Raw genomic sequence first — 50631 nt, 5'->3', positions numbered from 1 at the left:
AATTGTAACATGGAAATGATAGAGAAGTTATACAACCTCTGCACAGTAACCATTCAGCCCAGAAAATGATCTCAAACTGGAAATTACTATCTAAGTGGACAAGTTAGAAGGAAAAATTAGAGAGATTTCAAATTAAAAAAATAAGTTAATATAAATGTTTGCTAATTGTCTAGTTCCAGGATATTACATCACACCTCGTGGCATTTTGAATCAGTAAATAATGTTCTCCTTATCTCAAAACCAAAAAAACTCCCAGGTTGACAATGATGAGAGGGAAGGAAAGAGGTGCTAAAACACACTAGAATATGACAGTGCTTGGACTGTCATTTGAAACTAGTCTTTTAGGTTTGAGTGGAACTAAACTGTGTTATAACCATGTTATGAAACTGTGCAAACTTGTATAGGAGCCCAAATTGGGATATATCCATACATAACCATGGGAACAGCAGGGTACTGATGATGCTCCAGAGGCTAATGAATTTTAAAAGGATAACTCAAACATCTCCTTCTTGGAGAAAAGAAAACAAAAGTATTTTTTAAAAATAATAATTTTTGTTAGGGTTTTCTTGATGCAAATAGATCTTAAAACTTCTTTTTTTTTTTTTTTTTGGTGATCAAATCCAAATGTTATTACTGATAATGATTTCATCAACAACTTTTTCTAGAGAAAAGCCCCAGTTTTGGAAAAAGGCTGAACTGAAAATTGAGTGGTTCTAATTTTCAACCAGGACAAGGCAATACTTCATGCAAGGTTAAGCAGCAACACAGAGGCCAAGTGAGGAGACAGAACTCAGGTTTGCCTGCTCTGTGTGCAGCTTCACCACTATATCACACTTCTTTCCATTTCCTATTTACAGAAGCAGAACAAAACAAATTTGCACAGAGCTATCCAAATCAAAAGGCAATGATTACCTGCAATGAGCAAATAGAAAACAGAGTCATTTCTAAAGAAAGCTGTCTGACTCTCATATATGCTGCTGAACTGTTGATAAAATGGGTTTTTTAGAGTTTTTTTCTTTCTGATAAATTTGACTCCCCTTTCTCTTATTGCCAAAGCACGAAATAGATATTTTTGTTAACTTACTGGGAAGTTAGTTCTCTCTCTGCAACTTTTTTGTAACTAAACAATATAATGAAGTTGCTTAGAAATAATATCTGAGGAAATACATTATATTTTTGTCACTTCTTCATTGCGATATTCACCTCCCTCTGGGCTCTTCATGCACGTAATAGAGCTATCACACACTGTGAGGTTAAAAAATAGCTGCACAGAAAAAATGAACTTGACTGGCAGATTCTGTGAAGGTCACAGAGCAAGAAGGACTTCACACACATTCACATGGCACTCAGAGAAAATATCTTATCCTACTGAATTCTGACAGGGGACACATCCAAATCCCTTCATCTGAATGTTATTAAAACTGGGAGAAGGCTGGATGTAGATATAATCTCTACAAGTGACCTCTGCTGCTTCTCTGCCGTGGCTTCAGAGTGGCTTCAGACACAAGCAGCTCCACATTTAGAAAATATTCAGAAATTAGTTCGGACCACATTGGAAATCTGCACCTAAAACCTATTTTTTTAATGCTGGAGCCTGACTTGCTGCTACCAATGATCAGAGTGAAGGCAATTACATCAGCCTGAAAGAGCAGGGTAGAAAAGGTTACAGCATCTCTACTGTCAATTAGAAGAGCTTCTATGGTCAAACGACCATTAAAAAGGGAAAGACAGGGGAAAAAGCCAGGAATCTGTGCAGCATTCTGCATCAGACCTGGAAAGTGGACTTGCCTGACTCTCAGTTGCTGCTGCTGCAGGCAGCAAACAGCTCTGAGATTAAAGGCACAGTACTGATGTGCAAAAAAGAAAACAAAAATAAACAAAAAGCCAAAGCCCAAACAACAAATTAAATAATTGCTTTCAGCCACATCACTGCATGAACACACACACACACATATATATAAAGTATTTATTCTTTTATGGAATTTATAACTTCAATATTCACTGTCAATTGCAGTGTACTTGGGCTTTCTTCCATTTTCTTCCATAGTTTTCCATTTACTCCTCACAACTGCCTGTGATGTCTAATACACACTACAGAGATACATGAAGTATTAAAGGCTATCTTTTCAAGAGGGCTGAGGTGTTTATCAAGATTTTTTCCTACATGTAACCAGAACTATTCTTTTTCCCAAAAGAATTAGGAATTGCTAGGCTTTCTAATCACAGGGCAGTTTGCCATAGCTGGCAATATTTCTGATATTATATATAGTAATTATTTCTATTTGCCTTAGCTGACAATATTTCTCAGCAGGAAATTTGCAAAGTCTAAAAGGGATTTGCAGCTCTTGTGCAAGGATATCAAATTCAGGCTCTTTAACTTGTATGGCTCCCTGGATTTCAGCTATTCTGAAAAAGGCCCTAAATACCCAAATATCAATTAAAAATTTTACAACTTGGAATCCCATCATATGTATTCCTGATCTCAATTCACAGAACCAGTCATGATTGAAATTAAGAATCTACTAAGGTATTTACACTGTGAGAATACTGAGGACTGGTATTTTTAATTTTTCCTGCTCATATGGATGTTCACATTGTCTTAAAGGCAAGAAGATATAAGAAGCAGATCTCAAGACTATGATTTTTAACATTGATGACTTTGGATTTCCTTTCCAAAATAGCTGATTGATGACAGAGTATTTTAATTTGGATATTGTTCATTTGAGGGGGAAAAAAAGGGATTTTGTAATTTCTTGTTCTTCTTGTCAGTCCTGTAAGCAGACATGCCTTTTTTTCCCCTTGAATACAGAGTTTTCTGATCACCAGTGACATATCTTACCAGCTGCAGAGATGAAAAAGATCTCCTAGACAGTTAACTCAGAATCACCTTTTAGAGACAGGCCAGGTATCCTTTCACTGTTGGGTGAAGCTGGTTGTTTTCTATTATAATGCCTCATTTGTTGCCTGTAGCTTTGCCTTGTTAGCAATGTTTGAAAAAGTTGTGTTTCTGAGTTATGGAACCATTTTGGATTAAGTGAGAGAAGGAGATAGAAATACAGATTCTCCACCCAACTGAAATATCCCTCCCAAATTTCTTTTTGTCACCCAGTGACCTCTGTCATCACCAGCATCTTCCTATCCAGCCTCCTGCTCCTTCTAGATACTGAGCTGCAGTGAAAGGTGCCCCACCAGCAACTACATGCCATGACTAAAGATTTATGATTCGAGAACAAATTCATTTTAAAAAAGATTGAGCAGATGAAAACATAAATTATAACAGGAAATAGGATACCATGTGTAGTATAGCACTGAACTGCTACAATGCAGGAATGTGGCCATATGTTCATGAGTCTTGCATTTTGTCCTTTAATTCTAGTTGGCTCAAGATGGTTAGAAAGCTTTTACAAATGAGTTGAAGGAATGAGTCTGACACTTGAAACATACTGATCACTTCACTGGTAAAGAGTGATTTTACTGGTTAACTCCATCAGTTTAGACTGATGAACATTGGACAGATTTTGACAAGAGTCATCCAGGTGGGATAAATCCAGATTTACAACCATATGAATGAGGAGGATATGACCCACCTGGCATGAATAAAAAAAACTACATAACCACATGATCTTCCAGATGCTTTCAAATCCCTAGAAGGATCACTCCTTTTCTCTCTTAAAATCCTGTGCAGAGAAACCTGCACTCTCAAAATTATCATAATAAAGAAACTCACGAATCATTTGCAAGCTCGAAGCAAAGTTTTCTGCTTGGATGTGATCTGATCCCCACTGCAGCAGCACTCTGACATTTACTAAGGGATTAGCACATCCTTCAGCATCACGTCCCAAACTCCACAGCAGTGCAACCTCTGGCCCCACACACACAGAGCTGCTGTTTGGTATCAGTGTGATTTCCCCAAATGCTGCAGCTGCACTGGCCCCGCATGAGCTGACATTTGTGTTAATAGCTGTCAGAGGAGAAAGCTGCCCTGTAACTTGGATCTGGGGGAAGAAGGAATCTCAGCCAATGGTAAAACCCCAATAAAAAGTCTAGAATTTCTTAGTTCAATCCTTTTTTAACTGCTTGTGGACTGAATCCTGCAGCTCATAGCTGGGGATCAATTTGTCATGCTCTCCTGTATCACAGCCTCTGGGATTTTACCTTCTGCCCAGCACTTGCTCCTGATCTAACCCCACTGAGAGGTGGGTGGTGACTGCATGGCTTTGGGAACTTTCATAGGTTCCCAGATTGTTTAAAAAAGGCAACCCAAACCCCATAGCATGCTCCAAGGGAAGCACAGCCATGCACCAGTCCACAGGTACATTCCAGTGGACTGGAGGATAAGCTGTGATTAGGACAGTCCTTGGGCAGGATGTCACACAGGTGACTGAAACACGAGGAAGGGGGGGAGGTTGGAGTACCCACCTGTGAACAGATCCCCAAAGTTGTTTTCATCTCGCAGGGCTAGAGTAGCCCAGAGGTTGCTACCAGCAACCAAGCTGGATAAATCAGTGTTCTGGGAACAAAGAATTTGTCTTGCAGCCTGATGTTCGCACAACCCTTCACCTGTGCTGGAGCACAACCAAAGGCAGGACCGAGAGGTATTAAAGAGCTGAAAGGCTTTTATTCCTGAAAGTTGAATTCACAGTCCAGCTTCTCATTTGATAAATTCATAGCTGTCAGCTACAGGCACTTCAGGGCAGATTCGCTGTGTAGGAGCACAATGTGCTGTACTCACAGCTCTGATCCTGGAAGACATAAACACAAAGAATTGATTTCTCACTCCTTTGTTTGAAATGTGGTTGTCTGTAAATGCTGATTATAAACTCATTTTTCATGAGATCCATGTTCTCACCCTTTCTCTCTACTATGGAAAAGAAAAGTATCCAAAACGCAACAAAGAGAAAACTGGTCATTGAGTAAAGGTGTGATGTACAGTGCACGATGATGGCATATGAGCAATTCTTCTTACATTTGAACACAATTAAAAACCTGGGATTTTCAGTAAACTAGGAAGGACAGACAGACAGCCTGGGACAATCTTCCTACTCATTCCCTCCCTATAGACTCACATCCATAGCTGGTCTAATTCTGCACAGTCTGACTGACTCCTGCAGTAGAGTGAGTTTACAGCACATAATTATTCACCCCTACAAAGGTAAGGGGTTTTGAGACCACGGAGAAGCAAGTCCATCCATAGCTTAAAGAACTGGATTTATCCTTCTGACCTCTGCAGATACTGCTACAGCATAGGGCATAATGAGGAAAGGGAAAATTTAGGCACAAAGCATTGAATTAAGCATGAGGAAAAGACCTGAGGCTTCACACAGTCCTCCCATCAAGGCAGGGACTGATGCTAAAAGTAATTGGTTAAAATTCATTTTACCATTCATTCTGAGGCAGAGAGCAGACAGCAGAGCACAGAGGTGCTGAACAGCTCCCAGCTACCAGAGAAGGATTTAGATCTGGTGGGTCTTGGACAATGCTTTAAGTGCCCTGGAACACACACCCTCAGCTATGGGATCCTGGAGACTGTGCTACAGACGAGAGAGGCTCCTGGAAAGACAAATGTGGATGCCCAGCCTACATTTTCCTGTTGGGCTCAGGGCTCCCACTGGTGACTGAAGCTACTGATGGCAGTTTCACTGGTGGAACAAATTCAGGAATCATCCCCCCAGCGAGCAGCTTTAAATTAACCTGATTATTTCATCCCAGCTCTTTGACAAATTAGTCTGATTTATTTAGCTCATTTGAAACAAGTTCATTTTAATGAAGTTATTTATATAACTCTGTGATGCCATTAGCCAGATTACATGCTGTCCGAAGGGCATAATGCATGATCTCATTTCCAACTTAAACCCCTTCTATTTCTTTCATCCTCTAACTTAAGTAGCAGGAGATCAGAACATATGTTCTTCTGTTTCCCTCTAGATGGCAAAAAGTCATTTGACAGCTGCCAGGTATTATCAGCTCATTTAGTCACTTCTTCTCTAGCCTAGGAAATCAGATTAGAATGTGAAACATATTTCTGCTAAATCACAGAGAAATACAGCCCTGGTTGAGGTCCAGAAACATATCACCGTCACTTTTGGAAATGGATAATCTTATCCTGACCACCGCCCTTTAAATTGTCAAATTTGATTTACTGCTTTAATTGCTTCAGAGGATTATTGTTGCCAGGTTTTGCAGGAAAAAACAAACCAGTTGTGGCCTGGGTTTGAAGTCCTACCCTGCCATGGATTTTCCAAGAGACAAACTTCTCACACTCACACTCCTACTTCCCCTCATCAGTGCATGGGCACATGGGCACAGAAATCCACTCTATAGAGCACCTGGAATGTTTGAGCCTTGCTCTGGACACATGAGAGAGCTCAGGACAAGGGACTTTAAATGACCACTGGAACTGGGCCTTGGCACTGGGTATAGTCTTGTACTGATACTCATTGATTCTTTAAGAGTTCAGGTGGAATTGCCATCAGCAAGATAAATATATCAGAAGAACTTGGCCATGCAGGACTGGAATGATGTTATTGATATTATTTATGAAGTGTTCAGTTTGGAAACTACTGCCTGAACTCCAGATGTGTTTAAGCATCAGGGACCTCTCCGTGGTCCTTCTGATACAGATGCAAACACTTCTCAAGGTGTTGGAGGAGACATAAAAGTGCTCTGGAGATTTTGGGGTGATAAGCTGGTCTCCCTAAGTTTACCTCTGTCTCTTCTTGAGTGTGAGGCATCCACAGGAAATGTTAGGCACCTACATTCTAAGAGCACACATTCACCAGGCCACCACTTCAGAAGTGCTCCCTGATGGACTGTTTTCTTATTAAAAGGGAAAGAAAGATGCTCACTTCTTTTTTATTGAGCTTCTGGCACAATTCCTTTCCTGGGAGCTAGCAGGCTTCTGCCCAGGCTTCTGTCCAGGCTCCTCCTCAGTGTGGAGCATGGGTCCATGGGCATGTCCTCCTCAGCAGTGAAGCCACCCAGAGAGATGTCTAAGGCAGTCCCTCTGTGATCACTTTTGCTCACATCCTGCAGCTCTCTTCTCTGACTTTTTAACAACTTTTTGGGTTTGAGCTGGAAACTGGGTCACTGGAAAGATCCAGGGCAAAGAAGAAAACCAGCAAAAATTACCTATTTTGGACATTTTTCTTAACCCAGACCATTTCAGTCATGTAGCATTCTGGCAGGGATGGGGAAGGTGGGGGAATCTGCTCCTTTTCTTCTTACACTGAGCCTGACACAAACCCAGGGTGGGAAGCCTCATGCTCAGCTGGGCAGGACAAAACAGGAGTCTCGCATTCACTTTCCTGGAGAATGTAGGACTTTCAGATTACACCCTCACAGGAAAAATCTGAGGCAAGTGACAGAAATCCTTGTCTGCCTTTAAGTGTGCTGGATGCAGAAATAGGCTCTTTCCTTTTCTTGGTGCTTCTGACCTTTAGCTCTAGCACTTTCAGCCATTCTCTGAGAATATGGGTGCTCCAGGGAGCTCACAAGCAAAGCAAGAGGAGTTTAAGCACCTCTTGGACAGCAGTTCTAGAAAGCAGATCAGATCTATCCCTGATTTTTCAGCAGCTTTTTAGACCATTAAATTTAGAGATAAGGTGGGTTGATCACACCTTTCATTAATGTCTCCAAATATTTCTTCATTTTCAGTATAAAAGGGCGGAGTTGGTTCTGAGGTTTTTTGTTTCCCAGGAAAAAAAACACTGAGAGAAAACTTTAATCACAATGTACATTGCAAGAAAAACCACCATCAATGCATCACAGAATCAAGCATGGGAGATAAAAACAAACATTAAAAACTAGGGCAGAAGTGACTCTCAGAGGTTGTTTTGGTTGTGTCTCTGGTATATCTATTGACAGAAACTTCAGACTGCTATTAAAGGGAGACTGCAAAACCAGCATGGGTCTGAAAGGCTGGATCTGTAAACATAAGAAAATCTTACATTTTGGGGAATACTGCCATTAATAGCTTTTCTTCCAGTGGAAAGATTTGGGCTTGGAGATGCATTCTGCCTGCCAGCCCTGTGATAATCCACAGGCAAAACCAAACCTGCTTAGATAGCTGAAGTTAGGAGCAGAACAAGAAAGAGGAGAAGAATTTCATTTTGTAGTAAAACAAATTTAGGAACAAACCAGAATGAAAATATAAAGGAGATGCTGCTTGCTCACATCCCCTCGAAGTTGAAAAAGCTGGTTCCCAGCTCCTGGATATATGGCAGCACCATCTGCCAGCAGAAAGTAGAATTACACCATAAACGGCACAATTTGTCAAAGAAACACTTTGGCCCCTTCAAATGCACAGGAGGTTTGTCATTGCTTTCACAATAACCCAGCATTTAGCAAAAGCTGCCAAAAAGCTGAACCTACATAAAAGCTAAATCAATATGCAGCTCCAAAACAGGACAAGTTTTTCCACTGTGGAATACATTACTCTCCTCCCACAGTTTGAACTCAGCAGAGTTCAAAATCATGACCAAACAGCTTCAATTACTGGGATTTTATGCGTGGCATGAGGAAGCAGCTCTTGGCCCTCGGGTTTTCCCTGTGTCCCCTACACAGCCACAACCCCCTGCCCACCCAAGGTCCCTGCACACAACCTGTACACAATGCCCTGCAGAAAGCATCTGCCTACTTTTACCTGTCCCTCCTATAGGAAGAACTACATTTGCAACCCTCTCTCCTCATGCCTCCCCCTGTGTAGAAAGATGCTCTGCCTGGAATAGGGAAAACTCAAACAATGCTCTATTTCCAAAGATATCAGTGATAAATGAAGAAGGGAACCTCATGCTTCTTTTGGTGCTGAACAATGCTGAAACCAGTATGACACATCAATCCCAAAGTTAAACATCCTGATAGTGAGATAAAGATGTGGTAGACCTGGCAAAATACTTGGATAAAATAACAAACAAGTCCTGGTACTGATCAGTTACCTAGAGGTGCTGAGCTGACACATCTGGCCTGGAGACATATGACTGACAGTTTATCACTTTATACTATAAAAGCCCAGTTCCAACAGCAGGATCTTCTAACATACCCCTTCTTGGGCTGCATGTGTAGAAATTCCTCCCTTCAGTGGGGATGCCTCTCAAGGTTATTCCTCGAGGCTATGCGAAAGAAATCTGCCCACAGTCATTGGTATGGGTGAGTAACATCAATCTCTACTTAATAATTGTTCTTGCTAGCTTTACTACAATTGCTTTAATACAATTGCTTTAATGCAATTGCTTCAATATTGCTTCATAGTGCACTGTATTATAATAGCTATAGCTCCTGTACTGTGTACTAAATAATTCTGATTAAGATCTTTTTGTCTAATCATTATCATAATAAATCATATATATTTATATAAATACATCTGGTTTGCCATCCTCAGCCTGTGGGATAAAGTTGTATAAAGGTTCAATTACACCTAAATAAACCTTTACACGTAAACCACTGATGAAGTCTGGGGCTCAGATTGGATCCAGCCACACTCAGACTCCTCTCTCAGAAGGAGTTTAGAAAGCAAGGGGACACCTATCCACACCTCATGACTCAACGAGAGGGACTCTCTGATGAGCTTGCTCTGAAGCTCCCACTCTGCCCACAACATGTTGCCATCAGCACCTTTGATTTCAGTAGCACACAGTAAAGCACTTCCCAGTGCTTCCATCTGCTCCTCCCATCTGCTCTGTCCTTTTCTCTCCCTTCTCTTCTGCCAGTGATCCTATGAAGTCTCATTCCTTCTTCACTTCTGCTGTCTATACATCCATGCTACAGAAACCAGTTCCTCCTTCCTGTTTCCCCAGATATCCCCTCCAAACACCAAATCCTTATGGATACTGTGAAGTGCACAGCTGCCTTCCTGCTACACTTAACAGCAGGAAGAATAGCTCATCCCAATGTCACTGGCAGCTCAGATCTGTGTAGACCTTGTCCTCTGCTCAGTGCCTCTGGAACTCTTGTCCCTTTTCCTCCTCACATTTAGCCATATCAACAGAACCATTCCCAGTCTTGGACTGGGTTCAGTGGGATATCTACTGCCATGGCCCCAAGGTATGGAGAGAGTTGGGCACCTCCAGATGGCAACCCAGGTTGCAGGTGTGCAGCCTGCACTGACTGCCATCAGAATTTAGGTGTCTCAGCAGAGGTTTCAGGAAAAAAGAAGAGAAAATGCCCTCATTCCCAGCTCTGCAGACTGTGTATTGAGGCTTTTGAATACATTGACATTCTCTAATATTTTCCAGGAGTCTGACAGAGGGTAAGTGACAGAGCAGGCACTCAAAACAAATACATGAAGACTTTCAAAGTGGTCAGTCCATAACAGACTCATGCAGGTGCAAGTCAGGAAATTATGAGATTGTCAGCAAAGACAAGGTCTCAGAATGAGTGAGTGCTCTCTATAAGATTCTTCCCAGGCCAGGCCACAAGGTAGTAATTTTTCTTACAAGAGATTCACTCTGCAGTGAAGAAGCCACACAAGCTGCCCAATGCTCTCTTACTCCTTCTCTGGCATCCCTATCTTTCATGGCAGCTCTTCAGAGCCTGAGCAACTCTGCATAGCCAGCCCCTACCAAACTGTGAGCATATAAATGAGCAAGTGTTATATAAATACTAGATGTTTATATATATAAATATTTTTTCTGTCAATGAGTAATGAATATATTTGCTATACCCATATGTAATTAGATACATATCTATACAGATAGAAATCTATGTAAATATTACAAATCTCACACAGAAACAGAAATCAAGGACTTTTCTAACTTCTATGTTTTGCATTTCTTCTCCTGAATCTTGCAGAATAAGAATAAAACTTTATTTCTTCTATTACTAAAAAGGATCTGCACCAGGATTTCTGTCACCACCCATATAATCAGATTTAGGATTATTAAATTCACACTTTGCCTTCAGGATTTATGGTGAGTCACCAGCATGTCGATCCTCCTTCTCACATCTTTGCCTTATCAAGCAGCACCACAGCCTCACTTTTCCCTTAATGCCTGATGAGCAGTGAGTTTGCTGTACCTACAGAGCAATGCTAATTGGGCTTTAATTGGAGCAGAGGGAGAGATGTTCCATTCCTGGGAAACAACTGGTGGGTCGGGAGCACATGACAGTAGGGACACCTGGTGGCTACCAGGAGCACAGGGCCTCTGGAAGAAAACTGTATGACTTAGTGAAAAGGTAATTTAATCTTAAAAAGAGATTGTTAGGTTCATAGCAATCTCCCTGTTTGAGTCTTTAATCAACTTAAATAGGTATAGATGCTTGTAATTGTTCCATTAACATGAAATAACTCAGCATTCATGAACCTCATTTGCTCTGTAGATCAAGAGTCTGTTACAGAGTAAGATTTCCTCCTGCTCCTCAAACACCAGAGAACTCCAGTCATCATTTTATGTCATTTTATCATTTTATCATATATCATATATCATGAACTTGATACAAAGGAAGTGTTCCTGAGTGTTGTTATAGCACATATCCATGAGGAAAATTATATTCTTTCTAATGCATAGAGGGGGGATGGGGCACAAACAGAAGTCATCATTCCAAAACTGTGCAGAAAGCCTTGCAGATCTGTGACTAAAATGGTAGCATACAATTCCCAGCAGCCCAGTCCTCAAAGTACTGCCACTTCACAGCTTATCATCTTTCTATCTCGCTATGATATATCCCCAAAAAACACCACTGCGTAAAAGGAGGTACAGATTTTGCAGGTAAAATAATGTTTTCTACAAGGTACATCCAGATAAATAAGATAAAAATATAATAAGGAGAAAGGCTTTACATCCAGCATGGTAAAGGCTTGTAACTGAAGAGAAGACATATGGGGAAACTAACCTATGCAGGGAGTCCTCTTCATGTTTGCTGCTTACTGCATGAAGTCTTTTTATAAATTTTCACACAGTGGAGACTTACATGAAATTTCAGTATTGTTTCCTGCAGTTTGAACACAGCCTCCTGATGATGCATTTTGGTACAGCTCAAGGAAGTGTTATCCTGTTGTTTCCAAAGCAAGCCCATAGCTGCCTTGAAACCAAACCAAACTAAAAAAACAAACAAACAAACATAACCCCCAAAAAAACCCCCAGAAATAAAAAACCACCACAACAACAAAACAGAGAGGTACTTAAAGAAGGTAAATGTAGTGTCTATGCTTCATTTGCTGCAAAGATTGGGGGGAAAAGCCCAGAAGCTGTAAGAGATCATGGATGATGACTCCAACAGCTGTATGCAGCCCTAGAATAACAAATTGTTTCTCTACTTCAGCCAATTAGTGCCTAAGGGTACCGGGCAATTAAACTTTTCCCTGGAAGTCAACTACTGGGTGTGGAACTTGAGATTCCTGAGGTCTGATGTCCAGAAATACCAAGTACACAGACACCAGCGTTAATTTAAGTGTGTTTTGAACAAAATAGATGCTATAAACCCTGCTTTCAGTTCCTTATACCAGCTATCTTCTTGTCCTAGCTACACATTTCATTCCATACTTTTATCACTAATTTTTTCATAGACTGTCAATGTCTCTTCCCCTATGCTGCCCTGTCTTCCTGTAAGGACACATTTTAAAGCTCCCAGGGTTTGGGGAGGACAGGGCTGGAGGTCACACATAAGGGAAGGTGTCATAAAGGAGCTTTGTGGTAGAAGTGCAATGAGGTTTTTAGACAAAAAAATGCAGGCAAGGGATGCCACGCACCCTCTTGCTGTTATGTACCCCGTTTGTCTGTGAGGGGGCTCAGCTTTCATGCCAAGGATCATGGCACCAACAGGCACCCATTCCATGAGGCAGCAAGCACCACAAGTTTGGCACCACTACAAACTTGTTTATTCTTGCCTTTATGCATAATTTTTGATAATATTGCTTTGGATTTGTGAGGTTCTTGGGCAGGGCAGAAGAGAAAAGTGATCACAGAATCACAGAATGGTTAGGATTGGAAAGCACCTCTGGAGACCATGCAGTCCAACCCCCTGCCAAGGCAGGGTCACCCAGAGCAGGAGACACAGGAATGCATCCAGGTGGGTTTGAAATGTCTCCAGAGGGAGAGATTCCACTATTTCCCTGGGTAGCTGTTCCAGTGCTCTGCCACTCCCAATGTAAAGAAGTTTTTCCTCGTGTTTAGGTGAAAGTTTTTGTGTTTTAGTTTATGACCACGGCTCCTTATCTCGTCACTGGGCACCACCGAAAGAAGTCTGGCACCATCCTCTTGACATCTGCCTTTGTGATATTTACACGCACTGAGAGTCTCTTTCAGCCTTCTCCGGATTGAAAAGGTTCACAGTTTCTCCTCATGAGAGATGCTCCAGAGCCTTCATCATACGTATGGCCATTGATTGGACACTGATTGACATCCATGGGTTAGACACTGGAACGGGCTGCCCGGAAAGGTGTGGAGTCACCATGGCCGGAGGTGTTCAGGACAGCCGGGACACGGCACTCAGTGCCACAGGCTGCCTGACCGGATGGCGTTCGGTCGTAGGCTGGACTCGATGGTCTCAGAGCTCTTTCCCACCCCAATCGATTCCGTGATTCCGTGTTGAAGGCCGTGAGGGTGCTCAGGGGGTCTGTCCCCTCAGCGAGGCGGGGAAGGGCCGCGCTCCGTGCGCTCTGAGGCGCCGGGCGGGCGGGCGGAAGCGCCGGGCTGCGGGCGCGGGCCCTTCCGGCGGGCTCGCAGCGCCTCGCCCCGCCGCCGCCTCCGCCTCCCCCGCTCGCCTCCCGCCGCCGCCCGGCGCCTCCATCCTGGTACTTGGGAGTCTCCATCCTGGTTTCTCAAGTGCCCGGACCCAAAACAGGAAGTAAGTGCGCGGGGCCCTGCGGGATCGCGGGGCCGGGAGCTGCGGGCAGCGCGGCGGCCGCGGGCGGAGGGGCCGGGGCGGGGAGCGGCCGTGCGCGGCTCCCGCGGCTCGGGGCTGCCGGGCCGGGCTGCCGGGCGGGCGAGCAGGGCCGGGCGGGCAGCGGAGCCCGCGGCGGGGCCGTTCAGCGCCGCCGGCCGCCGAGGGCACGGGAAAATGGCGGCGGCCGCCCGGGGCCAAATGGCGGCGCTGGCGGCCGCGGGGCAGCGGGGCTGAGGCTGAGGTTGGGGCTGAGGCGGGCCGGAGCCGCCGCCCCGGGGGCAGTGCCGGGCAGGGCAGGGCCGCTGCCTCCCGCCGCCCGCTCCCCTGCCAGAGCCCTCAGCCAGCCCCGGGCCGCGGCTCGCCTTCCCGAGGAGCTGCCGGGCGGCGGGAGTGCTGCGCACAGGGAAATGGGGAAGCGGGCGGACGGACCGAGCCTGGAAATCATCAACCCTGCTCCCGTAGGCGGGCAGGGCAAGGGGAGGCCGGACAGAGCATTTGTTTTGTTATGCTTTTGTTATTTTTTTTAAATTGTTGTTTCTGGTTCAAACTCCCTCCCCCATACCTGGATGTGTGTAACGAGAGGCCACCTGCACGATCGCCTCTGAATTTCTCGATTTCCTCTCGCTGGGTCTGCGCTTGGGGTATCCTGAGCTTGGGGGTTTTATCTGTTTTCTCTCCTAATATCTTTTTTTTCGCAGCGGGAGTTGTGATTTGAGGTTGCTTAGGGCAAGTGGAGTCTGAAATGTGCGACTCTGCGAAGATCATGGGTTTCGTCTTAGAGCAGTACCAGCTTTTTCTGCACCAGAGCTGTGCTCTCTGTTTTCCCAAAATAAAGGATTCCGGTCGGAAAAGCCTATTTTTTCCCCCTTTTTGTGGTCTGTTTATTCTTGGTTGAGCTCTTGGGCGTGGTGAAGTGTATTACACTTGCACCAGCTACTTCTTCAGCTGACTGATAGTATTTGTGTGTGTTCATTCACAAAGAGTTACACTGTTCAGCCCCACCTGGCCATTGTTAGTTGAAGTAATCTAGAAAATGCTTTTTGTTTGCCAGCGCCGCTCTGGCTGCAGATGTAAGTTGGCCTCTTGACAGCATAGTTGGAATTCCTTTGCAAAACCAGGAGATACAGGTTCTGCAATGAGATGGACACATTTCATTCAGGTTTTCATGTTCATCATTTCTTGTGATTATAATAATAAACAACTTCATGACGTTTTCTGATTTATTGAAAAGATGGAACATTAATTAAAACTTCTTCAGTAGAAAGCCCAAAAATACTGATTTTTTTCTTAACCACATGAAATTATAAAAGGTTGCTATATAAGAGGCAAACTGTACTGTGTTTTGCATGTTCCAATAGGTCCTTTTTTGTGAGCATTATTTCTGTGCTCATCTGTCCATCAGAAAGCAAGAGAGACTTTGCCTATCAGTCTTACAGTTAGGATAATTTTTCAAATTTTTCTTGCATGTTAAATTTCTGCTCGTTGTTTATAAAGGTGAAGAAGTTACTGTAATGCTTAGCATGAAACTGGATTTACATGAAGGGAAAAGAATTTTAGTACATATAATATGTACAAAGATTTCTATCTATAGCCATAACCTTGTGCCCAAGAGCCAATATTCTACTCCTGAAAAAGAAAACTTGAAACTTTGTGTTTATTTCTTTTAAAAGAGCTAGGACATAGGGGTTTTTATTTTGTTTTGTGTTGTTTTTTTCCTCCGTGTGACATTTAAAGCATGCTCAGTGCTTTTTATTAAACTTACAATGGACAGGCTAGAACTCGTGGAGTTCTGCCAAATTTGAATCAATGCAACTGAGAACAGTTTGTCCCATGGTGTCTCCCATATATTCTGTGTCAGTGATGGCCCACTTCTCTAAATACCACTGATGAGTAGATGTTCCTAAAGGACTGTAATCTCATGCTGATACAGATTAATAAATCTTTATATGCCTGAAACTCAGGTCCCTGGATCCTTGTGATTGGTGTCTGTCCAGTTTGGTTCTTTCTCAAATCCATGGTTGGCAGCTGTTAGAGAAAACTTCTGTGAGGTGGAATTTTAAATTTAAGCAGAACCCATTTGGTCTGGAGTAAAGTTGGGGGGATTTTGTTGAATAGTAGCATGACAGCATTGGCACTAGTTGAATAATAAAAACTTCTAATAATGTATTCAAAGTAATTGACTTGGTATGGAATACACTAAATATTCAGGCTTCCTAAAATATGAGGTCCTGTAATGACTTTGTTTCCTTTGTGTTACTCTTGAGCAAATGTCTTGAAATCCCAATGCATTCCGTGTGATTGTTCCAGTTAAATGCCACAATAACTGGAAGCCTCCCTTAATAATCTTCAGTTTCTGCTTTTTTCAGAACTTAGTGAAACATACTTATTGCCCAATGCAGAGAACACAGCCATTAATACAACTTAATACAGCAACTTTAAAAGATTTACAACAGTCCACTGAAGACTAGACATAACATTCAGTTAATAACTAGGGGCAATGACAGAATTCTGTCTGCAAGAATAAAAATGCTATTTCTTAGAAGTGCTAAATTTTTATAGCCCACAGAATAATTGAGCCCATCTGCCTGAAGAGGGTAATTTAGAAATTTTAAAGATATTGCAATTTATTAAATTATATATAGATGCATTATAATTTATTAAATTGTAAAGAAATTTTGTATTGGGTTGTTAAAATTTTTTTCAGCTTGGTGTAAAATCAGCTCTGTGGAGTTTTTTTCTGCCTAATTCTGTATGCTTCCCAAAAAAATAAGAACAACTCTATTATGTGGCTTTAGTGGAAAACTTATATTGAAATTGAGTATTAAATGCTTCTTGTAGACAAAGTATTTTCCCACCTCTTTGGTTGCATGTTGAAACCTGTTTGAAATTGTAGTGGTGCTCTAAAAATGGTGGGTTTGGTAAATATATACAGAAATCCAACAAGGCAAAAAATGCTTATTGAATTGGCACTGATTTCTAAGGTGCTATTCCATTATGGATTATGATATCCACACTTTTGGTGTATCTGTGTCCAACAGTTGTTCCCTTTCCCCTAAAGCTAATACCTTCCTTCAGAACATAAAATATTAGTGATAGATTGGCATTTCTCTAAAGGATGTGTCTGAATCAAAGATTAAAGAAATGCCTAGGGTTCTTCCCTTAAAATTCAAGTAAGCCTTTTGTTTAAAATAAAACTTGTTTGCATCTTCAAAAGCACATTTAGTGAAGTTATGAAAAGGAGGTGGTATTTTCAAGGTGATGAGACTACTCAGGTCCTAATTCTCAGTAATTAAGAAACCCTGGCTGTCATTTGCTTTATATTTGACTTTTGCAAGAGCAGATGTGCAAGAGCAGATGTGTGGATGTGCAGGTGTGTATAATGAGCAGAATTCAGTGGCACATCCCAAAGCCTCCGCCATGGTCTGGCATTGTTCAGCACAGCTCCAGCTGCTGCACCCTGATGGATCAAGGGCATCCAGTGAGTGCAGTGTCCCTGCAGCCAGGATCAGGAGGAGGCATCAAAGGATGTTGGCTCAGGCAGCAGCACTGGGCTTTTGCCACTGAGCTCACTCTGAACTCCAGGTGGTCCCATCATGTGTCATATTTGATGTATGTTCAGAGCACCTGGTAGTTACAGCATCATTTAAGTGTAAAACAGTGGGGTTTGGTAAGGTCTTGAGATTGTTTCCTGTTCACTCAGAAGAACCACTGCAGTTATTCCTGATTTTGGTCACTGATTCATGAGTTGGTGCCCCTGTCCTGAGGTAAATGTAGCTTGAAAGAACCAGCTTGGTTGGTTGGTTGATTTTTCTTTCAGTTTTCTTGTCTTTGTATGATCTAATGAATAAAAAATAATATCCAAAATATGCATTTGACTTAATCCCTCATGTCCTTTCCACTCAGTTTCAGTTGTGGTCTGAGGCCATGTGCATTAAAGTTGGTGGGAATCAAATCAAGGATTTGGCTTTATCAAGCCTTGGTCATGGTTATTACCTTTACTCAGAAAATCTAAGATACGCTAAATCTCAAATATCCTACACAGAACATAATTATTTTTTTCTGGAGAACCTGCACTTACAGTTCACATAAACAATTTTTGGAAAATCAACAAAGAGTTATAAAACCCTGCTCAATCCAGGAATTACATTGAGGAATGTTTCTTGGGAAGTCACAGGTCCTTTGACAAAGTGCAGTGCCCAGTGTTGGGTGCTCTGCAGTACCTGGGAGCTCAAGCTGACAACTGCAGATGTGTGACTCGAATAGAAGAGTCAGTGATGCCCTCAGAAGTGCTGCCTCAGCCACTGTGGTTAGTCCTGTTAGAGCTCTGGATGGAAGTGTCAGGGTGGCAGCTACTGATCGTGGTGTAGCTTCCTCCCCATCTCTGGGAATTCCCTGTTTGGACATATGGATCCCTTTTATGTTGTGTCCTATTCACTTCTAACTTGGCAAATCATCAAGGCAGAGAATGTAAAGGGATTAATTGCCCTGTGTTTCTTATTTGGTAGCCAAATCCTGTAAATATATAGATTGATTTTCATCAAGTCCTGAGTAACTGCTGTAAGAATGACCCAGCTTTGCTGTCTCTGTATTCAATTTTCATCAGTCTTCCAATAAAAAAGGAGTGGTCTGCTGTATCTTCTGCTGTGGATGGTGCTATAGTTTCCACTGCTTTCAGAACAGCTGTAGGCAATGTACATGACTGTTGTAACGTCTTATAAATCTCATGTCTTTCAGGCCTCTAAAGTGATGAAAAACATATAGGTGCTTTCAACTGGTTATAGAAAAATAAATGTTATGACTACCATTGACATAAAATTAAAGAAGAATCCTCCACCTCATTTCTGGAGCTTTAAGAATTTTTAGTACAGCAGTCCCTGTAGTAAATCTTGTTCAGAAAGTACATATGAGCATGAAAAAGAGAATCTGTTTATTTTGGCCCAGTTTGTTCACTCCCCAAAAGCTAAATTGATAACTTTAAACTGGGTTGGAAAAGTTACAGTCTGCTAATTTAGCTATAACGGTTTGGTTGTCTTTCTTCATGTTTTAGTGTTAAGGATGCCTCATGGGGTTCCTAAAATCAGTACTGCAGCCATGCAGCAAGCAGCAGCTTCTAGTGAAGGATAGATAGAGCACAGGCTGTAAAACTCAGCAGCAGATGAATCCCAAGGAAGTTAATCCCTCCTACGCTTGCATGTGGCAAGGAACTGTTGATGATGGTAGATGTGAAAGTAAGTTTGAGAACCCTCTGATTTAAAATGTCAGTGGTATCAAATTTTTTACATGTTCAGAAGAGTAATATCACATCATTTGAGGAATCAGTCACTACATGTGCTAGAAGATGTGCCAAATCTTCAACAAGCTCAAGAGGTGAGAAGTAATTTTTTAGAAGGACTGGCAGTAGTTTTATCTTTCAAGGATAAGGCTTCTCTTGGGAATCTTCACTATCAAACAACATGTTTTCTGATTAAAAATTAAATTTAACATCCTGCTGGTGCAATGTTATTAGCATTATACAGGGAATTAGAAATGCAGGTTGTAAATTCCACTTGCATATGTGTGTATGGCCATCCCTGTCTAGTACATGGAAGATTTGTAATGTAATTGCAATTTCTTGGTTTTTAAAGCTACAGTCAGTTATTATTTAACAACGTTTTGGCTTCAAAATAAAAGTTAAAAGTAATTTTTTGGTTTTGTTGACGTAGGAGTAAACACAGAAAAAGGACTGAGCAGTTAAAGGAAAAATGGATGGTATTTTCTTTTGACAAATCTCTGCCAAAGTCAACAAAACCAAGCTTAAAACTGATGAAATCTTTGCAAAGCTTCTGGGTATTTTAGATGTGATTTAATTTAGCTTCTGTAGCAGCAAAGGTTACATGTCTTTGTACTTGGATAAAACTTTTGTTATGGGGTTTTGCTTTGTTTTATTTCAGATCTACTGCCAGTAGTTTACATAGAATTTCTAATAAACTTTGTGTTTCATTGCATTACTTTTATAGTGGAAATGAGATTATCAGAGACACTTCATACTGCCCTAATTCTGTAACTTCAGTGTATATGGCTTATCCTGGATTACTTATTTTGTCAGTAGCTTTCTGTACTGGTGATTGCTTGCAACCACTTTTTCTGTTGCTCATGTTGTTTAAATGCTAAAGAAAAAATGCAAGTTTCACATTTAGTTACATGCATGGAAGGAGAATAAAACTTTGCAACTTGGCAGTCTATAAATAGTGCAGCTATGAGTAATGTGATACTGGAAAAATATTTGTCAGTCCTGACTAGCTTTCAGTTCTGTAATAGCAAAATTATTAAATTAACTGTGGAACAAATATTAGACAGAAATCATCAGATGTGTACAATTTAGGAATGCTGAAGAAGTAATAACCTAGGTTTGTGTTTGAAAAAAAAAAAGAAATTAGTAGATTGCAAATGCTCCAGATTAGGAAGTTTAGGTACTATTTTTAACTAGAAAAGTTATTAATTAGATAATTAACATTATCTGATTTTACCCTGTGCAATATATAAGTGTGCAGGAAAGTAAAGGTGGGTGAATGTCTGAAACTGTGGCTTTTTCTTGTGAAAGAGGAGGTTCATTCACTGTGGGAGTTTGTGCTGGTTGTTTGGGATAAGGAAGCAGCGTTTGGTCCAAGTGGAGTCCAGCTGTAGAAAAGTAATCTGTGTGTTGCTCTTTCAGGTTTGAGTATGAGCACAGTTGAAGAAGAGTCTGACACAGTGACAGTAGAAACCGTGAACTCTGTGACTTTGACTCAGGACACTGAAGGGAACCTAATACTTCATTGCCCTCAAAATGGTATAGAATTGTATTGCATAGTGGGTTTTTTTCTTTTTTCTTTTTTTTTTTTTTTTTAAATTGATCTGATCACCATACATCGCTGCCCACAAATTCTATGAGCTGCTTGGGTTCAGCTTGCTGTTCTACAATTTGTTCTGCTTTGGTTTAGAGAATGATAATGTGTCAAATTAGGTGTAAATCCCAAAACTGTCTGTGTGTGTCCAAGAAAGATACTGCTGCTGCTATTTATTTTAGTGGAAATGGGTTCTTAGAACCAAGCACATACCCAAATTTCTGTAGACTGGTTTGTGTGTTACAGACTGTGGAAAGAAAATGCCTGTTGCAGAAAGCATGTGAACTGTTGCCTGTAACTTAGACCAAGTTCCTGGGCAGCAGCAAAGCACTGAACCAGCCTGTCACATTTGCTTTGGAGAACTCTGTCCAAGACTCCATTTAGTTAACAGGAAGTAATCTTGGGTATGTTTTTGTTGTTAGAAGCTGATGAAGTAGACTCTGAAGACAGCTCTGAACCTCCACACAAGAGGCTTTGCTTATCAGAGGATGATCAAAGCCTTGATGATTCTACTCCGTGCATTTCTGTTGTTGCAGTTCCAAGTAAGTTCCTTTATGTAGTCCTGTAGCAAAAATATCTGTTGGTAAAGGTTAAAAGTGAGCTCTTTGAATCACATTAGAATATTTTGCATGGGTTTTTTTTCTTTCAAATTTTAATATACTTGGGTATCATCTTTTCTCTCAGCCTTGGATAGTTTTGCTGCAATTGGTATCTGTACAGTACTGGTGTAGTAATCCTGCCTTAAAGTAGATAAGACCTGCAGGCACAGGTGCATTGAATAAATTGAAGGATAAGTGAATGAACAGCAATCTAGATGCACTCCTCATGCAAAGGTATTAGGTTTTTTTAAGAGCAGACAGTATAGTTATTATTTTAGTGTTTTGTAATATTGAGGTGTATGTAAAGGAGATTGATGTAAAACAGGATGATTACTGAATTAGTCTTAAGGAAGCTGATTGAATATTAGATAGCTTAATATAATCTCCCACAGGGAGAGGAAACCCAGATCTAGTTAAAATACCAATTTGCAGTACCTAGAGTGGCTGTTTATATGGTGGAACATATTCCTTAGAAGTAAAGGCGTTATCATGTTGAAGTTGAAGGAGGACGGGGGAAAGCACATACAGCCAAAAGATTTGAATGTTGCCCTTTAATAACTGGGAAATACCAGAGGTAAGGCTGGAAAGGAAATAATAATACAGTTTCAAATGTTTGCATCAAAGACATTATGTTTATGTTTCACAATTAGGTCTTAATTGTAGTCAAGTGTAAAGCTGAAGGTTTCAAAACCCATATTTAAATTGAATGTTGAGGAGCAGTTGATGATTTCAGTAAACTTACTGTGTCAACAAATAAATACCAAATAGGGCTCTTCAAAATTTTCAGTTCAAAGGTAGCAATTTATAAAACTTGTAGCATGCATAAAAAATGTTTCAGGAGTAAAGTGGACAACTAACTTAACCATTCTGAAGTTTCAGAAAATGATCAGAGCTTTGAGGTGACCATGACTGCTACCACTGAGGTAGCTGAAGATGAGCTTAATGAAGGAACTGTTACCCAGATTCAGGTACAGTAAAAGTTCAGAATTTACCAATTTGATATATGTTTTTATCTAAATTGAAGTGAAAAGGGAAACAAGTATCAGAAATGTGTACTAAATTAATAATACTCTTTGAAATGAATGTGTGTGAGCATGGATCTTGTTTGTAAAAATGCTGTTCTGTAAATAGCAGTTGAATCTCTTTATGTATGAGAGAGGTTATTTGTAGTTGAAGTTACTTGCCAAAGAGCAATACAGCAAAGAGTAATAGGAGTAACCCTCCACTCATAATTACTTGCTCTGTTGGGATCTGCGTAGAAGACAAGTTCATCTGTTATTTCTGTCATTCTTGGATTAGGAGTTAAGCTTTATAACAGGCTTAACTAGTTTTTGTCTTGTCACCAGTCCTAACAGTTACCTGCGGTTTTCACTGTGGGTGTACCATGTTTAAAAGTTCTCCACTGGAGATGCTGGACAAAGTCCTCTTTCCACCACAGCCAGTGAGAGTCTCCATATTTACTATACATTAAACAGTATACATTAACCAGGATGAAGAATGTTACTTAATTAAGTCTCTCAACGTCTGTATATTAAGATGCTAAATCTTACTCAGGTGTTTTAAGAAAGGTGGTGTTTTCAATGCCACATCTAAAACATGGCACTTTTGAACAGTCAGCAAGGTGACAATGTGTGCTGGTTTAATCTTCCTTCCAAATGTATCTCCGTGTTAATTGCAAAGTGATCTAAACAACTGAATATCTGACTGGATAATTTCATATTGGTCTTTCCAAGATTCTTCAGAATGAACAGCTGGATGAAATCTCCCCAATGGGCAATGAAGAGGTATCAGCTGTTAGTCAAGCCTGGTTCACAACCAAAGAGGATAAGGATTCTCTAACCAATAAAGGTAGGGTATTTCAGACACAGTTCTCCCATGCTGTAAAAAGGTGAACTATTCCAAATGCCTCAGAACATTTTGCAAGTTGCATAAAGTAATCTCTGGTCTGCCTTTTTGGAAATGGGCCATGCCTGCAGTGGTGACAGTAGTGGCCATGCTAGGGAAGGGCTGTGGGTGCTGTGTGTCAGCCCAGATTGGGCAGAGAGTTGTGTTTGCAGGGTCAGGGGTGGAATGTTGCAGCAGAGGGAGTACACCAGGAAAAAAACCAATCCGTGCTCAGGTTAATGGAGTTGTTTCAGAAGCAAAGGGCTTCTGCAGACCAGGATCTAATGAAATAATCTCTGCTACTCCTAAAACTTCCACCCCATTGGGCATTCCTCCCTTTCCAAATAAATCTGTGCAATCACATAGTTGCTGAACTTGAGAGCTTTTGTTTTTCCTTTCCTCCCCCCAGGGGAAGTGGCTTTTTAACCCTAGAGAAATAACTTAGTGTCAAATGAAGATGTGTTGCCTCTCCGGTTTCCTCAGCCTCTCTACTGTTATTCTTACTTGGACCTTTACTTTTTCTAGAGAAACATTTTTTTTTCAGTCAGTTCAAAGCAACTCCCTTTTTTGTTAGAAACCTTTAGGAAGAGACACAGCATTGTCAGCAGGGCACAGAAGGGCACTAAATGTGGTGATTCCAGTTAAGAGATTAATAACTTGAGGAAGACATTTCTAGTAAAATATGCCAAGAAAAATATTTAACAATTCCTACTGGCTGAACTTTTTTCGTAATCTCTGTGGTTTGTCTCAGAGATCTGCGCTGGAGCAATGCCAGTATGTGTCTTCTTTTACAGTAGCTCAGAGTTTGGCATGTGTTACCTGAACTCATCATTTTATAGCAGTCTCCACCTGAAAATGCTTTTTTCCCAGACCTGTTGGCAGGTTATGATAATCTTGACTATGAATATGCAGAAATGTGAAGTGCAGAATGTATGTCCTTTACTAAAATAGTTTGGTAATAAAGGTTATTCCATGTAAAGAGTAGCAGTGTCCCATTAAGTCAGTTCTGAAGCTTGGACAGAGGTGTGAATCACAGCTGCAGTAATACATTATTTTTCTGTCTCTGTAACTGTGGAAGGAGGGATTGAAGCTATGGGGCACAGGAAAAGAGTTCTTTCTCACCAGTTCAGTGGAACTAGTAATAATGCCTGTACTTTTCATTGTAATTGGATTTGAGTAAACAGTCTCTTTGGTGTGTTCTGTCTCTGAGCTCTGGTAATTAGCAGGCTGAGAAGGAAGTACCCTGATTTTTCTGAGCAGAGGTGGGCAGGTGGCCAGCACACACCAGTATGTAAACTGGGTCACACCAGCATAAGCTTAATTAAAAGTATGGCATGACCATAAGGGGGAGAAAGAATAATTTAGAGTAGGAATGTTTTAATGTTTTATTGATAGACTTCACATTTGAAATGTTCTCTCTGAATAAAGTTGGTTGGGTATGCTTTTAAAGCTTAGCTGGCATTGTAGTTACTAAGGGCATAGACAGAGAGGAAACATTCTGTTTGTTTCTATTGGTTTGCCACTTACATTTGGGGGAGTAAAAGACTCACCACAAATTTTTATCTTGACTGTGACCCCTAAGCATTACTCCCAATGCAGAAAAAGAGGAGAGAGATGGGGACCAGCTTGTCAAAAAAGACAAGTGGAGCATTTTCCTTATGAAAAGCACTCACAGTAGGTGGCACTACTCACGTGTTCAGGAGTGTTGAGGCTTGCAAGAGAATCCCCGGTTGTTGCCAGTTGCTCAGGTAATATTCTGAGTCACATTTTAAGTTCCAGCTTCTGGAATCATTTTGAGTGCATTGAAATTTCAGCTGTCAGTTTAAACACAGGAATTTTCTAGTTGCAGCTGAAGAGAAAGCCTGAAAATGTGACTTGACAGCACATAGAGGAGTTCATGTTCTGTTTTTAAAAACTGAATGTTTTTGAAGAGGGGTCTGACTCACATTATTTAAATATTAGTTGGTGGTTGCTGTCAGTTATGAAATAACATCTGTTTAAGATTAATTCTAATTTTTAGTAGCTAAAAATCTATCTCCTTTGTTAATTGCAGTATGTTTTCAGGTACTTCTGTTCTTGCTGTTTTTTTCAGGCCATAAGTGGAAGCAAGGGATGTGGTCAAAGGAAGAAATTGACATTTTGATGAGTAACATTGAGCGTTACTTAAAGGTATGTTTAGAGTATATTCCCTGCTGGTTGGTCTGGTGATGCAGGTCTTGCTAGAAACCAACTTTCTTTAGTACTTCCCAAAACATGCAATAAGTGATTCAGATTGGTTCATTGTAATAATGGTCGTTACCCATTTGAAATACATAAGAAAATTTTATCCCTTCACAGGGTTTAAGTACTAGTAAATGTAACATTGCTTTTAATTTTTGTACTGGCTGTAGCCTATTTTGAACATCCTGACATGACATTTTAAGCTGCTAAATCGCCTTTTCTGAATATAAATTAATGACTCATGAAACCTTTGTTGAAGATTGGGGAAAAAATTCCACTAGCAGTAGAGATAGTTTTCCTTTCTGAGCACTGAATACAACTTCCAGTCTTCCTTGGTGCCAAATCTGTGATTGTGCACTACACTAGCAGGATGCCTCTGTCTGCTTTCTTCCCCTTAATTTATTGGGGTCAGAGTTCAGTGCAGATGGGCATGTGGTGAACACACTGACTGTGATAATTGCCCATAAGTCATATTTGTGGTAGGCTTGCAGCTGAGAATATTTGAGCTGAGCCCTTACAACTGACAATATATAGCTTGGATATTACAGTTTCACCATCCTTCTCATGGGGTTTAAAAAAAAAAACCCTGAATTTAGCATTCATTGTAATAAAAATCTGCAGTATTAGTTGTAGGGAGTGTGTCTGCCCACACACAGAGTTTCTGCCACAGAATCATTCATGGGTAATACTATGTTTTAAATCTAGTGAAGCTTTTTTAAGCTAGCTTAATAGCTCTTCCGAGTTACTGATAAATCATTTGATTCATTCTTTTCCCATTTATCTGCTTTCTTGTACTGCTTTGAATAATTTAAATGTAGTGATTCTTAGTTTAAGCTGAAGTTAAGCTTAAACATTACTGTTATAATTCATTCCACTGTTTTTGTATTGAATTTGTTTTGAGTTTTCATTAGAAAAAGAAGTTTAATTGAAAGAGATTGCTTTTGCATAAGGAATATATAAAATTATGTAATAAATTGATATAGCTCTGTTTGGCAACCTTGCCTTGTATGGCCCCAGGCTAATTCCACCACAGTACATTTTTCATGATGTTCTATATGATGGTTCAATTTTTGATCTTAAAATATACATTGGACAGATTTTTTTTTTCTTAAGCGTGGATAGGAGTTAGAACTTCTGTGTCTCCCTGGACTCCAACATGAAAAAGCCAAAACCTAGCGTTCAAGGATTTGTATTTGAGGGAGCTAATCCATAAATACTCAGTTTTACTTTTGGACTGTAGTGTTGGTGATACATAGAAAGTTGCATAATGGCTTCAGTTCTTGTGTTCTACTTCTTGATTCCTAGGAGACTTTATCTAAGGTGTTTTGTTTGTGGTTTGTTTTTGTTTTTTTTTCAAATGCTTTGTTCTAGGCCCGTGGAATAAAAGATGCCACTGAAATTATATTTGAAATGTCAAAAGATGAAAGAAAAGATTTCTACAGGACAATAGCTTGGGGTCTGAATCGGCCTCTCTTTGCTGTCTATAGAAGAGTTCTTCGCATGTATGATGACAGAAACCATGTTGGAAAGTATGAAAACCTCTAATGCTGCATGGTTTTATTGGTATGAGTAGGGTCATGTATTTATGTTTGACATGTTCTGTGTGAGACAGAAAATTTTAGCCAAACAGACCTAGATCTTCTTAATATGTCACCTCTGCTGAATCTGGTAGATCAGCCTTGACTATAGTTGTGTTGAATTGATGGTATTCAATGACAACTTTAAAAAACAGACAAAAAACAAACAAAAAAACCAAACCAAAGGTGAATAACGGATTCTGATACAATGAGAGCACTTGGACACAAGCATGGATCTGCTAAGATGTAACTTTTTTCTAGAGCTGAAAGTAATTGGTCTTCACCCTTCATGCCCTTAGCTTGCCCTTTTTTAAAGCAGTGGTGTGGTGCCATCCAGAAAGGATACTATATTTTACTTTTTGAAGGTAGTTGAAAATTAACAATACCTTCTCAATGCTGATTTGGTTTTTTGATTGAAAGTCAGCTTGATGGTGATTTTGAACTGGGACAGTAAGGAAGATGTAGCTGTTTATTTGAAAAACTAATGCACAAAATTCTAATTCTGTTCATAGGAGTAAGATGACAGAGAATGAGGAATTTTTCTGACAAATGAGAAGAATGTCATACCAGTTAACCATAGAAATGCACTAATGTGGAAAATGGCTTTGTTCTGAAGTATTCAGTCAGATTGTTTCTTACAGCAGAAATTCCTTAATCTCTTACTGTAACTAAATCTGTACTGTGTGGTTAGGAAAATAAAAATATTTATGCTGTATGCTTTCTGTTTAAAATAATGTCTTTTTATTTACCTGTTGCTTAGGTATACTCCGGAGGAAATTGAAAAGCTTAAAGAGTAAGTCTTCTTATGAACAAGGTCACTCTTCCTTGTTTGTATTTATTAGCTTGATCAATTCTTACAGGTTTCCTTATATGAAATCTCTGAAGAGTTTGAGGTAAATTTGACTGCTCCAACACTATCCAAAAATATGGTTACTGTGTAAAGAAAAGCGAAACTACATTTGGATTCTTTTAAAATTTTTTTCTAGTGTGTATTCAGGACCTAACAACATGCAATGAAGTTCTAAAGCAAGGCTTCTGTTGTAACTAGGAATGTTTCAGATTTTTACAAGCACAATCAATATTTGTGGTTGTGAGAAAAAGAAATTCCATTTCTTTAGAAATTCTGAGCAAAGGTTATTCTTAAAGAAAGTGGCAGGTCAAGAGTAGGATCTTCCTTAGGAGGTATTACAGATACGTAAATTACCAGTACAGCTCAAAAAGCTGAATTTTTATATGAACCTGATAGATCAAGAAGATGGGGCCAAAGACTTTAGCCCCTTCTGCCCATTTTCAGGGGAGGAAGGAAGGGGAGGGAGGGAGGCAGGAAGGAAGGAATAAAGGAAGGAAGGAAATTGCATTGATGGATCTGTTTAGATCAATTAATCTGATTTGTGTCGTTCACAAGGTGCCTGTGGTTCCAGATGTTTCAGAGCTAGTGATGGATCAACATTTTAAACAACCAGCTGTCATGTGAGGGAGGAAAATGACTGTTAAAATTCTGAACATGATTATGCAGTGTTTTGCATAATTTAAATTGTAGGATGCCTTGGTTTTCATCAGGCATTATTTAAATGTTTCAAGTGCTCTCTATACCACCTGAAAATCATTGAGGAACCTGTACAGGATGGAAATCAGCTGTTTCTCTAAACATTCATATTGTGTTTAACACATTAATTAAGCCTCACAATATTCTTGCAAGACAGATATTAAGTATCTTGTGGCTTAACTGGCCCAAAAAGCTTCTAGAAACACATAGGAAAAACAGCAGAAAATATTTATAGTGAAGTAGCAAAATTATTCTGTCTTTAAGCCTGTAAACTGCATGTCCATCCTGTTTTTATTAGAGAATATTTGGTATTTTGGTAATTTCCTAACTGGATGTAGTGCTAATGAGCACATTTCTGTTTAGGCTGAGAATAAAGCATGGTAATGATTGGGCCACCATAGGAGCTGCCCTGGGGAGAAGTGCTTCATCGGTAAAGGATCGATGTAGATTGATGAAGGATACCTGCAACACAGGTGAGGTAAATGCTAGTGTCAGAAATGGATATTCTGGTTGAAATTCTGTCCCTTGTGTTTAATGGTTATAAACTTACTCTTTATGTTTAGTGTCAATTAAGAGAGAGACAAATGCACTTCAGGTGTGAAGTATTGTTTGTTTTGTAATGTATATATTTAAATATAAAGGAAAATTTAGTCAGACCTCATGTGATTAATGTCCACTCAATTGTTGCATGGTTAATGCACTCCAGCTAATACAATTCAAGTAGCTTGGATCAGTTTGCTTTGGTTACTATTTGGACAAGTTCTGAGTGGCCTCATTCATCTCCAAGAGGAAAAGAGAGAAATTTGGCAGCAGAACCGGGGAATTGTGCGTTTGTAATCATGAATGGATATTTTGTAAATTGTTAGTAATTGGGAACAGTTGTATCTTCTTCACAAGTCAATATTTGCATCTGAAATAAGGTGTTGGACATGGAAGCTAAATGTCTGCAGGCATGTTACAAAGCAAAACAGAGGGTCTCTCCTGCTAGTTAAGTTGGAGGGCTTATCTGTCTTTCAGGAAAGTGGACAGAGAAAGAAGAAAAAAGACTGGCAGAAGTAGTGCATGAGCTGACAAGCACAGAGCCAGGTGACATTGTCACCCAAGGTGTGTCGTGGGCTGCTGTGGCAGAACGGGTCGGGACGCGCTCGGAGAAGCAGTGCCGCTCTAAATGGCTCAACTATCTCAACTGGAAACAGAGTGGGGGCACCGAGTGGACCAAGGAGGATGAAATAAATCTGATCTTGAGGTTTGTTATTTTAGTTACTTTTAAAGGTTCATAATATGTGTTGCTAGCAGGATTCCATTGGGGTCCATTTTGCTGGTTTCCTAGACACTGCAAATTCTAGAACCTTCCAAAAATCACTGCTGTGTTTACAGTTCCCAGAGATTTATTATTGAACATATTTTTTGTTTTTTGTTTTTTTAGTGAATGTTAGTGTTCGTGAAAGGTGTCAGATTGAAAACCCTGGAGACTGAAGTCTTCTTTATTCCACAGAAAAGGTACAGCACAGGCAGCAAACCGTGCAAGCTTCCCACACGTTGCCCCACCGATGCGCTTTAACCCTTAACTGGAGGGTAGCTCAGTCTCCCTGCCCGTTCAGTCCTTGGCCTCTCTGCTGAGATGACCAACAAGGGTCAAGTGTGGTGGTGGTTTCTGTGATGTGGACGTCTTGTCTACATAGAGCTAAACTGAGACTGCAAAATTAATTTCATGTAGGCCACCAAACACTGATTGGATATCAGCATCTCTGACTACATTTGAACTGGCAACTGGTAGTGACTTTGGAAATCTTTTGCTCTCTCCAGTCCTCCTCCCATTTTGAATGCCTTTAACTCAGGCTTTTTAGCCAGTGGATTTTTGTGGTTGGGTGGGAATAAAAAGCCAAGACATCCAGGAAATCAAAAGATTACTTACAAAGTAGTATTAACTAATTTACTGAAGCTGTTTGATATGAATTCAAAACTAGGAGCCTGATTACACATTTCAGAATGTGCTGGGTATATTTCTTAGTATTTCTGGTTTGGTCTGTCCAGATATCCTTTGTTCATCCTACAGCGTTGGTTTTGGTAGTTTTTTTCATTTTTACTTCTTTCTTTCTTTAGCTAGCAAGAGTGCTCTTGCTTTGTTTGTGAAGAGGACTTTTCTTCCACAAAAATATTTTCCCCTCACTATTCGTCTCTCTTTCATATGCTCCATGTACAGATAAGGGCAATTCAGAAATTTTTATTGATTTCAAACAGATTCTGGTAGAGAAGACTGTCCCTTATCTGGAGAGCCTGGTGGGATTGATTTATGAGAAACTGTTTAATGCTGTAGTTAACTTCATCTACTTTGGCTAAGAAGCATCTGAGAGAAGGCAAAAATCTGTGTTAAGGACGGTTGTTATTAGAAGAAAACAAGTAAATATCATAACATGAAATTAATTAAGTGAAAGTTCAGAGTGAATCTCAGGAAGTATTTCCTGCCTTGGAGATGTGTTTGGGGAATGTTTTTTTCAAAAAGAAAAGATGCAAGTACCACCACTTGGAATGCTTCACGATAATCTGATCTAAGTCCTAATGTATAAGTAAATAAGGAGAATAATCCTGCATGGCAAGGAGATGGACTGGATCATCTAACAGGTCTAGTCCATCTTCTGTTGTTTATGATTCTGCTTGACCTCTGGCAGCGTGGAGCCTTGGAAGCCTGTGTCGATTCCTGAGCTCTGGTGGGCTGGTCACTAGCATGTCATTCTGCGCTGTTACGTGTGACACGGCCGGACATGTGCAGCACCCCTGCTGCTCTGGAGGGCAGTTTCTAACAGGTCAATATCTTCTGTGTCCTGCCAGGATAGCGGAACTTGAAGTTTCTGATGAAAATGACATCAATTGGGATTTGCTGGCTGAAGGATGGAGTAGTGTCCGCTCCCCGCAGTGGCTTCGGAGTAAATGGTGGACCATTAAACGACAGATTGCAAACCACAAAGATGTTTCATTCCCTGGTAACGTACTACTTGCACACTTCTCTTCTGAAAACTCCTTTCACATATGTCAAAGGAATAAGGCTGCATTTTGTTGTCTGCTTACAGCATTGCTGGCCGAAGAGCTCATTGCTCCTTTGCTGGAAGTTACTGACCCTTTGGATCTGCTGGCTGAATTGCTCCTACAAGCAATCCTTAAATGTTTCAGTCAAACAAGCCGAGCTGATGTGTACAACTAGACAGATTTTGCTATTCCTCCTCACTTTGGCTAAAGTGAGAGCATTTATATAAGCAGCTCAGCTGGCAGATCTCAGATGGTGCTGATCTCTGGTATGGAGGGCAGTGACCTCTTCAGGTGGAAGAGGATATGTATCTGCAGCCTAAGGCCTCAGGTTAGATGTGTTACCTTTGCAATGTTAAAATGTTATCTCTGTCAGGTGCTGAGCCTTAGCTGTAAACAGAAGATAAATCTACTCCTAGCTGCAATGAGGAGGAGCACAGGAATCAGGAGTATAATGCTCCCCAAATACATCTCATAGCATTTTCCCATTCTGGCTTGGAGAAACTAGTGCCTAAGCCAAAAGGGTCTCTGTGACCTTCAGACCTCCCTTTGACTTGGGGAGTGGAAAAAAAATCAGAGGCGTTGGTCATGTCATAATTAATGAAAGATGTAATTCAATGCACACTTGTGCTGTGGTCACCAGGCTGGTTGTATATTAGTCCTGCCTGGAGGCTGCACTTGGGAGGAGAGCCCCTGTTATCACACATTAACAGGTAGTTGTTGTATCAACTAATGCAAAATTAAAATGCAGCACTGAATTAACAGGCTCTGCTCTCTTTTCCATGATAAAGTGGGAAATATTTAGGCAGTTTGCTGTACTGAATGCTAGGAAAGCTGAGGCCTCAGGTTTTGTATTCTGCTGTTACGTCAGCTGCTCCCTCAGCAGGGCCAAAGCAGTCATAGAGAAGGTGGCTGGGTGCTTCTGTTGGAGCAAAGGGCCTCTTCATGTACAGGTGAGGAACTGTTATATAACCACTGTGGGATTCATTCTCTCTTGCTCCCCATTTTCAGTGACATTTCTGTCAAGTTCTTGAACAAATCTGCTTCAGTGTTGTAGAAGATTGGAAGATTTACTTCTGGTAGCAGCATGACACGAATAGTGATACTGGCACTTGACTGTGGCTTGGGAATATACCAAACATCATTTTAGAGAGTTCCAAAATTTTATGAGCTGTGTGTTCTTTCTTTTTCCCCAAGCATCCTGAAATGCCTGGGTTCCATGAGGAAATCTAGTTCATTGTGGTAGTTGACTATAAATGATCTATGTATGTGCTAAATTTCTAGTTTCTATATCTCTGGAGATTGCTTAAGTTCCAAATTTTGTAGGATTTTGTTTGCTTTTTCATCTTGGGTAAATCACCAATTGCAGCATTTCAAATGTGCTTCTTCAGCCTGCTTTAGCATGAGTGTTTTTTCTCTCAGTGCTGATAAAGGGTCTTAAACAGCTCCACGAGACCCAAAAAAACAATCCAGGGCACCAGCTTCCAGAGAATAAGTGCGGCAGTGGATTAGCAAACACTAACTCCAGCTCGGGGGTGCAGCACGTGCAGATCCGGGTGGCTCGCTTGGAGGAGAGCACAGGCAGTGCCCCAAGCCCCATGGCAGCTCTGCAGATCCCAGTGCAGATCACCCACGTCTGTAAGTACTGAAATGAGCCACTCACACAAAACCTGAAGCTTTCTTGTGTTAAGGTGGTGAAGGGGGAGTGAGCATGTCTTAAAGAGTTGTATTAATTCTCCCTTGGTCTTGCCATAACTTCAAATGAGGGATTTCTGGCTTCCATTTAGTTCCAAGGAGCTACAATTAGAGCCCCTGGACACAGGTGTTGTAGGTGTAAGTCTGTGTGTGCACACAGGAGTTTGCCACATAACCTGTTCTTTGAAAAGCCTTCAGTGCACAAACCTCTTGTAGATAGAGTATATTTGGTTATTCATTCAGTTGTTTCTGGTCACTCTTGAGCAGAACAATGAACATTGTGTACAAGATCTTCTTTTGTGAATTACATAGACTGCTGTCCCTAAGTTCTGATGCAGGGCAGTGAAGGGAAAGTATAAATGTTTTTTCCTAGTCCTGCTCTTTATTATGCAGTTATTTCTAGGCACAAGCACTCTGGAAAGTGTTAGCTGCCAAGTCGCACCAACATTCAGCAGTTGCTGTGTTCTGCTCTAACCACTGTATTTTTTTTTTTAGTTGGTGCTTCCCGTGCTCTTAAGGATGAACTTTGCTCATTAACATTTATTACCAGGTCTACTCTGAGTGTAGTTCTTACTGCTTGGTTTTGTAACTAATCTTACTAAGTAATTCCAGTCACATGCAGTCTGTCATCTGCACTGTATATTATTTTGCACTGTTTGTCATTTGTGAATTTTATTAGGAAAATTTAGTGGTTTGATCTGATTACCAGATTAGTTACAGAATATTCTGAGTTGGAAGGGATGCCCATGGGTCATTGAGTCCCAACTCTTAAATGAATGGCCTATACAGGGGTTGGACCCACAACTTTGGCATTATTAGCATCCTGCTTTGATCAACTGAACTAAGTTGATCAGGCTACAAACTGATTCTTCAGACTATGACTGAATAGGCATTTGGCAAACAATTTTCTGTTTATAATTTTATTAGATTAGCCTATCTTTTTATATTAAGTGCTGTCTTCATTTTATGTGGTTTATTTTCTAATTAGAATGACACAATACCAAGCCAAGAACTTTTTGTCTGTCATCAGTGGTCTCAGACGTCAAATGAAGCTTGATCAAAGCTGATTGGTTTTGATGAGCAGGCAGGATGGGCTGGGTTCCTGGAAGCATTAGTCCTTTCTGAGTTGAATCCTGTAACGGTTATTTTGGGGCTTTACTTTCCCCTGTCTGCCTAACAAGCCTTTTTCCCCATTTTACTCTGCTTTTCTGAAGAATTTCTGGTTGTGTAGTCCAAGTGAATTTTGTATTGTCTCTTTCACAGTCCCATGAGAGCTGAACCTATTAGCCACTTTCAGCTGCATTTGGTGGAAGGCTCAGGGTTTCAAAGGGGCAATTCTTGAGGTTTTACGAATCTAGCTGGCTGGGTGACTGACAGGCCACACTTCACAGCTCTCTGCTACTGAGTATCAGGAGGTCTGCAGCAGGAAACCTTGAATATGCCACTACAACAATAAAAGCTTCAAAAATGGAGCTTTTATCTTCTTCAGAGACCAAAATTACTGTATTTTGCAGCCACAGAGTCTGAGATGGCAAAGTTTTCGGTGCTTGGATCACTGTTACCTTGTTTGTCTTTTCCCCTTTTGGTGTTTAGAAAATTACTGGAAAGTCCCAGGCAGAGTATTAAATTGCTTTCAGCTTCCTGGAACTTGGGATATTTTTTTAAGAGTAAGTAGAAATCATAATCATGGTTACAAAGTTTTGGTTACAAGTTGTTTGGACCTGGTGATCTTAAAATACCTGGTACCTCAACTGTTTCCAGTGCTTCTCTTCACTACTTTCAGAATTAATGGATATAACTGCATAAATAATTACATAGTTGTAGTGAGAATATTTACTGCTTTTATACACTGCAGCCATAAGACGTAGGATAGGCTGATATCTTGTGAAGCATCTGGTCTTTCATCAGGGGTAGACATACTGCGGAGGGCAGAAAAGATTAAAAAATAAAATTTAAAAAAAGAAGTCTGTGGGAAACACAACAATGTTAAGCCTGACAACAGTTTAAACCAAGCAGTACACAATCCAAAGGATATTATTACACCAAAGGGTATCATTACATTAGAACCTCTTGCAAATCTCATTACAAAAAGTAATTAGATCACGTCAGAAACTTTGTCTGCTTATATCTCTGTGTTCTAAACGCATACTTTCTTTCTTTTTACTCTTTGGGATTGTAGAATGCTCTCTTTAAATAGTATTGTATCTTGGGTACCAATTAGAGAACCTTGTCATTAGGACTGCAGCCAGTTTTCTTTTTCCTCTTAGTGGAATTAACAGTACCCTGCCATGTATTAATTATAGTATGTTATGCTCTCTGCAGGGCTGAACATTCTGGTTTACATACTTTTTTTTTCCTTTTGCAGCCTCAACCGATTCCCCTGCTGCTACTGTTGACTCTGAGACAATAACACTGAACAGTGGAACACTACAGACCTTTGAGATTCTTCCAGTAAGTAACTGGTATTTGTTACTGTGTTTTTTTCTTTTAAGCCCAGCTACTTCTTAAACTATAGAACTGTGCATTTAAAAAAAAAGTTTTCAAGTAGAAAGAAGTTAAGAGCTCTAAAACTTACTTCTGAAAGTGTAATCCATTGGGGCTGTGGGGTAAATTCTGAATTACTGTTAAATGCTCTAAATCTTCCTTAATGCCTTAGTGCTACAAAGTTTTCCTTTGTGCTTGGATTTTTTTCACTGTTGAAAAATGACGTAAAGGAGCCAGAGAAAGCTCCCAGCAAATTAAGATTGTGTCAGTTCCATTGTCCTGTAATTTATGGCACAGTTTCTCTTTCGTGTCAATGCAAAAGCAAGTTGAATTTGTCCCTTTCTTACCTGCTGTTGTACAACATAATACAGACCTGCTGGGCTCTTGCTCTTAATCCTTGCCTTGGTAGCCCAAGGCTATAGATGAGTTTCTTTCTGCTTTTTGAGTGCAGTACAGCAGTCAGTGCAGAAGGGATTGGATTGGGTTTGTGTGGTGGTTTTTCCAGGGGAGTTACAGTTGGGCTGATTTGTGTAAATCAGTGGTATGGCCTGGGCAGTGCATTTGGGTATTAAACCTGAGTTGTCTTTGTAGTCTTTCCACCTGCAGCCGACTGGGACACCAGGTACCTACTTACTGCAGACAAGCTCGAGCCAAGGCCTCCCTTTGACACTGACAACGAGTCCCACCATGACCCTGACGGCTGCAGCAGCTCCAGCCTCCCCGGAGCAGATCATCGTTCACGCCTTATCTGTAAGAGCTCTGGGCGGGGGCAGCACCGGGGCTGGGCACTGGAGAAAGGGAAACGTTGTAATGCAGGGCCGTGCACATGCATGGTAAATTTACAAAGCAGTTCTTAAAGCATAACAGTGTTACTTTACTTAAAATCCTGAAGACTGAGAATTTGGGGCTTTGTGTATTGCTTTTAAAAAGCTTCCTCAAGTTGATTCAAAGTTTAGCTTAGTGAGCAAGTTCTGAACAGGATGTCTCCATTTAGTGGCTTGGTCCCCAGCAAAACCAAATCTTGTTTTTTTGTGATGTTTTTGGTTACTCTCACAAATAGATACTGGTTCACAAATGCTGGATAGTAGTGACAAATACTGCTTTGTATTAGAGGGGGAGAAGGGGAAGCAAATTGGAGATTGAATCACAAAAGTGATGCGAAATTCAGTGGAAAAAACCCTGACCTTTTGAATCTACAGTGATCCTCACATGAATGGTTGTCACTTTCATATTATTATGCATTTCCTTTATTTGTTGCTTAAAAAACAGGTTACAAAGTTATCATTTAGGGCCAGGAAAGGTCAACAGATGATCTGGGCTGACATACTGTATATATAAAATTCTAAACTACACTTAGCAAGTTGAATCTTTTTGCTTGTATTTGCTTGAAAGATTTGTAAGTAGTTACAGGAACATCTCTGACCTTTTTGGGGGGTTTTTTTGTCTCTTTTTTGCAAATGCTGCTCGCAGCCAGAGCATTTGTTAAATACAAGTGACAACGTCACAGTGCAGTGCCACACGCCGAGTGTCATCATCCGCACTGTTGCTGCTGAAGACATCTCCTCCTCTGTCACCCAGACTGAGCTGACTGTGGATTCAGACATCCAGTCAGCTGCCCTGACAGACCCTCCAGACACCCTGGGAACAAATACCTTCCCAGATGATATCCATCAGTCCAAGCTGAGTGATGAAGAGCAGTCAGCCTACAATGAAGATGATGCTTCCAAATTCAGCAGCAGGAATAGCAGGGAACTGATGGATGGAGTTATGGTAAGAACAGAGGAGGAGATTGCAGATGCCAGCCTGAAACAGGATGAGGATTCTCACTCTGATTTGCCCAGCGCTTATGTTACTGAGGTAAGGGAGGGCATGATACTTGATATTTTCCCCATTTCTGCATAGAGGATGATTTCATTGCATCTTTGGCCTTTATGCTTAAGCTATTTGTGTGAAACATCTGAGTGATTTCATGTGTATTGGTACTTAAAGGGAGCCTACAAGAAAGATGGAGCAAGACTAATTTATGAGAGCATATGGTGTCAGGACAAGGGGGAATGGCTTCAAACTGAAAGAATATAGGTTTAGATGAGGTATTAGGAGAAGTTTCTTTCCTGTGAGGGTGGTGAGGTGCTGGAGCAGGCTTCCCAGAGAAACTGTGGGCTGCCTCATCTCTCTGGGAAGTGTTCAAGGCCAAACTGGATGGGGCTTTGAACAACCTGGGATAGCAAAAGGTGTCCAACACACCTGGGTCAATAGATAGATTGAGCAAGGGAGGTGAGGGAGAGTGTTTAGGTTTTGCTGCATGCATCTAATAACATATTTCAAGAGGTACCACTGTTTCTGGTTTTGAGGACTTCCTGTTAAGCATACTGCTCCAGTTAAGTGTTCAATTGGAATATGAAGCATTAAGCTACTTCTCTCTCTGGCCTCAGATTTATTCATCTCTAACACCTGAGATGCAGAAAATAGTTTATCCAAATAGTTATAGGTATCTGGATTGTTTATACTAAATTCCTCCATCTTTCAGTTGCTGGAATTATGAAAATGACTAAGTCACAAAAAACAGGTACTAAAAAGAAGGTGACACTCTTTAGTGGGTAGAAAATACCTCTTTCCCTACAAGTTTGATTTGATCACAATGTGGGAAAAGATGAGTTAGAACAAAATACTCCATCCTGTTTTTTAAAACACTGTGCTCTACAGTAGCTGTATTTCTGCTTTATTAGTCTTGAAAATCCATCATGGATACATTTTGGCTTTGTCTTTGAAGAAGTTTATAATCAACAGTGCACATCCATTATGCTCTTACAAAAGGGAGGATCTTTGTACACCTCAAGTTTGCTACTACAGAAGCGTCTTAATCCTGAATACATCCAAAGCTGGGGATTATTCTTCCATTTTCCTCCTTCTGTGTCATGGTTGACATAATTGTGATAAGATTTTCAATGTTTGAGGTGGACCATCAGCTTTCTACTCACAGTTTAAAATTTTAGCTTCTCAAGGTAGAATTAATAAACTTGTTATTAACCTAGTTCCTGATTTAACTTTGTACAAATTGCTTGTGGCTAGTAGGATATAAAACTAAACCTTTCTTTTCTATATAGAAAAACAAACTGAATTTGTAATTGTAATTTGCCTTACCTTTTTAGTTAGATTCAAGTTTGACATGTGTACTTAGATTCTAGGAAATAGTGAACTGTCTGTGAGTAATTCTTAGTGAAAAGTTACTCTAGAAAAACATGCCTAAATTTTGTTTTCTTTAAGTCAGTGTTATTTTTATGCTCTTGCCAGAGTTGTATTGTCACTGTGGGTGGGTAGTGGGAGGCAGGCTGTCATGCTGCAGGGTTTTATTATTTCTGGCTGGGAAAGGTGCCCATTTGCCACAATGGCTTCTTTAGTTTTTCACGCCTCCTCTTCCAGTTTCAAGCCTTGCAGCCCAGTGCTGCTTGTGGGCAGAGCTGTGTGCTCTGCAGAGAGCTGCTCCTGCAGGTCAGGCACACAGTGCCCTCCTGGATGGGAGTTCACTGAGCTGCAGCACAGGTTGGCAGCTCCTCTTCAGCAGCACCAGGGAAGGTGTTTTCAGGCAGCTACCTTTGCAAAAACATTGTAGAGTTACGTAGGGAAACAAGTTTTCCTAAAAAAAACATGGTGGAGGAACATCAGGATTTTCTTAAACATAGAGGGCTGTAACCTCTCCTAAACAATCCCTGCTCCCTCCAAAAACAGTGATAAATCCAGGTACCTTCCATCATGTCAGCAACAGTTGCTAGCATTCTACATCAGGGATTCCTGAAGTTTGAACAAAGCCATACACATTACACACAAAAACTGGAATCCAAATGTCTCTGCTGGTGCTGGCAGTACTGTGTGGGATGACTTCTCATTGCATTTGTGGAATCAGGAGAGTGCTGTGACACTGAGTCAGCCAGATGTGTTACTGCCGTTCCAGTACGACAGAAGCCAGGGAAGAGGCAGCAGTTTTGGCAGGACTGGAAGAGAGTGAGGGTGTTGACAGCTTGTACCTGGAAGGAATCAGTGTGTTGTCAATCTGTTAGTATCATGAGGTTCAGCAAAAAAATCTGGAGCCAACCTCCAGCCAGCAAGTGACAAGGCAAGCAAGGCACAGCAAATAAGGTGGGTCATTTGAGCTCTGTGTTCAGTGTCAGTTAAAACTTGACCACAGGAGATGTGAAACCAAGTATTAAGGTAAAGCTGTTGGGTTTGTGGAGCAGGTCAGTGCTGTAAAGGTAATGCTTCGGGTTCCAGAACATGTGGGCAGCAAGTAGTGGAAAAGCCTAATTATTCCTCTTCTTAGACAAACTATTTGACTTGCAAGAGAACATTTTGTCACAGCTTGCAGGGTCTTTTTTTCTTGCCACCTGCCTTTATATTACTCAAGAGGGTAAAATTCTTCTCATGTTGTTTTTGGGTGCCTGCACTAAGATGAAATGTGCCCTGTAAATTCTGAAATCAACTATCTCAGGTGCTGACATTTCAATTTAATGAGATAAAATTCATCCAGAGTGTATTGCTTACTGTGGAGTACGGCTGAACAATGCAGGTTTTTGTTTGCACTACCAGGAATAAACTCTCATGGCCTCTTCTGTGTTGTGCAGGACCTGGGCTCCCCAACTATAGAAGAACAAGTTGATCCGCCTACAATAGATGACGAGACTGTGCTTATTGTTCCTTCTTCCCATGGTTTTATCCAGGCAACAGATGATATAGATAGTGAATCAGTCTTGCCCTTGACAACTCTGACAGGTATGACAGTCCCTTTCATTAAAGCAGTGTATAGCACGTCAGAGTCCCTGCAGACACCACTTCGTAGGTTCTTACTTTCCCTTAAATAATTACATGTCAGTGCTGTGAAACGTTAAGTAACCTAACAAAAACTCCTTCCCAGAGGCAGGATCTCCCTGCAGAGCCATCAGAGGGTCAGCACTGAGAGTGTAATACCTGATGGATCCAAATGCAAGTCACGCCAGTTTCATCCATACTCATCCATGTTGGTCATCACTTACATTCTCTAAAGACACCCAGAACCCACCTGGATGTGGTCCTGTGCAACATGCTCTAGCTGAACCAGCTTTAGCAAGGTGTTTGATCAGAGGATCTCCTGAGATCCCTTCCAACCCACTATTCTGTGATTCTGTGAAACTAGAAATTTCAAACTGCCTAGTGTGAGCAATGTTGCTTATAATTGGGTAAAGTTCCAGACTGCATTTCCTGTCTCCTAAGTTTGAATTTTACATCTTGTTATAATGGCACAGCAATAGTTCTAATGTTTTTGGTCTCTTGACAGATCCTATCCTGCAGCATCATGGAGATGGGTCACACATTATTGGCTCATCATTGGGCAGTCCTGACTCGGAAGATTCGAAGGACGTTGAGGATTTAGTGAGCTGTCACTGAGAAGCAGCAATGGTGTCCATTTTCTACTGACCATGTTTGCATTGTGAAATTAGTTACAACCCTGTGCCACATTTCCAAAGAAAGCAGTCACAGTCTGTCTCTTTGAACAGAAACTTCCAGTGTGAAATGACTACGGTGCACTTTCTCTGCTCAGGCTGTTTCCCTCATCTGGGAGGGGAGACCGAGCTGCCAGCTGAGGCCTGAAGGTGCCACATCTCACTGGGGTTCAGTGTCCTGAAGAGCCTCTGTTGCAGTGCTCACTGCTCAGATCCATCCAGTCAGTTTTGATCTGACTTGCTGATGTGCTGAACTGCACACGTGGAAACTGGACAGATGTCGAGGATTGTGGACTGGAGCCTCTCAGTGCCACAGCAAGTATTAGTTTGCCCGGGTTTCATGAAGAATGGGTGAGGATTTCTACACTTACTGACTTGTAACACATGGAGTAAGAGACTGTTACATTGCAGGAAGGAATGAGCTCCATCAAAGACTTCAGGGAGCATGGGCAGCATCATGAAGCAGTGGGGTGTATTCTCATCTCATCTGACTCATTAGTATGTCTGTGGCATAGGAAGAAGGCAGAAGCTTATGGGACTTGCCTGGTCTGCTTGTTCCTGAGGAGTCTGTTGCTGGCAACGGACAGAGCTCGGAAAGATTGCTTGTGGAAAACCTTTTTTTGTCGGATTTTTTTTTCTTCTCTCTCATCACTACAGTAAGCTGAATAAAAAGGGAAGGGCTATGAGAAAGGGAAGCTACTGGGACCCACCAGCCTCCCCCCCCCAGGCTTGGAATTTCTTTGAGATTGTCGTGAGTAGGTTGGAACATTTGTCTCTGTCGTACCTGACACTAGCAGTCACCTCTCTAGAGGTGATTCCTGAAGCAAGTTAGTAGATGGGGAGTGGTGTGAAGGTGGCAAAGTCTTGGAGGAATAGCTCTGTGAGAGGCTGGAATTAGGGCCCTGAGGCAAAGGAGGCCAATTATTTCCTACAGCGTTTTAAACAGACACTAGGCTGAGCAGCAGCCTGTTAGCTAGGAATCAAGAGAAAAAGCTATAGAAACTAAAGACTTGTATAAATTATTTTATTTATTTCTGTAATTAGCTCTTCATAATCAAGAGTTGGTCTTTTTCAGTCTGTGGTTTTGTTAATGTGAAAAATAAGTTGTAGTTTTAAATGGTTGCCTAGGGAACAGGAATAATTGTATATTCAGTTTCAACAAAATAAAGAGTATTTGTCTTACTTGACTGTAAGATGCCATTTATTTATACTGCCACAGATCTTTTCAATGCTGCAGTTTATTTGTACAGTAATAAAAAAAAGTGCAGTTTTTTCCAAAATGAAAAAGCTTGTGCCATTCTGAAACATCAGTACAACTGGAATGTTCATTAAGCGCAACAGTAGCTCTTCAAAAAAAAGCAGAATGTCACGTCTTATGGCAATAATTCTCCCTAACAAGAGGGACATTACATATACATTTACATGAAAATCATGTACTGATTTATCCTTGCACAACCCACTTCTTTCCTCTCAGGCTGATTGTTCTCACTTAAATGTCTCGAGTAGAGCTGAGAGCTGAGCTGGAAGCAGTCTGACACAGTAGCATCCTTGCTGGGTATTCCCAGTGTCCTTCATTTACCCACTTCATGGAAGTACAGGTTGGCACATATGCATAACATGACAATAGAAAACAGTATGTAGTAAATTAGATTTCTAAATTTGGGTTCCAGGTCTCCTTGTCGATACCAGTAGATCTAAAAGAGAAAAGGAGTTTGCATTACGTTAAAAAGCCAGGTTTTTCTGAGGATACTTTCTATAGTAACTGAACTGGCAACTTGGAGGTCTGATTTTTGGGGTTTTTGTGAAACAATCCAGCTTCCTCTGGCCAGAGAGACTGAGTGTGTGTGTCTGTGTGTGAAACTCTCCCTGAGGACATGCGCTGTCTGCTCAGCTTTGCTGAGAGAGAGGGAGGGTGGTTGGGTGGCTTATCTGGGGATGTTTTAACACTCCAGGCTGGCTACACCGTGGCTGATGAGGACAAACATCAGCTTTGCACTAACACAGTCTATTCTGGGCAGAGTTGTGGCCACCAGCTGTAGAATCAGAAACTGGGACTGACCAGGCAATGCAGAGCAACTTCCCAGCAGAGCCAGCAGTGAGGGGTTCATGGCTGTTCCAGGCACAGCTGGAGGAAGGACACTGCTACAAGAATGAAAAGCTACAGCAGAAGAAGGAGCCACCAATGTTCCTGTGCATAGAAGGGGCAGAGGACTAGATGGTCTTTGACGGCCCCTTCCACCCCAAACTGTGGTTCTATGAACTCAGACCTGCCAGTTCCCTCTGCCAGTGCTTGGGACCAGCTGCTGAACATCTTCCACTTGCTGTAGCTTCCTGCCTCTGTACTGATGCCTTGTGTTTGAAATGTCACTGACTAATGCAAGTGTCTGGCTGGTCCCACTTCTAAGTGTCCTTTGCAGCACAATCCATCTCTGCATTCCCATTTCACTGCTCTGCTCCCTGGTTTCCTACTGTATCTCAACTGCCAGCTATGGATGGCAGTGCCACGGAGGTGACAAGTCTTGCACCACAGCTGGGCTACAGGAGTTGGCTCAGTTCACACACTCTGCAGTGAATACAAAACTCATTACCACTCCCTCATTGTCAGCTTGTGTTATGGAGGCAGGAAAGCTTTTCTAGGAGAGTGTAAAAAAGGAGGCAGCACCACATAAAGCAGATTTTATTCAGAGCCATTGACTAAAAAGCACGGCAAAAGTGGTGGTACTTACAAGAATGCCAGCAGAAATGCAACACAAGGAGATGCAGAAAGCAAAAAATACATTCACAGGTTTTGGAGGTAGTTGCGGGAAGACAAAAGCACTGATTAGAGTGACCTGTATGGAGGAAAACAAAGATGAGGACTTTGCTCTCGCCAGAGCTGTGGTGAGAAGAGGCTCAGCCCGAGGGCTGGAGCAGCACAGCACTCACATCCTGCTCTGCACACCCTCCCGGCTCTGACTCCCACCCTCTGAGGAGCTGAAGGAAAGTTCTGGAGGAAAATCACTTTGATACAACTGCACATGAGGGGTGGAAAAAAAATGATGAAAGCTTTGCCAGCCTGGCTTGTTGCCAGAAACCACCCTCCAAGTGAAGCCATCAGGCCTGGGGGTGCACACTGCCCGTGCAGGAGCATCCCTTCAGCCAAGTGTTCACCAGCTGGCACCTCGCCTGTCCCCACAGCCTCCTGCACCTCAGATCTCCAACAATCTCCCCAAGGACCTCTGGTGGTCTCCAGTTGTGACAGCATTGGGTTTGACTTTAAAGCCTGGGGAAAGCACAGCTCAACACAAAGGGACACACTTTGGAAAGACTTGTATAAGCCATAAATAGAGGACAATAAATCATAAATAGAAGGAAACACGGTCTCTTGGGACATAAACACTTTGTTGTCTCAACCAGCCTCATGTTCAGCTAGGATGGACAATCTACCAGAGAACTTCAAGGATTTTACTTGGATGGCTTGAAGAAAGGTATTCTCCTGCTGTCAAAAGAGTTTCAAAAGACAGGTATGTGCCAAAGTGGCTTCCTGCCCTAAATTACAGCCTGTTTGGTCACTGGAAGTTTCACCATCGATTTTTGGGGAGGAATTCTGGTTTTCTCCATCACCTAAAGGTGCAACATGGGGTCAGATGGGAGATACTTACTACAAGCAGCAACGTTGTTAAGCCACCAACAACTAAATTGATGATTCTGTCCTGAAGAAAAGAGAAGAGTGTTATGTGTACCAAAAAAGAGACAACAAAAACCAAACCCCAAACCATGTAAAACAGACCATCAACCAACAACACTGAGAGCATCAGCCAGGATCCACATTATCCCTAGCACACCCTCGAGGCTCCCTGGTCAGCTCTGCCACACAGGAAGGTCTCCCTCCCTCCACAGACCCTTGGGAGGTTGTACTGGTCAAAGCCTCATGGAGCAGGTTTGCTCATTTGCAAATGGCATATCCATATCCATATCCAAATCAATTACAGTTGTGCAAATTATTGTTAAATACTTTTTTTAAAGTGGGAGTGCACAGATGGAGGTTGTCAGAAAAAGCTTTTTTTAGCCTCACTGCCTGGGAATTAATGACAGAGTCAGGTGGGAATCTGTGGGCTGCTGGCAAGGAGGTGAAGCATTGCCCACACCCCAAACATTCCACCCTAACACCAGCAGATCTGAAGATGCCACACAGTGGCTCTGCTTGGATGGACAGATATCCCCCCACACTTCTTTCTGCTGCTCCCCATCAGTACAAAACAACTGACTGGGAGGAGACAAGCTTTTTGCACCTGGGAAGGGAGATCCCTTAGTGCTGGCACCACAGTTCAATCCCAGTGGCATCAGGGCAGGGACTGGCTGTGACACTGGGCTGTGTGAGCATGAGCTCAGAGGATAACCCAGGGCAAGACCCTGTACTGATGCACCTTCTGGAGTAAAAAAGGAAAAGGAAGATACTCCAATCCGTGTCAGCACACTGCAGTTTTGCTCTGCCCTTGCCCTGCACACCTGGCTGAGCCCACCAAGGCAGTGTTATGGAGGGGGACCAGAGCTTGCATTCAGGCTCAGCTCCTTCATTCAAGGTGGCAAGAGGTGAGCAGCTGCATCCCTTGTGCCATGAGGAGATGGATTTCCAACAGCAGAGACAGCAGGGAATGCCAAGAAGCCAGCTGCAGACCAGCAGTGGGTCACCATCCTGCAGAGCTCACCTGACGAGCACACAGTCACAGCCAGCTCTGTAGAGAGCTCAGCGGGAGGGACACACAGTCACCATCCAGAACCTCTGCCATCCCTGTGCTTCTCCTAACTGTGCGAGGACAAAGACTGGACTGGCAGGAGAAAACAAGGGAGTCACACTTGCCAGTGACCACAGAGCATTTCTCTCTGACTGTTTCACAGAGGGTGGGAGAGAGCATCCCCCAGCACAGGGTCCTCTGATCTCACCCTGCTGAGTGATGGAGTTCCCAATGACAGCCAGATCAGGTACAGATGCTGGCACTGGAGCACGTGGCATGCAGTCCCTGCAGTCAAGGCACCCCTTCCCGTGCTTAAACCTGCAGTCACTTAAATTTTCCAAATGCGCTGCCGACAGAAGTATTTCAGGATCTGGGGATTAGAGACACTGATCCTGAAATCCCGGGCTTGGCAAAGCGGTGAGAGGCTGTATTCCCCAGTGCTCGCTGACACTTCAGCCCCAGGCAGCTTAGCACAGCAAAAAGGTTAAAAATACACAAGCAGAGGCCAAGACGGCTAAAGGGATTGGGGATGACAGAGCCTTTCACCTCCACACTGTCCGAGTGCACAGCCCAGCCCGGGCAGACACTCCTGGACAGCAGGCATATGGAAACTGGCTGTGATGAGCCTTGTGTCCTGCATGTCACCCAGCTGGCACAGCCAGCTCTCACAACCAGCACAGCTGATTCAGGGAGGATTTTCCTCCAGCATCACTATGTATTGTAATAGTTGCTAGAGTGAAAAGCCAAAAAAACTCAGCAGGCACACCATAACAGAGAGCCTGCAGCTGCTTGAGGTCACCTGGACCAGCACAGGGTACTGGCACACACACACCAACTTCTGACACAGCCCAGCACTGCCTCCCTGGGGGTCCCCATTCAGCCAGCCAGCTGCCAAGATGTGGTGAGCTGTTGGCCAGACGGGACATGAATCCCATGTTTCACTGTTGCACAAGCTGTATTTTGAAACAGGAGGGCTTCTGCCCTTTCCTCCTATTCTGGGGAGGGTGTTGCAGGGGCTGGAGGCATCAGGCCTCTCCCAGGGAGCTTCTGCAGTGCAGAGGTCTCCCTCCATCTGCCTCTGGGAAAGGGACACAAGGTCAGGAAGTGCCAAATCCTTGCAAAGCAGGAGGGCACAATCCACAGTTCTTTGGGATCTGGGTCGAGGTTACTTGAAGCAGCAGAGAAACTGAGGCAGCACTGAGACTGTATCTGCACCACTGCACTCCCTTCACAGGTTTGACAGAGCAGCAGCTTTGCTTTTTGCCCCATTCCAGCTCAGCACCTTCCATCCCTGCATCCTCCAAGCTGGCGGTGTGTGGGCTGAGCCCACAGGGATCCCAGCAGAGGCTTGGCCAGGAGAAGGGAATGGGCTGCTCCCCTGGAGCATGGTACCTGGTGCCATCTCTGCAGGAGTGATGGAAAGGCCATTTTTGTGCCTTACATCAGCAAGTCCAGATGGTCAGCAGCCATTGCAGCCCTCTGCAGCCATAGGGGATGTCTGAATGCAGTGCCAGACCCAACCTCGTGGAATCACAGGAATACAAGCTGTGCTCAGGGCCATGCTGGCCACCTGCCTGCTGGAGGACATGGGGACTTCCTGGTGTGTCCTCGAAGGCTCATCATTCCCATCACGAGCTGCTCAGTCTCTCTATTGCTTTCTGCTTCCAACCCACAGCAATTAACTCCCACCCACTCATATGTAAATACTGCCATTATGGAGGAAGCCAACTTTCGATTTCTTTCGCAACAAGTGTTGCGCCTGTGACACTCTGTCCCCTCTTTGCCACCGTACAGCTGTGCCTTTGCCTTGTCTCATCCCCCCTCACTGCCAGTGCTGCATCCCTGGAAACCACAGCTGAATCCACAGCGCTGGCATTCATCGGCACCGTGCTGCTACACTCCCTCTTCCCACCAGCGACTTCTTTGGTACCATCTTGCCCCAGTCGCTGCTCAGCAGTCGCACGGGAGAGCAAATGTGGCAGGAGCAGCTGAACCATGGCAGGGCAAGGAGGCTGATGCTGCTGCCCAGCTCTGCCATCCCCACAGAGTGGCTTCAGCCTCAAAGTCACCAGCTTGGAGACCAGGAGAGCGCAAGAAGGCAGGAAGAAGGAATCCCGATCTCTACATCCATTTCTGATTGCTGGCAAGGGTGTGAGACCCCTAGTTTTGGGTGCAGGGCTTCCTGGGGCACAAGCACTGTCCCTGCCCCTCCCTGTGGCCCCAGCCTGAGCAGAGGGTCCTGGTTTGCCACTATCAGCCATCACTTGCAGAGACCCAAAAGCAGAGCTGGGGCGTGGGCTACACTAGTCCCGGCAGACCTGCTCCCATTTAGAGGCGAACTTTAGCTTCTCCATTTCTGACACGGAACATTTCCAGCTCGGGACCTCACCAGCGTCCGTTTCCAAGCAACCCCAGTGAATCGGGGAGGAAACGACCCCGGGCCAGGACAGTGATCCCTTGTCTGTCGGACATGGGTACAGCAGCGAGACACCACTGGCTGCTGCTCAGCCCGTATGACAGGTTCCAAAAAAGCCACAGGAGATAGGCAGGGGTGAAGTGCAGGACGCTGGATCCCCGATAGAGCCCGCGAACTGAAATTAGCATCCCATTCTTTGAGAACAGAGGCGTAGCTGGAAAAAGGCAGGGATCAGGGATCGGAAGCTTAACCCGGGCTGAAAAGTTTGGGGGTTGCCTTTCAGGACTGCCACCCAGCTCTGATCCAAGTCCCCAGAAGTGGCCACCGCTCAGAACTTCCCAAAATCCCTGACCAAGGAGTGTCCAACAGGACCCAATGCAGGGCACTGTTCCAGCAAAAGCACCTTTTCCTCCAGCGCTCCCCATCAGCACCTGCCGGTGTGGGATACCTGTCCCCCCTCAGTCCAACTTCTTGGGGTCCTGCCTGTCCTCCTATGTGAGATCATTCTATTTTTCCCTGAAAATCCGGCTGGTATCGCTTTATGTTTTCATTAAACATTTATCATTGTAGCAGCAGTTCCAAGTACTCGCAGGGAGGGCGGTGATGCATTTGATACACTTGCGAATAATCTCACGCAGTCTCAGCCTGTGCCCCCTGAACACACACAGACACGTGTGGATAACCCCTCCGAAGAGGGGACAAACCCGAAGTGACAACCCGGTGATGTGACACCTCCAGACATCGTGACTGCCGAGGGGTCGCGATGCCGGGCAGCCCAGGAGCCCCCTCCCCAGCACAGCCCCCCGCAGCAGCGCCGAGAGCTGAGCGGCTTACGGGATTGACACCTGAAGAGCCACTGCTGCCACACGTCAGCCAAGGAGAGCCACCGCCGGCTCCTCCATCCCAGGGGAAAAATCAGTTAGCAGGAAGGCACCAAACGCAGACCCCCAGCCCCATCCCCGGCAAACACCCCCAAACTGGGTGAGAGGCAGCCTGGGGAGCTGCAGCCCCAAAGCCCTGGCTTGTGTCCCTTGGATGGGACACGGTGGCTGTGTGACCCCCTGCCCTGCCCGTGCCCAAACCCCTCGCCAGCCCCACTCCGACACTGGGACTCTCTGCACCCTGAGCTCCAACTCCCCACCGGGGTTTTGGGCGAATGTTGGTTTGGGGGAGATTACTTGAAAGTTGATTTCCTTTGGGGGGGAGAATGTTTTCTGATGTTTTTATTTGGGAAGGGGGTCTTGCTGGGGGGGTTATTTGTGGGGATATGGTTTATTTTTTTTAAATTTGAGGCAGTGTTTGGGGTGAGTTTGATGGATTATTTTATTTTGGTTTGGGGTACTAATCAGTAGGGAGTTGTTTTTCTTTTATTTCAGAGGCTTTTTTATAATTATGCCAATTTGCAGCTTCTCCTACTTTTGGAATTTGGGGGGCTCCTATTCTATTTTTCCATCAGGGTGCAGCCTTTCTGATTTTTGATGCCGTTTGGGGTGGGGGACTGAGGATTCTTTCTTATTTCATAGGGCTTTTTAAATTTGTTGGCAGGATTCGGGCAGGTTCCTCGCTCGGGCCGGCCGCTCGGCTGCCTGCGGCGCTCCGTGCCGAGCCCGGGGCCAGGGGGTGGGGAGCTGCCGCTCTCCGGGGTGCCGCGGAGGAGGTTCCGCACTACCGGGGGGCATTCACCCGGGAGGATGCGGGGGGGGCGGGAGGACGACTCGGGGACTTTGCGCTGCGTTTCCTCCGCCGCGGTTTCTCCGGCGGGGGGCTGCTGGCGGGGAGGGGTGCCGGGGGTGGCCGCGGCGCGGCGGAGCGCTGTCCCTTACCCTGGCCGAGGTCTCCCCGAAGAGCGGCCGGTTGTCCGCGCCGCCGGTGCCGTACCCGCGGGCGGGGAATCCCTCCATGGCGCGGGGGCGCTGCGCCGGCGGCCGCGGGGGGGCGCCCGCTCATGCTGCGCCGCTCCGCTCCGCGCCGCTCCGCGCCCCGCGCTGCCCGCGCGCCGCCCCGCCAGCCCCGCCCCGGCGCGAGGCACGGCAGTGGGAGGGGCGGGGCGGGGAGCAGCTCCGCGGGACCGGCGGGGTGCGGAGCTGACAGCCCGGCGGAGCGGGAGCGGAGCGGAGCCGAGCGGAGCCGAGCGGAGGGGAGGGGAGGAGCCAGCGCGCTGCCGCTGACTGCGCCGATTTGTTGCTCAACAAAGTTGCGGTATTTGAGCAAAGCTCGTTGTGGATGATGATACGGCAACTTGGAGAGAGGAGCTTGATTTGACTTGCTTTGATTTGATTTGATTTTGATTTGATTTGGTTTTTCCTATTATATATTTTATTT

The 50631-nt window shown here is 42.9% G+C and overlaps 2 protein-coding genes across 4 annotated transcripts; one reads left to right on the top strand and one right to left on the bottom strand.

Moving 5' to 3' along the window:
* The first annotated feature begins 13639 nt into the window (after positions 1 to 13639).
* DMTF1 (cyclin D binding myb like transcription factor 1) lies at positions 13640 to 42360 on the top strand. 3 transcript variants are annotated; one of them, XM_085083276.1, is made up of 17 exons: positions 13640 to 13779; positions 20510 to 20626; positions 21104 to 21223; positions 22154 to 22248; positions 23014 to 23128; positions 25257 to 25333; positions 26756 to 26913; positions 27722 to 27754; positions 28871 to 28980; positions 29525 to 29753; positions 31337 to 31488; positions 32951 to 33166; positions 35589 to 35674; positions 36299 to 36457; positions 37178 to 37564; positions 40324 to 40471; positions 41013 to 42360. In XM_085083276.1, the coding sequence occupies exons 2-17, from the start codon at positions 20518 to 20520 to the stop codon at positions 41120 to 41122; spliced, it is 2304 nt and encodes a 767-aa protein (XP_084939402.1). In that variant the 5' UTR covers positions 13640 to 13779; positions 20510 to 20517; the 3' UTR covers positions 41123 to 42360. The 3 variants fall into 3 exon arrangements, with proteins under 3 accessions (XP_084939402.1, XP_084939391.1, XP_084939386.1); XM_085083265.1 differs by lacking the exon at positions 13640 to 13779 and adding an exon at positions 17833 to 19046; XM_085083260.1 differs by lacking the exon at positions 13640 to 13779 and adding an exon at positions 19065 to 19185.
* Position 42361: 1 nt separating this feature from the next.
* TMEM243 (transmembrane protein 243) lies at positions 42362 to 50297 on the bottom strand. Its single transcript, XM_085083289.1, has 4 exons — positions 50133 to 50297; positions 44820 to 44870; positions 43905 to 44009; positions 42362 to 42872 (listed from the first exon to the last, which is right to left on the bottom strand). The coding sequence occupies exons 1-4, from the start codon at positions 50208 to 50210 to the stop codon at positions 42750 to 42752; spliced, it is 357 nt and encodes a 118-aa protein (XP_084939415.1). The 5' UTR covers positions 50211 to 50297; the 3' UTR covers positions 42362 to 42749.
* Positions 50298 to 50631: the final 334 nt, after the last annotated feature.

Source organism: Lichenostomus cassidix, chromosome 1Aa (genome assembly GCF_008360975.1).
Source record: "Lichenostomus cassidix isolate B80296 chromosome 1Aa, HeHo_3.0, whole genome shotgun sequence".
NCBI lineage: Eukaryota > Metazoa > Chordata > Aves > Passeriformes > Meliphagidae > Lichenostomus > Lichenostomus cassidix.
Note: the sequence above shows the minus strand (reverse complement) of the source record. Positions and strands in the feature narration are given on the sequence as shown.

What these genes read in the sequence shown, in the direction of transcription:
- DMTF1 (XM_085083260.1), top strand. Translation starts at nt 19,074, where the DNA reads ATGTCAGTGGTATCAAATTTTTTACATGTTCAGAAGAGTAATATCACA. An exon ending in GGATTCTCTAACCAATAAAG is followed by an intron (nt 23,129 to 25,256) that starts GTAGGGTATTTC and finishes TGTTTTTTTCAG; the next exon opens with GCCATAAGTGGAAGCAAGGG. An exon ending in AGTGCAGATCACCCACGTCT is followed by an intron (nt 33,167 to 35,588) that starts GTAAGTACTGAA and finishes TTCCTTTTGCAG; the next exon opens with CCTCAACCGATTCCCCTGCT.
- TMEM243 (XM_085083289.1), bottom strand. Translation starts at nt 50,210, where the DNA reads ATGGAGGGATTCCCCGCCCGCGGGTACGGCACCGGCGGCGCGGACAAC. An exon ending in TCGGGGAGACCTCGGCCAGG is followed by an intron (nt 44,871 to 50,132) that starts GTAAGGGACAGC and finishes TCTTTTCTTCAG; the next exon opens with GACAGAATCATCAATTTAGT. An exon ending in TAACAACGTTGCTGCTTGTA is followed by an intron (nt 44,010 to 44,819) that starts GTAAGTATCTCC and finishes TCCTCCATACAG; the next exon opens with GTCACTCTAATCAGTGCTTT.